The sequence below is a fragment of the Phaseolus vulgaris genome, chromosome 2 (assembly GCF_051622355.1).
Source record: "Phaseolus vulgaris cultivar YP4 chromosome 2, ASM5162235v1, whole genome shotgun sequence".
Classification (NCBI taxonomy): Eukaryota; Viridiplantae; Streptophyta; class Magnoliopsida; order Fabales; family Fabaceae; genus Phaseolus; species Phaseolus vulgaris.
The window spans coordinates 38,052,430-38,104,621 of record NC_143499.1 but is presented as its reverse complement, the minus strand read 5'-3'; the positions used below and the strand labels follow the sequence as shown (position 1 = coordinate 38,104,621).

General features: G+C 33.1%; 4 protein-coding genes across 11 annotated transcripts; 2 read left to right on the top strand and 2 right to left on the bottom strand.

Annotated features, from left to right (window-relative positions):
• Nucleotides 1-1,511: 1,511 nt before the first annotated feature.
• On the top strand, nt 1,512-26,471 carry PAA1 (P-type ATP-ase 1). 2 transcript variants are annotated; one of them, XM_068613701.2, is made up of 17 exons: nt 1,512-2,115; nt 2,197-2,250; nt 3,309-3,462; nt 8,567-8,641; nt 8,775-9,052; nt 10,595-10,828; nt 11,213-11,311; nt 13,191-13,340; nt 14,506-14,652; nt 18,041-18,091; nt 18,182-18,351; nt 22,476-22,608; nt 22,908-23,005; nt 23,276-23,516; nt 23,992-24,195; nt 24,719-24,799; nt 25,784-26,471. In XM_068613701.2, the coding sequence occupies exons 1-17, from the start codon at nt 1,696-1,698 to the stop codon at nt 26,027-26,029; spliced, it is 2,835 nt and encodes a 944-aa protein (XP_068469802.1). In that variant the 5' UTR covers nt 1,512-1,695; the 3' UTR covers nt 26,030-26,471. The 2 variants fall into 2 exon arrangements, with proteins under 2 accessions (XP_068469802.1, XP_090154869.1); XM_090298743.1 differs by lacking the exons at nt 1,512-2,115; nt 2,197-2,250; nt 3,309-3,462 and adding an exon at nt 5,285-5,387.
• Nucleotides 26,472-26,705: 234 nt separating this feature from the next.
• On the bottom strand, nt 26,706-35,019 carry LOC137811848 (potassium transporter 7). Of its 2 annotated transcripts, XR_016518702.1 has the most exons (11): nt 34,570-34,997; nt 34,221-34,449; nt 33,860-34,108; nt 33,610-33,660; nt 33,074-33,202; nt 32,942-32,994; nt 30,043-30,095; nt 29,823-29,937; nt 29,460-29,714; nt 28,152-28,674; nt 26,706-27,761 (listed from the first exon to the last, which is right to left on the bottom strand). XR_016518702.1 is itself a non-coding variant. In XM_068613702.2 (10 exons), exons 1-10 carry the CDS (start codon nt 34,831-34,833, stop codon nt 27,221-27,223), a joined length of 2,541 nt encoding a protein of 846 aa, XP_068469803.1. In that variant the 5' UTR covers nt 34,834-35,019; the 3' UTR covers nt 26,706-27,220. The 2 variants fall into 2 exon arrangements, 1 of the variants encoding a protein (XP_068469803.1); XM_068613702.2 differs by having other exon boundaries at nt 32,942-33,202; nt 34,570-35,019.
• Nucleotides 35,020-42,286: 7,267 nt separating this feature from the next.
• Nucleotides 42,287-46,479, top strand: SC35 (serine/arginine-rich splicing factor-like protein, putative). 6 transcript variants are annotated; one of them, XR_011081171.2, is made up of 11 exons: nt 42,287-42,639; nt 42,725-42,803; nt 42,904-42,983; nt 43,074-43,140; nt 43,718-43,789; nt 44,454-44,663; nt 44,756-44,972; nt 45,070-45,209; nt 45,473-45,674; nt 45,779-45,960; nt 46,073-46,479. XR_011081171.2 is itself a non-coding variant. In XM_068613700.2 (8 exons), the coding sequence occupies exons 1-8, from the start codon at nt 42,564-42,566 to the stop codon at nt 45,073-45,075; spliced, it is 807 nt and encodes a 268-aa protein (XP_068469801.1). In that variant the 5' UTR covers nt 42,287-42,563; the 3' UTR covers nt 45,076-45,352. The 6 variants fall into 6 exon arrangements, 1 of the variants encoding a protein (XP_068469801.1); XR_011081170.2 differs by having other exon boundaries at nt 46,054-46,479; XR_011081173.2 differs by lacking the exon at nt 45,779-45,960.
• A 2,336-nt stretch (nt 46,480-48,815) lies between these two features.
• LOC137809745 (heavy metal-associated isoprenylated plant protein 45) lies at nt 48,816-50,073 on the bottom strand. Its single transcript, XM_068610831.2, has 3 exons — nt 49,942-50,073; nt 49,330-49,402; nt 48,816-49,240 (listed from the first exon to the last, which is right to left on the bottom strand). The coding sequence occupies exons 1-3, from the start codon at nt 49,945-49,947 to the stop codon at nt 49,044-49,046; spliced, it is 276 nt and encodes a 91-aa protein (XP_068466932.1). The 5' UTR covers nt 49,948-50,073; the 3' UTR covers nt 48,816-49,043.
• Nucleotides 50,074-52,192: the final 2,119 nt, after the last annotated feature.

The window sequence follows — 52,192 nt, the reverse complement described above, 5'->3', positions numbered from 1 at the left end:
TCTTTTACCTTAACGTCTATGTTCCAAATCTCTATTAAGATATAATTGAGTTCATCCAAGTGAACCTATAGTGATGTACCCTCCTTCACACACATTCCAAAAATATTATATTCCGCATAAGTTTGTTGCAGAAGGACTTCGTCATGAACCTACTTTTCTAACTTCAACGACAATGCTAAGAGTTATTTTCTCTACAAAATCTTAAAGAGCCTTATTCAACAATGATAGAAGGATTGTTAAATGTGTTTTTTCCTCAAACTAATTCTTTATGCCTGACACAATGCTTATACCCCTTGCCTCTTGAGTAAGAATCTCATTTTGATTCTCCATAGGTTGAAAATATTTTTTTTGTGTTGAACTTCTTTATCTTAAATGCGATGCACATCTATCTTTCAGGAATCTTGATTACAAACGTAGTAAAAAGATAAAAACTTACTATGATACCACTTTTTTATCACCTAATGCCAAAATGAGCCTAAAAAACAATAAAAGAAACAACGTAATAATAATTGTGAATCACACCAACAAGAGATGACAAACAAATAACCAACAAAGCAAGATAAATATGAATAACAATGTAAGTGATTTTGATAATGGTTTGTTGTGCATAAAATGCCAAAATGAGCTAATGAACAATGAAAGAAACATTGGAATACTAATTGTGAGTCATTATGATAAGATATGATGAACAAATAACTCACAAAGCATAAAACATGATAAAAATGAATAAAATAATCTTTTATTAACTTTATTGTAAGGTTCTTAGTTATAACTTCAAATATGCAAGATTTCTTTGTAAGAAGTATGTGTCTCCCTTATCTTATATAAGATTATCAAACTAATATGAGATAACTTTTGCAATGATGAGTGGTTCACTAAACAATGTGCATTGATTCATCGAGAATTAAGACAAACAAGTGAGTCTAAAACTATTAGATAATCTACATAATTATGAACGGAACATTCTAACTGCGAGATTATATTTATACCACTAGACGAACCATTTTAAACATAGTCGGGTAAACCAAAATCTAGAATAACAAAAATGACTTATTTATCTTCATCCTTTTTATTGAGTTTTAAATTGTTAAAGTTTACATGTTCACTATTTCTTATTTATCTTCATCCTTTTCATTGAGTTTTAAATGGTTAAAGTTTACATGTTCATTATTTCTTTTTTCTTTAACACACTCTTCTTCTCTTTTCGTTAATCCAATTTAATTGTTTTTAATTTATTTCTTTCATTTAAAATAATCCATAAAAAAATTGGTTAGGAAATCTTTAATAAGAATTTATTTTAAAAGGGTTCTTAATAATGAAAAAAAGAGTATGTTAAACTAGTCTCATAAATATGATTTTTTTTAAATTATATAAATAATGTAAATAATTATTTTTCATAAATACTTCTCTTTAATTTTACATACGAGGTTTGTAAATCATATATTTTTTTATTAGTAAAGAACTAAAAAAAAACTTTCATTAAAGATTCTCTTGCTGCTAAAAAAAAGAGAAAAATATATAAAAAAAGTGTGAAAAATGGTGTTTCTCTGGCTTGGATGTCTATAGATAATTTTCGATTGTTTTGAACATACCGGTGACTAGTGAAGTCAAGACCCACCATAGTGTGGACGTCTGTACTATAAGATACGCAACCGCAAGGCTTAACGACTTTTCTCTATTTTTCTACCCAATCCAATGGATTCTGCGTTCTCCGTTACCACCACGGCGCACATGGCGCTTTTCAGAGCGCTTCACCGTCATTTTGCTGGAGCTCCTCAACGCGCCTTTGTCCGCCGCAACCTCAAATGCCTCGTTGCTTCCTACAACAACCGCTGCAGCATTCCATGTTCTTTCACTTCCGCGCCGTCGCCGTCCTCGTTCCGCTGCTTCCGCGGATTGTTCCCGCGAACGCCGTGCCGACTGCGCTGCATTTCGAGCTCCGCCGCTTCCTGTGCTTCTTCTACCGGCGGTGGAAATGGAGGCGGTGGAACCGGTGAGAGCGGAGGTTCTGGCGGTTCTGGCGGTGAGTCTGGTGATGCTAGTCTCCAATTGGTTGGGGACGCGTCACAGGAGCTTTCGGCACTTTCGCCTGATGTTATCATTCTCGATGTTTCAGTGTGAACTCTTCTCTCTGTGTAGAATTTTTCGTGTTATTTTTATTTTTAGTATTTCATTTTTTGTTTGTGCGTGTGATAGGGAATGGTGTGCGGGGGATGCGCGGCGACTGTGAAAAGGATACTGGAAAATCGAGTAAGTATTTCAAATTTTGTATTTGGTCTGGTTTACAATCTAAACTTTGGATGCTTCCATTATTTTATTTGTAAGATGATTAGTATACTGGTTCTGTTGTTGGGGGCGTTCTGCTAGGTTTACCATGAGCGTGCGGTTTTTTTTTCGTAAGTCTGTGGATGTCGTGGGAGATGATTGACCTTAATGCGGAAAATTTTTCAACAGTTTCTAAACAATGTCTAAATCCTTAATGTAACTTTACTTTTTACTGTGCTTATTTACAAGAGAAGAAAGGTCGAAAGTTAGTTTGTGTGAAAGGGTGTAACTAGCGTACTGTGTAGGTTGCATATCCTCGATAATCTCTTCTTTCTTAACAAAAATATGAACAAAGGAAAAGATATTTAAGCTGTATAACAGTTCTATTCTATCATATTCTCTGAAGGAGCACTTTCTCTCTTTGAGTGTGTAAGTAAATCCAATCTGATGGTTCAGATTATTTCACTCATTTGGCATGTTGGTATTTTATTTTTAAGTGAACGGACCTAAACTATCATATTTGATAAGATTAATAGTCGGGATTTGGGAGACCTATACCTGGGTAAACGGATCAATCAATTGATTCCAAGAGTAACTCTAAGAGAGTTACATGTATCTAAGAGCAATCAATTGACTCCAAAGTAGCTCTAAGAGTTACTCCATCCTCACCCTTTATTTTCTTGTGATCTAATGATTAAGATGAGATACTTTGTAGAACAATCAGACTACAGGGAAATGAATGGTGAAGATGAGGAGTAACTCTCTTAGAGTTATATATGTGTGTGTATGTATGAATGAATGTATGAGAATATAGCCTGGGCTTGATAGTGTAATACTATCATTTAATCACATACTACCATGTATGGTAAGTTTGTTGACTTTTACAGCGACTATTTTAAAAATTAAATACTAAATGTGATTTTGATTGCTTGGCTGTGGAAGCTGTTGTGCCAACAGTGCATAGTTGATAAACCCTCTCCATATTTTTTTACAGTAATCTAAATACAGTTTTTTTACTTTTTATACCAATGAACATTGGGTAGCCACAGGTGTCATCAGCTAGTGTAAATTTAACAACAGAGACAGCAATCGTTTGGCCTATATCTGAAGCAAAGAATGCACCAAATTGGCAAAAGCAATTAGGGGAGGCACTTGCAGATCATTTAACTAGCTGTGGTTACAATTCTAGCCTCCGAGGTATTATTCATTCCTACCAGTTGAGCTAGCCATTATTGAGTCAATTCTGTGTCTTTTTATCTTTTTTACTTTGGTATATGCTTATTTTTCATAAAAATCACATGCATGGTTGGTTATACTACTTTTACATCATTTAATTATATTATTTTTTGCACATGCCCATCCTATCTTATTAATGTCCTTTGGCTTGTTTGTTAACTTAGTCAAAGTCATGTCTGTTACTGTTTGAATTGTTAGAGTTGATTGCTTGATTCTTGGAATCTTTGTCATAAGGAAGCCTACTATTTGAAATATTTGGTTGTTTGGTATTAAACTGTATGTCTGTATTTATATGTTATTATTAGTACAATTGGCTCTAATTTTGGCCTATGTGTCTTTGGGATTCATGTATTAAGTAAAGCTGTAAATAATTGTAATATCTATTTTAGTTGGACCTTTCATTGTAATACAACGAGCTTGCTATATCTGGTCTATGTATCTCTGAATCTTGGATAAATAATAATTCAAGTATTAATTAAAGCTGTAAACAATAGCAGTACAGTACCTATTTTAGTGGGGCTTCCTTCTTTAAGTCATAGTTTAAAATGAGTATCTCATTACCTGTGAACAACAACTCTGAATTGAGTGTTCACACCTTGCTTTATTTAAAATTATTTACACCTTAATGTTGTCCACTTATTTCAAAATTCTTATGATCTCTATATTATCAATATTTTTAGTTCTTATATCATTATTAGTGTTAATTTGTAAAGGTTCAAGTGTACTCTATGGACTGAACTAGAAGCTAGGATTTTAATTTGAAATTCTTAAATTGTGTGAATATAAATGACCAACAACTGGTCTTCCTACCAAACTTCAATTGGGAACAATATATGCTAGCTCTTTCTGAAGTAAGAATAAGATTTATACGCATGGAGGTTCCTTTCAATTGTTTTTAATAGACATAACATCAATATTGGTCACATGACTCCTATAGTCCTCTGGCTGTCCACTTAGCAGTCACTACTTCATATGAGATTAAATCTTACCGCATGTAGAATTTCATTTCATTTACATAAAATTGGCGGGTTAAGTGGCAGGTGAAGAAGCTAGCTACTGAAGGAGGTATTTCACCATGTAAATGCAAAAGTGGTTTTCTGGAGTCAATGGTATGCCATCAATTCATGGGGTTCTAAGTTTTAATGCATTACCTTTTGTATGAGTAAATTTTTTTCAAATCTTATATCCACCCTACTACTTAGATATAAAGGATATTTTAAAAACCATTATTCATGTTATACTTTCTCCCTTCAGAAGGTGAATCCCGGATGCTTCTTGTGATGGGTATTGGAGAGCCATGTCTCTGTTCTGGTGCCCTTGCACGGTGAAGAATTTTGCTGATGTTGAATTTGCGACTAGCCCTTAGTTATAAAGAATTTTGGGGACTCTTATTCATGTGCAATTGGTTTATTTTGTTTTTGTTTGTATGATTGATTGAGAATATATATCTGTGTATCCAATTAATGTATACATTTGTTGTATTTTATTTTAACAAGCTCCAGTATAATAAAACCCTAACACCTTTATTATTGTTATAACTTAAAACTATATTGTTCTCCTTTCATGATGTGTTTTTCTTCTCAATCTCTGAATTCTTTTTATCATGGCAATTCAAGCTTTGCTTCTTTTTGTTTTGTAGCTTTAAGAGTATTTTTTATTTATTTATAGACCATATACCTCATGTGCATATTAGTACAATCTTACTTACTAGTGAGCAAATGATTGCGATGATATAAAATGTTGCAAGGGTTTGTGATGAGAAAATGGTGTAAATCTTCGAATCCCTAAGAGGCTACTAACTATTGGGCCAAATACACCTAGGGATGGCAACTTAACCCGTCCCGATTTTGACAAGGAATCCCCGCATTGACTGAGTACGAATATGGGTATGTACATATCCGTTTTGTCCCCGTCCCCATATCCGTCTCAATACCCATTCTTGTCCTCATACTTGTCTCCGTTTTAAATTACTAAAACACCTTTAATTTATCTGGTAACCTAAAAATCTTATATTAACTTTTCTTTGGTCATTAGTTTCGTAACTTATTTCTAGGTCATACATTTGATCATGTTTACTCTTTTCTATAATTATTTAATCTTTATCTAATTGTTATTTGATACTCTCATTTGATATTTGTACAATTATAATTTCTTTCTTGAAGTTTGACATTGAAGAAAAGAAAATGTTTATGCTTATGACATTGAATGTTGTTGATATTGTTCATCTTGTCCCTTTTCTCTCCACTGACAATGACTTTTGTATCCGAGTCTTCGTCTAATTTATTCTCTATTAGTCATCTCATAAGTGCTCTTGAGTGTTTCTTTTGCTAAGTATTTGGTTTTCTTATGTGATCAAAGTTCGAGACAGATGATTGGTGTTGGGTGTGGGTCCCATGGTCTTTATCACCTTTTTACTTCTGTTCATGTTGCCTTTTGGTGGATTCCCCTTCTTACATCAATGCTCAAGTGGTTCACCCTAGCCTTGCCAAGTCGCAACACTTGGTACTATGTCTATCTAAGTTGTCTACTTTATCATATGAGTTGTGTCATTTAGGAAAACATAGTCGCGGTCCATTTACTAACCATGTTCCCAACATAGCCTTGTCATCGTTTGCTTTAGTTCACTTTGATATTTGATGACCAAATCATATTAGGTATACTTTGGGATTTCAGCATTTTGTAATTATCATTGATAATTATTCTGGATGTACTTGTTTTGTAATGAATTTGGTGTTTCTTTTTGTACTTTTATATGGCGACAATGGTTATGAGTATTTCTCCCATTCTTTCTAGACATTCATGGCTACCCAAGATATACTCATCAATAAAATGGAGTGGTGGAGCACAAGAATTGATATTTAATTGAAACAACTTGTACCCTTTTACTTCATGGTCATGTTTCTCAACAATTTTGTGGTGATGTTGTTTTCCGTACTATCTCATTAAACATGTGCCTTCTTTTGTCTTGAACAACCTAATACCTCACTGCATTTTGTTTCCTCATCAACCTCTTCACTCCTTAAGTTCTCGAGTCGTCAAGTTTTCATTCTTTGTTCACAATCTTAGTCACAATCTTGATAAATTGTCAGCTCGATTTCATGAGTGTCATTTTAGGCTTCCCTTGGTCTGAAAAAGGGTATAAATGTTTCTCACCTTTCATTTCTTGCTATTGGATTTGAATTAATGTCACATTCTTAAGTCTTCTCTCTACTTTGAGTTTAATTATGAGACAATTGGATTTGAACTAATATCACATTCTTTAAGTTTTCTCTCTATTTTGAGTTTAATTCCCTCATTTATGAGATTGTCTTAATACCCAGGACCACCCATTTTGTCTTTGATACCTTTGTCATGTTTGGTGTGTCACTGTCAGTAGATCCACCACTTTAACCTCCTTTTCAGGTTTATCATGGTTGGCAACATCCACACCTTCCTATCGGGCCACCTCGTTCATCTCCGCCTCTTGAACCCAATCTCCCTATTGCAATTCATAAAAGGTATATGATCCACCAATAATCCTTCCCTTCATTATGTTGCTCTAAGCTATCATCGACTGTCTCCATCCCATTAAACTTGTCTTTCTTTTATTTCTTGTGTCAATTCCAAAAACTACAAATGATGTCTTAGCTTGCCTTAGTTGTAGACAAGCCATTCTCGATGAATTGTGTGCTCTTATTGGGATCTTGACCATTTGCCTCCTGGGAAGTATGTTGCTGGTTGCAAGTGGATTTTCAGATTGAAAGTTGTCCCAAATGGCACGCTTGATGGGCTCAAAGCTCATTTGGTACATTAAAAGATCCCCAAGAAAAGGTTTGTTATATGGACATTATCATACTTGAGTTGTGAGATACTCAAATGCAAATTGAGCAAGCTTTCTTACTAACAGGAGATCCATTTCTAGATATTGTGCCTTTGTTCGTGACTACTTGATTCCCTGGAAGAAACAAGAAGCAAATGTAGTGTTAAAATCGATAGAAGTAGAGGATAGAGCTATGACTTTTGCCTCTTATGAGCTTATTTGGTTCAAATAAAGTATTAAAGAACACATATTTAAGGAGGTTACAAAGAAGATCTCATGTGTGATTACCAAGTTTCCCTTCATTTTGCCTGAAATCCACAGTATTCCACGAAAGGACAAAACATATGGAGATTTATTGTCACTTCATTCGAGAAAAAGTTTATTTGTAGACATTACTAATCAATTTGTTAATTCCAATCATTGGTTGACTCTGTTTTCAGCAAATCACTGGAAGATCCTAGAATTGATTATATATGTAACAAGCTTGGTGTAATTTGATTTATATGCTCCAGCTTGAGGTGGAGTGTTAGATGTATTTTATTTATGAGCTTGAGTCCATCTCTATGTAATGCTAAACTACACTATGCATTATAAATGTGTATATATGTTTCTTTGCTGTTCTCTCTACACATAGGGATTCCATTACACATGACTCTACCATTCTCTCTACTCTAACTAAATATGAAACAAATCATGAGATAAGGAAAAATGATAAGTTGATGAGAAATCCTAAGAGGTATTGAGGAAATAGGGAAACTAATTGTTAAAGATAACAATCAATATAGTATTGGACATTTCATAAATTTTACCATTTTCTACTGAATTTTGTTCCTGTAAAGGCCTGATTGGAATAATTACTTGTTCTGCCACTTGAGTGAATAAAATATTGATTAAATTACAAAAAAGATACAAGATTTAATGGCAAAAATATTTCCAGTCAAGGAATAGTTAACAACTAAGTGATTAAGTGAGGTCATTTGGTGGTTTCTTATTAATAACTAGCCAGATGAGTGGTTAATGCTCCTAAATTTTAAATATTTTTATCAAGAATTATTTAATGGTGTTTTTCCTAACCTCTCCCTGCGAATAGTTGTATCAATCAGATTCTAGTCATTTATAAATTTTGATCTTGGTTCAAATTATAATTGTCAGAGGGATTAAATTCTTTTTCTAAGTTGAAGCTTAAGGGTTGTATGTAGTTTAAATGAGAGCATATTTCTCCACTGGTGTGTTTGATTGCTGACCATTCTGATCCTGAAAGTGCAGATTCTACAAGAGACAATTTCCTCCAAATTTTTGAAAGGAAGATGGAGGAAAGACACAGACAATTAAGAGAAAGTGGTAAGCACTAATTAAATCTTATACTAAATATTGCAACAAGACTTATGCTATTTCTGAGTTGTTCTCTGATGATTCAACTACTGTAACTTCTGAGACTAATTGGTGACCTTTCTTTTTTATATGCTGTTTAAAGGTCGTGAACTAGCTGTTTCTTGGGCTCTATGTGCTGTCTGTCTTGTTGGCCACTTCTCTCATTTCTTTGCAGCAAAGGCACCGTGGATCCATGTCTTTCATTCCATTGGGTTTCATCTATCCTTATCTTTGTTTACATTGCTTGGTCCTGGCCGCCAACTTATCCTTGATGGCTTAAAAAGCCTTCTTAAAAGGACACCAAACATGAACACCTTAGTTGGTCTTGGGGCTTTGTCATCATTTACTGTCAGCTCATTTGCTGCCTTAGTTCCAAAATTGGTAAATGTCTTTCTTAAGTTTGTTATCTCTATTTTGTAATTTTGATTCAATTAGTTGCTGGCCACATTTAGTGACAGTTCTCTTCAAATAATTAAAGAAAATAGAAATCTCATTTTTTGTTGTTGTTGACTATCATTTAGTCATGATTTTGTAGAGTAATGTCCAATTTATGATTGCTAGGTAGCTATAGTTTGTGTTAGATATTATTAGATATTATAGATATTGTTAGGTATTTCTATTTATGTAATGAGTTTAGTCCATATGTTTCTTTTTCTATATAAACATAACCCTGTGTTCAATATACACAAGGGATTTATCCTATTCTTCTTTTCATATTTTAATATGGTATCAGAGCCATTTCAAACCTATCTTAGTGAGAGTTTGTTGGCCTTATTAGGCCAACTGCTATCGGATCACCCATAAATATATAGTCTCGCGCACGAGTTGGTAACCTCAGCGTGAGGATGTGTATCTACTAGAGATTAGAGCATTTCATAGTATATATAAGTGAGTGCAAACCTCACTTTATAAGCCAATTTTATAAGATTGAGTTAGACTTAAAATTCACTTCTTAATAGTTTTCAAGATCGCTAATCACTAGTAGCTCACAGATTATAATATGTAAATTTTCTACCGGTTTGTTTTTCTGGATTGGTCTAAATACTCTCGTTGATCTCTTTTATCAAATCATTGATACACATGTGTACCCATTTTGGTCCCCACACTTTCATGCATGCATTGCTCATGCACAAGTAGGTTGGTAGAAGTCAATTATATTGATCCAGCAGATTGTATTTTGTTAGATATAATTAAATAAATAGTAGCATACTCTCCATAGTCAATATTCATGGCTATAGTTTGGTTTGATTTTAGCTCATGCTTACATTCATTTACATTACAAAGCTATAGTTTTTGTTTGTCTTTTTAATTTTGGTGATGGTGAATGTGTTAGGCAGGGGAATACTAGGGTTGGAAAGTATGTTACAGGAAGAAGTTTCAAAATAAGGTGGTTAGCCATTATAAGAGGGTTAGACTTATGTTAGAGAAAAGTATATATATTCATATAATCCAGGGTGTAGGAGGTAGGGAGAAAAATATAGTTGTGAACAGGGATTGCCCTGTGTGAAAGGAAGAAATTCCTTTGTATTCTTTGTGCTTAATTTTCTTTGCAGATTAATTTTGAATAATAGGAGAGGGGGACTCTTTTTCTTCCAATCTGTATCCTTGTTTTGTTTCCTCTAACAGAGGCTCGTAACAGGATGTGACTTAGGCTGATTCTTATTTATCTACTTTTGTTGAATAGTGCACTATTCATCTCGTCTCATCTCATATAAGAAAAATAATAACTTGTACTAATCACATTTATATTGCATGAGTGGAAACCAGCTGTTGGTTAGACTTAGATGCTCAACATGTGCTTGGTTATATTTATTAACTAGAAGCTAGAAAGTATATTTTCTTTGTGAAATTATGTAATTGGATTTGTAATTGTATGTATAAATATAAATTTAATTGTTCTAAATGATATTTATGTTTATGCAGGGATGGAAGGCTTTCTTTGAGGAGCCAATTATGCTAATTGCATTTGTCTTGTTAGGAAGGAATCTCGAACAGAGAGCAAAAATTAAAGCAACCAGTGATATGACAGGACTTCTTAGTTTGTTGCCACCAAAAGCTCGCCTTCTAGTCAACAATGGAGAAACAGAGGCTGGCTCGGTTGTTGAAGTTCCTTCTGACAGTCTTTCTATTGGAGACCAAATTATTGTGTTGCCTGGAGTGAGTAATACTGGAATCTACTAGCTCCTTCACCCCTTTTTTAGTATCGGAAGAAGCTTCAGTTGTGTATTCTCTCTGAATGGATGTTCTTTAGTACTGTAATTTTTGGTTAAAAAAGTATAAAGTTAACTATTGAAAAAGAAAACTGGTAATAGTTATACGCATGTTGTCCACTAGATGGGCAGGAGGAAGGGAGGGAGGGCATTGCGCCTATAATCACCGTTTTCAAATTCGTCATATATGATGATGCTTGTGCTACACAACCATTGCCAATATCATTTTAAAGTTTGAATTCTTCTGCTGAAATTTTGACAAGTGATATGCATAAAATACTTGTCAAAGCTGTGTGGCTTTTGCTTTTAACCCATATATCCTTTTCTCTAGGACCGAATTCCGGCTGATGGAGTTGTGAGAGCTGGTAGAAGCACTGTAGATGAATCAAGTTTCACGGGTGAACCACTGCCTGTAACAAAAGTACCTGGGGTACATTCTGCTTGACATATTTTATGATAATTTGAGATTTATTTGGCTTTTGTCACAGATTGTAGCTTTTATTGGTTCCTTTGAGCACCTGTGGATGTTGTGATTGATAGAAGATCAATTGATGAAGTTATTAAATTTAGTATAAAACACTATAATCACACACAATAACCAATACACTTACTGTCCCAGAGGCAAAGGTCTCCTGTCACATACAATGCAGCAATACCCTTGCTGTCCTACTGGCAAAAGTCTTCTATCAAGTGTATTCTCTGTTCTCAAATTGCAAATAACTTCATACTGTCCAATTACACAGCTTTCTATCATATATGTTGTTAAGAGTCCCTCATTGAGTGGAATAAACTCCTTATTTTCAATTTTTTAAAATTATAATGATTATTTTTAAAAAGGGGCCCACTCGTAAGCCTGTGAGACAGATTGATTGAAGCTCATTTGGACCACGAGCTAAACTGGCCAAGCCAAAATTGGTTTGCTTCAATTTAGGCTAATATTTTTCAGTCTCTCCCAACCCATTTTACGAACTATTCATGAGATCAGATTCAGACCTATTTTGCGAGCTCTACCTAGAAGTTTTCTCCTACTGAATGGACTAGCAATTTAGGTTGGACCATTACGTAGGATAAACTACTTGATATAGTTCTTAAACCTGGAGGTTCTCCAATCTAATAGACCAGTCTTTTGGGTTGGATTCTTCTATTCTACTTAAGTCTAGCATATGTATTCCTAGCACTTGAAAGAAATAATCTGAATGAAAAAATATTTTTTAATCAATTAAATTAATTGAAATAGTACATCAATAGAACTTTGATCATATAGAACCTGGACAATCAATTAATAAGAGAAGTTGCAGTGAGGACAACCTCACCCCAATAAGATTTAGGGACCTTCATTTGGAAAACGAGTGCTCGTGTTACCTCAAGAATCAATTTTTTCTTTCAGCAATGTCATTTTGTTGTGGTGTATCCACATGTGTATTCATGAACAACACCATTTTTAGAAAGGAATTTAGACATATCATGATATATATATATATATATATATATATATTCCCTCCCATTATCAGAACATAACCATTTTCGGCAGTGACAATGACGACTCTAACAGTCGTGATTGCAATGGCAGTGGCAGCGAGTGGTGATAGAACCACTAGTTGGGTGCACTTAAGGTAACCACAATAATCAAAGGAAATGGATGCACTTCAAGCAACCCTAAAAAGAATCGTAGCTAAGACGGTAAAAAAGAAATGTAGAAGCAGGGCCGCCCCCCAAGATCGGGAGCTCTGATACCAACTTGAAAGGAATCTGAATGAAAAATCAATTGAATTACTTAAAACAGTACATCAGCCTCTACATATAGAGAATTATAATCCTAAAGTAAATATTACAAAGAGATTTCTATAATCTCCTACAGCTTCTAACGACTTCTAGTAGTACATTTACTATCCTACTAACAAAACACTCCTAATACATAACTACCAATTGTTATTTTCTATAAATAATTGTCATCCTGCAGTTTCTAATATAAAATTAACTACAAGTTACAACCATTATTTTCTGCACATACTCCTAGAACTTCTATATGGAAGTGTTTTCTAAAGCAGTGCGTTGATGCAATATATCTACACATAACTGCCCTGAACTGATTGCCCATCATGTGATCATTGATTCTAAGTTCATCAGTGTGTTGGGTGCAATTTATCTACAGAACAGGAAAACCATTTTGGTTATGTCTTAACTGATAAAAAGCAGACTTAATTTTCTGTGTGTGTGTGTGTGTATGATTTACCCCTTCACGTTTCTTTAGTTGTGGCAGTGTTAGACAAATGATTTTAGTGACTGACTGATGGATTTTATTTCTTCAGAGTGAGGTAGCAGCTGGTAGTATAAATCTTAATGGAACTCTTACAATGCAAGTGCAAAGACCAGGTGGTGAAACTTCTATGGCAAACATTGTTCGTCTAGTTGAAGAGGCACAAAGTAGGGAAGCTCCTGTGCAACGGTTGGCTGACAAGGTACTACTGAATCTCTAAGAATTTTATAGCAAGTTTTTTTCTTTCTATATCAAGCTGTCTAGCTAGTTGCTAAGGTTAGTTTCTGCAAATAGTGACCCAAATAAACAAATTTAGTATTGTATAGTTGATGTTTTCTTCTGGATTAGAAGATTATCCAATCTTGAAAAATAAGATGTAAAGCTTGAAGTCCGTGCAAGACTTGTTCTTTCTTTTTTTGAGGGATGGAGTTGTTGTAGTTGGCCTTTCTAGGGGAGTTAATGCATCTCTTAGAAAGTGGATTGAGGTCTAGCTTAACTTTATAAAACCAATATGTAAAGTTAGGTTTGCACCCATTTCTATACTATAATTTGACCATATTTCTAGTTAATGTATGATCACCAACACACTCTCATCGAGGACTGAACATCTCAAGTGTGGGACTAGATATTTGTAAGTTGTTCAACCATCCAAATAGCAGATGGCACGATAGACCTAAGAAACCTTGCTATAATAAACTCTAATATCATCTTAGAAAGTGAATTTAGTCTTAATTCAATCTTACAAAACCGGCTTATAAGATGATGTTTGCATTTATTTATATATTATAATTTGTTTCTATTTTTATTCGATGTGAGATCTCCAATAACATCCTTTCTTGAGGGGGAAGAAAATGTTTATATACTTCACTATGTTTCATACCAAAGATTTGAACAATAAGGCTACTTTTCAAAACTCAACTCTTTATTAAAAGTATGGAGACAACAAGGATTGAACTCTAGTAATGTACTCTAATTCCGTATTAGGAAGGGATACAACCCAACTCTACTTGGGATACTAGCTCAAGGGAAAGAGGATTCCCAAGTCTTATAAGGAGTATATTTGTTTGTATTGGTAGTAGGCATGGAACATTTGAACATTAGCCATGAATGTCTTTATATTTGCAACAAATCTATTTGTAGGCATGTTTCATTTGTATTACCTTCTTTGTTGAAGCATGTGTTTCCTTAGGTGCTGAAAAAAATCACAAGTCTTCCATTACTGCAGTTACAAGCATTGTCATTCTGATATCCTCGTGATTGAAAATGGTCTTATTCCTTGGGTCTTCCTTTGTTCTACTTCTTTGGTAACTGACTATTACTCTTGCATCTTTTACTGAATCGAGTAACATCTTTTTATTTGTATCCAGGTGGCTGGACACTTCACTTATGGAGTGATGGCAGCTTCTGCTGCCACATTCACATTCTGGAGTCTGTATGGCACACACATTTTGCCTCCTGCTTTATATCAAGGAAGTTCAGTTTCACTGGCTTTGCAGCTTGCTTGCAGTGTTCTGGTATTTTTTCAATTCAAATGCTTTCCATGGGCCATATGTATCCCAGTGCGTATGATGATTATTTAGGCTCTAGGCAGCTTGAGTATCGTTTTCCTTCATCTTAATTATTTTAGAATATCAGAATTATAAACTCTGTTTTGTTACTCTTGCTTGATGGATTGGCCATTAGACTAAATATTTTTGGGCACTGTATTAGACACAATATTAATAATTCTATAACTTACACTATGCAGGGAAACAAGAAATAATTTTATTGATAACAATTACACCAATTACATTCTCAGCTCCTCTTTTTGTAAGAAACGATCTCTCTAAAAATAAGGAAACAAAATATGCTGAAATTAAAATATTATAAAAATATTTTATCTTAATCACTATGGGGGCCTGTTCAGGAAGAGATGTTTTGGTCATTCTGGTCATTTTTTTCATTGAAATGTATGCTTCCTTTATTGTCTAAGCATATACTAGTACTACTATTCCATATTTTGTTTTTTGAATGTAGCATGCCAGTTTTGTCTGGGAACAATTAAAGATAAAGAATTGCAATTACAATAGTTGAAGAAGTAAATAATGGAATTAAAGAGCTTTCCTTTCATGCAGGAACTTTATCCTGTCTGAGAAATACTGTTGTGAATATGTTTAACATTTGTCATGTTTTCTAATTAGAATCCCAATTAAAGGTAATGATTATAAGGAATCCAGTATTCCTTATTTATTCTGTTTTGCTGGAGAATTGTTTTTGCTGATTAGCAGCATTGTTTATATTTTTCATCTCTGCGGTGTTCTAGTATACAGAAAAGACAACAAATACAGAGCACATTATGATTTCATGATATCCTCAATGATGTCAGACACCTCTAACATTTTTCCAATACCTGACAAATGGGCCAAGGATAACTTGAATTGCCCCATGTATGGTGAGTTGGGTAATTGGCCCAGCCTGGCAACTCTGACTGGCCCATAATGGGCAGAACCATATTTTCTTTAATTTTATAATTATATATGAACCCTTATATATTTGGACTAATTTTTTTAGGGGTTTACATCTCCAAGTTAAAAGGAATTAACAAAAAGGATTAAGGGTAGAAGTGATTTCTGATAACCTTCAAGTTTTAAATAATATATTAGGCCGGGTTCCTTTTTCTTACATGGGTTTTGGTTTGGTCCCTCATGTTTTGTATTCCTTTTTTTTCTCTCTTTTATGTTATTATTGGTTAATTTTTGGGTGTCAGTCTAGCTGAGATATCAAAATTTATAGTGATGTCTAACATGATTTTATAATATATATATATATATATATATAATAAATATCAAATTTTGAAACATGATATTTGGATTATGATAGAAAATTAGCATTTTTATATAGATTTCATATACCTGTTAATGATTATATGGATGACGTGTTTGCTCAGAGTGAGGCTGCACGAATTGTTAGCCCTCTTGGTGCCTGCTCAGAATGAGGCTGCGTGAATTGTTAGCCTGCAACTTAATTAGCGCAGCTCAGCCACAAAATGTGTTTGCTCACTGCAGTCCTGCCTGGTCGATCAAGCCAGCCAAAATATGAGTACCAATCCAAAAAGATTATTGTTTAATTGCTACTAGGTGGTGAAATTGGTTTTGGATGGGCTATCCCTACTATGGGTACTAGTGGAATTGATAATTCATCCTTCCAACTCGTAATGGAAAAGCAAGTCTTTTCGTAGTTTCTTTTCCTTAGGATTTGTGGTGTCCGGTCAGGTCAGCCAATTGACTGACCTGAAGTCAACTAAAAATAATCGTTCAACTCGGGATAAATGTCGTGTGTTTCATGGTGAGGTATCCAATTAAGTCAATAATAAGCCGAGTTAAACGTTATTTAAGTAAGACCTTAATTTGATGGAACCCCTGATAATATGGGCATCCCGAGCAAGAGTCGAGAGTGATCACAGTCGTGGGATGAAGGAAGACTAGGTAAGCAATGGTGGGAGAGAGTGGAGAGAGAAAAGCAAGAACGGTTTTCCCTCAAGATAGGGAAACAGGGATTCATGGGGATTTCAAAACATGATAAAAGGAAAAAGACGAGAGAGGAGGGGGATCTTTTTTGCTGGTTAAGGGGCGAGAAAGAGAACAGTGAGAGAAAGAGAGAGACGAAAAAAGGAGAGTAGAGAAAAAGAGAGAAAAGAAAGCGTTTGATAGAGAAAATCGTAATTTGGCTAGAACAGGATTCTTTACTTAGTCTAGGGTTTTTCCAGTTTTTGTACCTCTACTATATTTTAAATCGGAAGCAATAGTTGCACATAATACCATACAAGAAATACAGACTATATTCAGATTTTCAGATTTTGCACTGGCACTTTTTTGTTAATATAGCAACAAAATTAGCTCTTAGATTGCATTTGGGTCACCTTTCTTGGGTTTTTCTTCTCCTTAAAAGGAACAGAACGTAAACACAATATTAAGAAGCTCTAAAAAATGAAAGGAGCTTCCACAAAAGCTGATTGGAGGAGTTTATGTTCCTCTATTTCAAAAGCTTCTACTCCTTCAGTGAGATACCCTTTATTTTCTTCAACAGTGCAAAGTGTTTGCCATAATTTACAATTATTTTGGTGCTATCAATTTTAGCAAAATGTTTTTGGTACCTTGTATACGTTCTATGATGTTTGCTTTCTTTTTGATAGAATACTATGATAGTTGTTGAAGCACTAACTGTTGTAGGTTCCTAGTAAGCATTTGACTAAACTAACTAACTGAAGTTATGCTAAGCTGTCAGTTAGTTAAATCTATAGTCTAGTTAGAAAAGGTGTAACTAACTAACTGAACTCGGTTATGCTGAGCTGTCTGTTTGTTAGATCTATAGTCTTGTCAGCAAAGCTTGAGCATATGTTCTTCAAACTAGAAATGCAATAAGAAACTTTCAGTTTATGCAAATTCTGTTTCCTTCTTTTCTCAGTACTCTATTACTTCACTTTTGTTAATAAAAAAGGGGAGGGGATAAAGAAACTGTCGTGTGTGGTTTAGTGGATCAACCACTTTTTGTATGCAAGCAGCTAGAGTGTCAGAGATTTAGGTAGAAGCAAATTAGTTTAGAGTGTGCAAGGGATGTAGGATATTTAAGTCTATCTGCATTGCGTATGGGTTTGTTGTGCATGCCAAGTGTTTGATGAAATTGTTTGCGGTATAGAAGTTTCAGTTAAGCTATAAAAACATAAAATCAATCTTAAACTCTGAAGTAACTTCTAAATTGATGAAGAAAAGGAAAGGTCACACCAAGTGCTATATTATTCCAAGTAGCCGGTTTCTTCCTTATATTTAGGGCTTTGGAATACATTATTCTTCTATTTCTTTTTTTCGTAGATAGAAAATAGAAAATAAGCCTATTTTGAGCCTTTAATACTGTTTATTGGTGCAGGTTGTTGCTTGTCCATGTGCACTTGGGTTAGCCACACCTACTGCAGTGCTGGTAAAATCTTCGTGAAGACTACATCTATCATCACTTTAGTTTTAATTATGTTTGAACTAAGCCATATTGTACAATTTTGTGTTTAAAAAGGTTGGAACATCGTTGGGGGCTAAAAGAGGTTTACTTGTACGTGGTGGAAACATTCTAGAGAAGTTTGCAATGGTAAACACTGTTGTGTTTGACAAAACAGGGACCCTCACGGTTGGTAGACCTGTTGTGACAAACATTGTCACTCCGTCATGCAAAAAGGCAATTTCAAGGTAGTGTAGGGATTTTTTTTATGTTAATTCATTATAATCACTTCATATGGAAAGATTCTTTGCTAAATATGTGAACTTTGCCTAATTTGTCATCTACCCAGCATATCCATTTTAAGTATAGAATCATCTCTAGGTTTGGAGAAACTAAATTGGTTGGAGGAAAACTCTTCAGACATTAGAAGACTTAAACTTTGGTACATAGAAAAGGTTTAGAGGAAAGAATGACATGGGCATTATTATGCTTAAAGATTGGAAGGAGACTGGTGGATATAAAATAAACAAGGAACATAATTTTATGTGTAAAATAGTTGTTGCATGAGAAACTATTAATATTATCAGTGCTTAGATGTCACATGTAGAATCCGAAGCAATCTTGAAAGAAAATTTTGGGAAGAATTGGAGGGGTTGGTGCAAGGCTTTCCGCAAGAAAAAAATATTCTCGTTGGAAAGGATCTAAATAGACTTGTTGGTAGTGAGACAAGACAATTTAGATGAACTTGCAGTCATATTGGTTTTGTTTTGGATATTTGAGTGAGGTAGATACCTGTGATAACAATGTTGTCCTCATATACAATGAGGTAAATACATCCTTGGAGAAAACAGCAAATTAGAAAAAGATCAACATCACTTCGTATCATTCCAAATTGAAGAATGATAGTTCAAAACCGCCCAAACCATGTATAAAGTTATTGCTTGACATGCAAAGACGAAATACCATAGCACACAACTCCCCCTAAGCAACAGATCTATGAGATTGCTCTATGTAAACTTCTTCATTAAAATCACCATGTAGAAATGTATTCTTGATGTCAAGCTAAAATAGAGTCCAATGACAAATAGCTGCAATTGAGAAGAGAAGAAAAATTGATGTCATTTTGGCAACAGGATAGAAAGTGTCAATATAGTCTTGACTATGGATTTTTGTGTAACCTTTGGCAACCAAATAAGTTTTATAGTGATCAATAATTTTACCATCAAAACTTATTTTAAGTGTGTATAACCTATGACACCCAAAATTGATTTGTCATCTGGAAAAGGAATCAAATTCCAAGTACCATTACTTTGGAGGCACACATCTCATCAATCATCTTTTGTCGTCACTTTGGTTGAGATAAAGCATCATCTAAAGACTTAAGAATTGGAACAAAAAATAGCAAAGACAAACAAGTATAATATGTGGTGGAAAGTTGATCATAATTAAGGTTAGTATAGTAGAAAGAAGGGTTGTAGGTAGAACATATACCTTTTTAATGGCAATATGCTAGTCATTTTTAGAGAAGACTAGATTTGATAGGGAGATAATGTCGAGGAAGTTAAGGAATGACCACTATATCATTATGCATTGGAGATGGGTCTTGCACTAGAATGTCAATAGATTGTGAGCAGTGTTAATACATCGAAAGATGTGTTGGAGAAGCATCTAGAGTTATGACAAAGTAAATTGGTAGTCATGAAAGAAGATTCACAATGATGGGAAAATGAATATACATGTCTACATTAGAAGGGACAGGTGTATAGTGTGGGACAAACTCAAAAATAGGCATCAACAAAACAAAATACGGAATAAGATCGTGAGAACAAAATCAATACCCATTTTGATAATGATTATATTCAAAGAAGACACATTTGAAAGATTAAGGAGAAAGTTTATCTTGACTAGGTGCATGGTTATGTACAAAACATGTGGTACCAAAAACATAAGGGAAGACTATATAGAGGGGAGAATGAGGAAAAAGGACAAAATGAGGCAGTTGATCGTTAAGACAAATGATGACATTTGGTAGGGCAACATTTCCCTATAAACAGTAAGATGACTGTGTGAAGAATTGATTGAATAGTTTCAATATGACGTCTGTTTTTGCGTTCGACACTTCATTTTGTTGAAGAGTATAAGGAGAAATTTGATAAAGAATACCATTGGATGCCATAAACTTCCGGACTTGGTGAGACAAATATTCATGGGCATTGTCACCTAAAAAAAAACACATGGATATACCAAATTGTGTTTTGATTTCATTAGAAAAAGTTTTAAATATAGAAAGACATTTATGATCAATTCTTCATGAACCAAGTCTATATACATCTATAATAGCCATTGATAAAGGTAACAAAATATTAAGAACTAGGAGCAGCAGTTCAGGAAGGATCCCAAATATCAAAGTGAAATAAAGAAAAAGAAGACAAAACTCGTTTATTGTAACTATCAGGAGAAGACTTATGAGCATGTTTTCCTAACTGACATAACTTACAAGTTACAATTCAAACTAGATTTATGTTTTAAACTTAATACCATCTTCTACAATTTTGTTTAACCCGGATGTCCTAATTGTGTATGAATCCTTGTTGGAGAGACAATAGACGTACATACCAATGGTGGTGGAGATAGTAAAGGCCACATGACTGACATCCAACGCCAATCATCATGTTTGATATTCCATCCTGCTAGATAAGTTTATTTTTAGGGAAACTAAAGATACTGTCATGGGATTGGGTCAATCAAGTGATAGACAGTTAATTAAGAGGGTTGTCAGGGACATAAAAAACAAAGTCAATAGTAAGAGATGAGAGGGGTTAGGTAGTGCAATGTTGCAAGCTTGTGTTTGGAATCATTGGCAGCAGTGATAAGAAGATCATTGTCATTAGTAGTAAAGGAAGGGAAAAGGTAGTAGTGATAAAAGGATAATTGTCAGCAGTGAAGAAGTAAGAGAATAGATAACAATTACCTAATATATGATCGGTTGACAAAGTCAATGAAAGGGCCACGAGAAGGAGATTGAAAAACAAATGAATTACACGTGTGTAATGTTGCTAGTACATTAGCAAGTCTCACACCATTTGATAAAGTCTTCATTTGTTATCAAAGTCATACAAAACAGATCAATTGGTACTGTAGGGGCAACAGGTGCCTCAAAATTAAATGCCTAGGAAATATTGGGTGAATGGGGAGCTTTTTCATGCAACTTCCTACACTTATCAATGGTATGTCCAATGCATTTGCCATGTTCGCATTTTGGACAATTTGTAGTATTACCTGTGCAAAAAATGTCCAGAATTATTACTCTGTGATGTAAAGACAATATTTTCCTGTGCAAATGAAGTTCTTGGCAAACCCACCAAATTTTTCCAACACTTAACATTGAGCACACTGCTCATTTATCCCAAGTATTTTTTACTTGTTTTTCCAAACAAAAACTCAAGTACTCTTTAATCAATGGCCTATTTAGGCTTTTACACTCTTCCAAAATAAAAGATTGTTTGACTTCTACAATTTCTATACAAGACAGCAATGAATATGCCTCAATCTAAGTTCTCACAAAGAATAGGATTGAAGAATATTACAAGTTAAGTGCAGAGAATAGAATGCTTTTATATAAGATTGCTTCTCAGACCAAAATTTTCACTTGTAAAGTCTCCGTCCTCACATATATATAGGCCTTCTGAAAACTAGTCGTTGCAAAGACATTGGAAACCCTTATGAAGAGTCTTTCATGGCTTCGTCTGAGGACTGCTGAAGAAAAAGAAAGTCATTTTCATGCATTAAATGCATTTCACCAACTTTTTCCTTTATAAAATGAAATAATTTGTTAGTTGTAGTTGATAACATCTCTAGCTTGTGCAACAAAGTTGGCATTTAGCATAGATAGTCATGACTTCTTTCACATCACTGCTTAGGACATGCCTTTTTTGTTGGCCCTTTATCCACCTATTGTCTTAGCTTTTGAACGCAGATCCCATCAAGTCTATATACTTGTTTTAAGGCAACATCCATCCAATACTTGAAGAATAATATTAAGTGAAACACAGAGTACTAAGTATTCAAATCTTAGTACAGCTCTAATGTCATCTGGGTGTCCTGGATACTTCGTTTGGGTAATGTTCAGATGATACTTGGTCTATTTTTCTGAAACATGCTTATATGTTTTTGTTATCACTCAAAATAAGGGTGTATAGGCACCTTTGGTCCAACAACTTTATGAACAAAGAAGAAATGTGGATGTATTTTAAGAAACATAGATTTAGTGAGAAATCATATCTCTAGATTTAACGCCTATACTCTGAATTTGGATGATTTCTTTTGTTGTTTTATGCAACTAAAAAGGTTATATAAACATGTCTTAATGCAGCCAGACTGAAGAAAATGTTTTGTCTGATGTTGAAGTTCTAAGGCTAGCAGCTGCAGTAGAATCGAATTCCATACATCCAGTTGGGAAAGCGATCGTGGATGCTGCTCTGGCTGTTAACTGTCATAATGCTAAGGTTCTCATTTTATTTCTTGTTAGTTTTCTCTGTACTTGGGGTATCTTATTGCCATATTCAATCATTTGTCATTTCCCTGTTGAGATTAACATCACATGACCTGTTTAGCAACTTATCCTTTTCTACACTTTGATTACTATTTTACAATCAGAATTTTAGTTGTCAGACTAACAGGTATTGTAGAATTGAAACAGTGGAGTTGTAATGTATGCCTTTTATATTTCAAATACACATTGCCTTCTTGTCCTTAAAGTTGTTAAGATAGAACTGTAGCTTATGCCTTACAGAAAATTTTACAGGTAATAGATGGAACATTCCTGGAAGAACCTGGGTCTGGTGCTGTGGCAACAATTGATAACAAAAAGGTTTCTGTTGGTACATTGGAATGGATCACCAGGTAATTGGTTATTTGTCCAAGCATACACAATGTATGATGTTCCTCAATTTTTTTAATATTACTTATTTATTTATTTATTATAAAGTAGATATTTCCTCCAAACAATTATAGTATGCCAGTGTTTACTTACTTTAGACCTAATTCATTTCACTAAGACACTGGTAACTTTCATTGCATTGTAAAAAACATATTTATTATTTTTGTGCAGAAATTTCATTTATTTTTCCTTTATAAATTTCAAACCTTCAGCAGATGAGTTACTTTGTGCAGGCATGGAGTTATTAACAGTTTACATCAAGAAGTGGAGAAATATAATAATCAATCCTTTGTCTATGTTGGAATTGACGATACTTTAGCTGGACTAATTTATTTTGAAGATGAGATAAGGGAAGATGCAAGAGACGTTGTTGACAGATTGTCAAAGCAAAATCTAGGTGTATACATGCTATCAGGAGACAAGAGGAATGCCGCTGAGCATGTTGCGTCTCTTGTTGGAATTCCCAAAGATAAGGTGAAAGGCTTTCAACTATGATATACTCTATATTAAGATCACCTGTATGGCTGAGATTTTGGTAAAATATTGTTTATATATGACTGTTAGAACGACAGTCTACACTTGATCAATGCCCCATTGAAGATGTTACTCCATCGAAAAGAGACTGAGAATTTAATATTGCTTGTTTTATACAATCAAATCACCCCCACTATAAATGATCTTCAGCAGCTTTGAATAATCAGAAATTTTTACTTGTTCACTTTGGATGATAAGTTTCAAGGGTAGAGCTACAAATTATGTATTATGATAACCTCCCAAGCTTAAACACGTGAAATTTTATATTCCATTCATCATAAGCTTGCAAATATTAAAATCTAATTAAAAATTATTTTACAAAGCTGGAGTTAAATGCGCTGCCTATTTTGGTTTTATGTTGATGCAGAGAAAAATATTTGTTTATTCAATGTCTGGCATATGTTGCCATTTGCAGGTGCTATCTGAAGTGAAACCAGATGAGAAAAAGAAGTTCATAAATGACCTACAAAAAGATAAGAACATTGTAGCTATGGTTGGTGATGGAATTAACGATGCAGCGGCCCTGGCTTCTTCCCATGTTGGTATTGCATTAGGTGGAGGTGTCGGGGCTGCTAGTGAGGTGTCTTCTATTGTATTAATGCGCAACCAGCTGTCACAGGTCATTGCTATTTAACATAGTTTTTTCCTTATAATATACTTAAAACATTCTTATATTTCTCAAAAGTTATGTTCTATTCTATTCAATTCTTTTTGCGGTATTTTATTATTTGACTTCATCTGTCATTCTCTTTTTGTAATTGGAAACAGCCGTTTTGATGGTTCTGTTGACCTTGTCAATGAGCCCCTTAGCTTATAATCACTTTTGAAAGTTGAGAAGACAAACTCGTTGAAATGTTGCACTAATATAATATATAGGATTGGAACCAGTTTTATTTTCCACTTCTATTTTTTAGTACATTTAATATTCTAAGAGATATCTGAGTGTGGACTCAAAGTAGTTGATTTACATGAAATATGTACCATGTTTTTACTTCAATAACCAAATAATGATTTAGTAATGTTCTCAATGCCTTTATTTTTGTTAAGACACTGAATTATTTCCAGCCAGAATATCTCTTGGATGTTGGTTGATTTAGACAATCGAATGTTAGTAGATAATTAATCTGTTTATTTAATTGCAGCTACTTGATGCCTTGGAGCTGAGCAGGCTGACCATGAATACTGTAAAACAGAATCTTTGGTGGGCTTTCGTCTACAACATTGTAAGTTCTTCTACTATCCAAATATAGAAATTGATCAGCGTGTATATCTAAGAATTTTCCACATGCTTAATTCTTTTCCATGCTTTCCACTCAGCATTTTTACGAAATTTGATTTTTGTTTCTCATAGAAAAGTTGCTTGTTAAACCGTAGAAATGTTCTTAGCCTTTTCTATTTTGATGATCAGCAAATGAAGGAATATAATTAGAGATGGAAACGAAATGAGTTATTAATGAACTATTAATATTTTACTTGTGAACTGTTCAATCAATCTCACTTGTTTTAATAATCAAACACGGTCAAACTTAACTTTAGGTTCAATTATATATATACGTCAAAGTCAAAGCTTTTTATAGGTTTGACATTAAAAACTTGAGTAGTTATGCGTGCATACATACGCATATATAAATATAATGAATAAAAAAATATTTTATTTTATATAAGAAAAGAAATATACTTTGTAAATTATTATTTTATCTCAAAAATTTCTCATTACATCTTTTTTATGTTTAAGTACTCTGTTGTATTGTACTCTTTATCTTCTTTCTTTTGTGCCATCTTAACATTTAGAATGTCTAAGAAATAATAAACTTAAAAAACACTTGATAAATATATTTGATAAATAAAAAGTACTTAAGCTCGTTGTGGTAGTAGTTGTATGAACGAGACAAATCAAAGATAAGCTTCAAATTAAATCCAAGCTTTAAATTTAGCAACTAGTTATACTTTCTATTTCAGACAAAGCTTGAGTTTTAAGTGTTCGGCTTCGTTCATTTACAACACTCCATATCAAAATGCAAATTCATTCGCAGTCTGAATTAATTTTATTTGAGAGTACCGTCCTCAGCAACTAACATCCAATATCACCGCTGTCTTTTGTTGTTTTAAGTTTCTATTGTTATTTGTGATTTTGAAATATCTGAAAAAAATACTGTTCTATTTTGTTTTCAACCTTCATGTGTATTTATATCTCTATCTTTATACAGGTAGGAATTCCAATTGCAGCTGGAGTGTTATTTCCCATAAATGGAACTATTCTGACTCCATCAATTGCGGGGGCTCTCATGGGGCTGAGTTCCATTGGTGTAATGACCAACTCATTACTTTTGAGATTCAAATTTTCCTCAAAGCAGAAACAAATACATAATAGTACATCACCAAATACCAAAATCCATGTGCGTTCTGATCTGGCACAACATAACCAGAAAACAAGTCGACCAAGACCTTATTAGATGTTGGATGCACGCAGGTACAAAGTCTCCTGGTAGAGCATGACAACTTCTAACCTTTAATTTGTGGTGAGCGATCGTCCATGGATGAAAGGGAATCGGTATACATGAGAATTCGGGTGTATAGAATTGAAAGATTCACACCTTGAGGAAAGGGGGAAACTAATAAAGTAATTTATGTAATGTGAAAGAATAAATTGCATCAATCATTTACTTATATTTGATTCCCGAAGACCTCTCTCCTTAGGAGCTCTCTAGATGTCTTCTTTTAACCATAAGCTTTTCTCTATTGCAGTTTCCACGGATGACAGGTTCATTTTTCCCTTGGTCTTTGTTGTTTATAAATTAAATTAGATCTCAAGTTTCCATCTCTCATGTAAAGGTCACGAATCTTGGAATTTGAACGGGACTGCAGTGAAATCAGTTTATATTTCTGTATTATAAATATCTCCAAGTCTAGTAAAAAAGCCTTTTAGAATACAACTATAATTTCAAATAAAAGTTTCTCCTTTTAATATACAACTATAAAAGTCTAGTCCAGTGGTTGTGGGGTGAAGCAATTGTTTCTCTTTTTTTTTCCTATTTCCAACTAGTAACTAGTGTATCCAGAGTTAAGTAATTTTAGTGTAAAAATATGAACATTGATATCATTTTTAAAATAGTTATTATAAAAGCCAAATGACACTGTAAACTCCTTTTATTATCATAAGCTATTTTCTCATCAAAAACTAAGAGAAACCCACAAAGATAAAATCTTCAAGGGCAATCTCTTGTAGTCTAATCACTAAAATGCCTTGTAAGATGAGATCAGGTAAACAGTTCGGGCAAACTACAGAAATTTGTCTTTGGATAGGTACAAAACTCGTGTTCATGTGGAATTTGGCACATCCACAATATGTGTACATAACAATCTACAGTTTCTTTTTGTAATGACAATTCTACATTTCTTTTTTTTTTTTTGCTCAAAGCTATGTCGTTCCCATATATCTTATCTACAAGGCAAGCTCCCAACCATAAAAAACCTTGGAACAGGATCTAGATTATGAGCTAGAAAGATATTGGCAATTTGAGGACCCAAAAAAGTGACGATCATGCAAATAGCACTGCAAAACGAGACCTTTCCAAGACCAACTCACTGCTAGCAAACTATAATTTCAAATTACCTGTCAATTGTTCGGGTCAGAAAATTGATGGTCAAACCATGTAGGTCATGCCAACCTGCATCAAATGTGAATGGGGCACACTTAAATTCGTGATTCCCCTTCGGCAGTTCTTTCTCAGAAAAGAATAAAAATAATTTATAATTAGCTTCTTGATAAACCATGAGTCTTTCCGAGCCCTTATATCCCCATGACCGAGAAGGTACACAACTCCAGATTCTTTAGCGTTGCGTATAAAAGATAACTCTCTTTCAAGACTCTGCTCAGCATCAACCACTGGGGGCTTAGGAGATTCAGGGTTTGCATCCTCAGATGTGCTTGCTTCAAAATTGGGTACGGGTATGTTTGTATCAATAAAATCAGCCAGAAGAGGAACGCCAAGTGAATAAACACTCCCGTTGGGAGCTATGAGAACCCTAGAACCAGAGTACTCATCCTCAGAATCAGAATCATCATCCCCATCACTCTCGAGTGACCTCTCCTGAGCTTCACGACGTATAAACTTCTCTAGGCTCTCCATCAGCAGTTGCTCAAAAGTTTGGTGATTTTCTTTGCGAACATCTTTGTAACCATACCTGTTGAAAATATAAAAAATTCTGATTAGGCTTATAGGTCTGAGAAAAACGAAATGCACGTTAATTAAAGTATATATATTAGTGGAAAAAAATACAAAAAAAGATAGTAAAAAGTATTCCTGTTTATGCCTGTTGAAAAGTGGCTGAAGAGCAACCATTTATTAACTCAGTTAGCCACTTATCATTTGTTCCGGAACTAAATATATTTACCAACAATCACATCATCGAGACTTTTCCTTGAGATTTCATGTAAAAGCACAGTTCCAAAAGTAATATGTAGAACTTATTTTTCACAATACATACTGCTTTTCAAACGATAACACTTCCACTGTTCTAATAAAGGTGAAAAATGTGCAAATATCCCAAAATGTAAAATATTTAGCTTATTACCTGGCAATGCAACGAAATATATGATAGCTTCTCTGACAAACTCGCCGAAAAAGGAACCTTTCACTTTGAGGCACCATAGGAACTGGAACATACTTAATACTCACAAATATAATCATAGAGTGTATTGCTGGAAGCGTGGTTAGAAAATGGCCGAAAATGCCTGGAATTCCTTTCACCAGCTCATTATAGAGCAAACCGATCCCAGGAGCTCTTATTGTCCCAAGATTGCAGCCTAACTCTCGCATCAAATCCATTGACAGTTTTTGCTTTACTTCAGTTTCATACTTGAGCTTGCTCCCATAATTCCATACAAACATTATAAAAAACATCAATACAGCAAAGACCAATATGATCCAACTTCCATCTGTTACACTCCACAAAACTGATGAGAAGAAAGTCAACTCCAGTCCCAGGAAGACTACTGCAAAACTCAGCACTACAATGATGCGAATCTGCCATATAAGCAGCATAACAAGAGTTACTAAAATAGTTGTCATCATCATCACTCCCAGCTCAGCAATGCCTGAAAGACGACAAAGGAACAAGCTCAGAACAAATTTGTATTCTATATTATCTTATGTAATAATGTAGGAAAATAAAAATAAAGGAAATATCAGTGCATAAAAACCAAAGAAAGATTAACTCCCTCCTCCGATCTAAGCTGTAAAAATCAAATTATTATTGATGTACTCATTTTACAAGTTTACACTTAAGGTGAAAGCTTGTCCTGAATGAGATTGTCGGTTTCCAATGTGGGTTAGTTGGACCACTAGGACCAAACAACATCAACATAAAGTTTTTGTTTGATTCCAATCAGTGGATGTGGGTAAAGCCCTTGTTGAAGCTTGTGACACGTCCTAACCTTAAAAAGGGGTAGCCTGCCTCACCTCCAACTAATAAATTAGAAAAAGGTATCAATGTTTGACCATGTCCATTTGGAATAAAATGAAAGCCGCCACCTCTTAAAAGTGTTGTGAATGCAAGCAAAAATATCTATATTTGTACAGAATGTCATTTTTCTTTAATAAAGTCAGTATTTTTAAAACTGCACAAATGATGGTTTTATACACTTCAAAGGTGTCTTAAAGAAAATTTGCTCAAGGCTCCACCCCCACTATTATTATTCTTCCCAGTGAAATTATAAGAGAGAAGCTCAATGTCATTCCAAGTAGTTGCAGTATCAATATGCATTGATCCCATTCAAAATGCAACATTATTTAAAATTTGACATGTCATGTGTATAGGCTGATAAGAGTGACAAAATTATCTTTGAACATAAAAAGAGAGAAATTGAAACAAAATCATTACCATATGCATTTCCAATCTCATCAACGCTGGATATAGTACAGACAAACACCAAAGAAACAGCCAACAGAAACCAGTTTATGACAGGGATATAGATCTGTCCCATAAATTTCCGAGAGGTATGAACTATTTTAAGACGAGGGAAACAACCAAGTGCAGCAGACTGTTTTATACAAGAAAATGTGGCTGTTGTCATAGCCCGGCTTGCAATTAATGCAGCAATGTTTGCAATGAGGAAAGTTGGCCAGAATGCCCCACCTGCAGACACAAAAAAGTCTTGCATGAAGGTTCTCTCTATAGTGCAATGAAATGTCATTGGAAATGTTGATAAACACTAGTACAGAAACTAAGTAGACTAACACTTACTTGGAACAGAAGAATAGAAGGCATTGCCAGCATCAGCATGGTTTTCCATAAGGTATGCAGCTTGACCCAAATAACCCAACAGTAGGCACGGTAAAACAACAAATACAAATGTAAGCTACAAAAGAACCACCATTGGTTTCATCAAATATTAGTTTATAAGATACAGAAAGTATAATGGAAAACATAAGCTGTTAGTTATAACATAGTCACCGTTCATTACCTGAACAGACCGTACAGGGAAATAGCAAAGATCTGCAAACATAGCCTCAGAGCCTGTAATATGATCCGATAACAATGTTAATCAACAGTTCAAAAAAATATGCACCTGTAAACCCTAAACCCTAAACCCTAAACCGCCAGCAATTCCAAAATGCAAGGAGGATGTTGTAAATAACACACTAAGATAAAATATTCCCAATATTTCCACAATATTCGGAAAAAAATATCTTCAAAATCTTCTAATTCATTTAAGCATATTCTTATTTCCTTATTTTAAAGGATTTGATTATTACAAATAGAGATGATGAGAATGTAATTGGTGTTTTTGTTACAGTTGAAAATCCTACATTGACTCGAGATATAGCCAAATTATAGTATATAGGTAGGTGGTGCAAACCTCACCTTGAAGGCTAGTTTTGTGAGGTTGAATTAGGTTTAAATTTCACTTTCTTAAGAAGGTATCAAAGTCATTTGGTCTTTAGAGTCTAACCTAATCAAGTTTGTTATGTCAGTCATGTCACCCGCTATCGGGTTCCCTTCTAGTCCCACACACAAGATGTCTAGTCCTGAACATGAGGTGGAAATCTCACATTGACTAGATATATGGCAAAATGGTTTGTTACTTTTATTGATAATTATACTCATGTCACATGGACATATGTCATGAAAGGTAAGTTTTAAGTATTTCAAATCTTTGTTAATTATTTCTATCTTGTCAAAATCAATTTGGAAAAGTGTTAGTTTCAATAACGGTACTGAATATGTGAATCGTGAATTTTCAACATTTTTGCCCCTTTCGTGAACTAACATGTGTTAACACTCCAAAGCAAAATGAGGTTGCAAAATGGAAGAATTGAAATCTCCTTTAACTAGCTAGAGCTCTGTTTTTTAAAAAAAAATCCCAAAACATACTAGGGAGAGGTTGAATTAACTACCACATGTCTCATCAACAAGTTACCAGTTTGTGTCTTAAATGACCTCAATCATATTAGGTCTCTAATGTCTTTTGTTCATTCTTCTCTCTTAGTAAATCTACCTTGTTAGATCATTGGTTGTGTTGTTTTTGTTCACTCTCATAATCGTAATTGCATTAAATTAGATTAATGTGTTTTATTGGTTATCCGTTAAACAAAAAGGGGTACAAATGTTCTCACCCTCAGAGTCGACTTGTCTTTATCACAACGGATGTCACTTTTCATGAAACAAATTCTATTTTTGTTAGTCTTTCAGTTTAGGAGGAGAAAGCTCTTGAAACGAAGGATCTCTCCATCTTGTTATTACCATATTTGTCATTGCAAGATGCGAGATTTAAGTGATGGAGCTACCACAAGTGGGATAGAACTAAATGATAGTAAAGAAGAAGACAGATTCTATGGAATAAATATCAAAGACAACCTTCTTTGTCTCTGGAGCAATACGAGTTGTTTGACTAAGAGATAGGTACCCAGAAGGTAACTGTGACAAGGGAAGTGTTACTAAGAATTTACCCATTATGTTGAGAAAGTGAAAAAAATCGTGTTAAATATCTTTTTCTCACTATGTATGCACTCACAATCTCTCTATTTGACATTGAAACTTTATTGTTATCATTGATGCCACAAACAATCTTACCTCTATCTAAGAAGCCATGAAAAGTGAACATTGTACTCAAGCGATGAGAGGAGATGAATGCATTAAAAAGAAACTTAACATGGGAGATTGTTGACAAAACAAAAAGACAAAAAAGTTCATAGGGTGCAAATGGATATTTACAATGCAACATAAGGCAGGTGAGTTAGTGGATAGGAATAAACCTAGATTGGTCGTAAAGAAGTACACTCAAACCTACGGAATTGATTATAAGGAGACATTTTCTCCTATATATAAGATGAATACAGTTCTAGTTGTTCATTCTCAACAACTCATTTTGGATGGGGCTTACACCACTTGATTGTGAAGAATGTCTTTGTTTGTAGAGCTTTAGAAGAATGTGTACATAGAAATTCAACCCGGATTTGAAACTCATACTGGAAGGAATAAGGTTTGCCTCCTAAAGAAGGCTTTATAAGGTCTTAAACAACCTCCAAGGGCATGGTTTAGGAGATTTATAAAAGCAATGGTTTCCTTCAGATATAAGTAAAGTTAAGGAGATCATACTTTATTCATAAAACACTTCATTACAGGTAAACTTACACTACCATTGGTTTATGTGAATGACATGATTATTGCATGAGATCATGAAATAAAGAAATTGGCTTTAAAAGAAAAATTAAAGGCCCAATTTGATATGAAAAACTTGGGAAAACTCGCAAAGAAATGAACCAACCAAATTCAACCAGTGTGTGAGTATGAATCCATTCCCAACTTCTAGGATTTAAACAAAGCTTGTTTGAATTTGTCCATTAGTAATCTATTAATCCTATCAGAATAAATTCGTTACAAGAAGTCTAATTTGACTAGATGTTTAGTAGTCCTACCAATTACTCAAGCAGTTAAAAATGATATTATTCTCCAACACCACGTAAAGGAAGATCCAGTACTTCAATGAACCTCACAGTCTAATAAAAGTCATTAGGCATGTTATTCCATCTAAAGATAGATAACAAGCGGAAACTTAAGGCCTATTTGTTTTACAACAAGAATCAATTCCCGCACTATGCCCATTTTCCAATGTTAAATTTGTGGTTGAGATGAATATTGGCACACATCCCAATTACATTCAACAGTTCAAAATCATTTCTATAAAAAATCAACTCTACTCAACTTTAGAACAAAATGAGTAATTGGAGATTATACATTTCAATTGCTAGCAAATAATTGCTTTATAAATACAGAAAAACAAACACCGATTGAATTGACAAACATACACGAGAAACAGAACATATATCAGTGAATCCACTGTATTACATATACGTGCTTACCAGTTGCACAAAGAAGACAGCCCCCAAGAGAATACCATGCTTTAGTTGAATTCCTTGCAAAGAAATAATATATGTGAATAGGATTAAATGCCCTCAAGACACTGCTGTCATATTTAACAAGGTTGTATATACCAATGCCCGCCAGAGAACAAAACCATATAAACAAGGCAGGTCCTACAGCAAGCCCCACTTTACTTGTTCCATATTTCTGTACACTGAACAAAGCAATAAGGCAGGCAACAGAAATCATCACCACTTCATCTGCATAATAAAGGAAAAAGAAGAAAAGATTAATTCAACTACACAAATTATACTAAAACAACAATATTTAGCCAAGTTCATCTACAGTGTCCCCCAGGATTACCTAAACTATAAGAACCACATCCCATACTATTACACTTTGGTTGGAATGACATGCACAGCAAAAGTATTCTACAAATACATGACTCAATTTGTTCAATGCTAGAACCAAAGCATAGTTCAGACAACATTATATACAAAAAAGCAGCCTCAAAAACTATTACTGTTTTATAGGAAAAGCTCCAAAAATGTATTCCACATAAGAAAGACAGAAGTCAAAGTTCTCTAGTTGTGTTTGTGGATAACAACCTCAAATGCAAGTATTAATAACTATTAAATATACATTTGTTAATAGATTAGCATAATACCTTGTTTAATTGCATCTACCCCAACCTTCAAACCATTAACAGATGATAGTACTGCAGAATGAAAAGGATATAAAGCAAGAATTAATATGGAGGAATAAAGAAAAGAAGTGGTTACTGAAAAACAACAGTGACCTTGTACAAAAAGAACAGGATGTCATCACATTACAAGTATGACCTTCGCATTAGTCAAACACATTATGACAAAATATAATTCTAAGTTATAAAAAAGGACACAACAGCAGTAAGCAACCTGACATTGCTGGTGTAACCACCCCATTCGCTATCACCATGGAAATACCAGCAAGAACTACTAACAGTAGAATCTTCTTGAGAGCCAGCGAAGTCTCTAGTCTTTCCTTGATTTTTAAAGACCTTTCAAGCTCGGGAGATGGCACCTTTAGTCTAAAGCCCGATATTCGGGCATCTGATGGCAACTGATTGGGAAGAAGACTCACCTTAGCATTTCGACAAATCAACGAGTACAATGCAAACGTACCACCTGCAGTGGTTTTAAAAAAGCATAAACCTGAGTACAGAACCCCATGTGAAAAAAGAGAATAAACAGAAAATAATACCGAATATTTATCTTTAAAACACCCAAGTTAACATACCTTCCCCGTCATCATTGGCCCAAAGAACAACAAGGACATACTTCAGTAAAGGAATCAAGATTAAAGTGTACAAAACAAGTGATAAAGCTCCAATAATATCTTCATTTCCATTAATAGGAGCCTTCCTGAACATAACACTGAACGTATACAAAGGACTCGTTCCAACATCACCAAAAACAACACCGAGAGTTTGAAAAGCCAACAGAATCCCCTTCCCCACACTAACATCCTGCAACAACACATAAATCGACAACGACAAGCAATAAGAGAATGCAAACAACACCACATATGCGCATCACTAATACATCACAATCAACGCTTGGGATAAGGAAATCAAGCACGGGATCACCTCGTAGTCGTTTCTCTGAGCGCCGGGAACCTCGAGAGCTTCGACATCAAACGAATCGATTCGTGGACCGGTGCGAACGAGTCTCTGCTCCGCATTGTCCTCGTCCTCGGAATCAAACATAGGCTGGTGGCGCAAATCGGCGGCGTCGAAGTCATCGATCTCGGAGGCATCCTCGTCCTCCTGGAAAACCCAGCGCGATTCGTAGGATTCGGGATCGTCCTCGCCACCCAGCGAATGAGGACTCTTGGTTTTAGGGTTCGCCATGGGAAATGCGAATGGTGATGAAGATGATTACTTATTATTGATTGATTTCAACTGGAACGATTAGTCGTAACTGAAATTCTGTGATACTGAATCAACAACTGCAACATGCGCTGGCAGTGTAGTCTTTTCGTCTATGTGAGTGTGCGTGGTGCATTTCACGAAATGAAATCTTTCGTACCAAAAATCTAATATATGATATCTCTATTCATTAAATAATTGGTTAAAAGAGGTGAGGTTTTTTTTTTTGTAAAATAGAGAGGTAGGTGACTATTGTTTTCGACTTTTTAAAAAAAAAAATATATATGAATTTCATAGGTTGAAAATTTTTGAAATTGTATTATATTAGATTAGAGTTATAAATTAGTGTTACTGTGCAGATATTAGAATAATACTTTCTTGTTTCTAATATAAAAGAGAAAGGAAATAATAGTTTTTTTACAGTGTAGTGTTCATTATTAATATTCAATCGATCAATATTAATCCTAGCATCTAAACCAAATTAATTAGCTTTATATTAGTTAACATTAGCTTATTTTATTTTAAAATTAAAATAGATTAACTATATTGTGGTGGATCTGGCATGTCTCAAATGATTGGCATTTGTTGTAAAAATTATTGTGATTTTATCATAATTGAAATAAATTATGTAAGATAATTTCTATATGTAAAAAATAATTTTAACTTGTGGTGTAATGGTTTATTATCTTAAATAGAATACCTAAATATTGATTAAAAAAAGATTAAACTGTAAATTTTTATAAATGATAATATATAGAAGACCTTTGTTCTTGTGACTCAAATGGGTATTTTTATAGTGGTAAATATTTTGTCTCTGTAAATTTTGAAGACTGTGATTTAGTCACTCGTTTTTTCTGCTTTTTAAACTTTAGAAATTTCAAACACTAACTACATTATTTGTATCATCTAAACATTGAAGGTAAAAGTGTTGTGTTTTAAAAGTAAATACAATAAAATATAAGGAACTAAGAATAAAATTTTAAAAATTAGAGAAAAAAACCTATTTCGTCTTTTACATGATTATTAAAATGTAAGGCTTGTATTTAAACTTAAAAATACAATTTTCGTTGTGTAAGGTAATACTGGCGTTGAATTTTAATTTTGGGTTTATGGATGTTATAAATAAATTTTTATAACTTATAATTATCCTATTTATTTTGACCATGACTACATCTTATAAAAAGAATATTTATATTTGTTATAAAAAAACGTAAACATAATATAATATCAGAGTGGGGAAGTAGATAAAATATTTAAAAATATAGTTTTGTTGATGTTATTTATTATTAAATATTAAATTATGTGAGATTCCAACTTGTATTTAAACACTGATAATTCCTTATTTAAGTAGAAGTCTTTTTTATATTGTAAATTTGTTCTTTTAGTTGAAGCTACGAATACTTCTACGTGCGTGTTGTGTGAATAAAACATACTTATTGGTAATATTGATAAAATTGACTTGATTCTAGTTTGTTATTAATTAAAGTGTATTTACATGTATGTATAAAGGAAAAAAGTTTTTAAGCAAAATATATAAAAGAACATAACATTACTTTGGACTCAAAATCTAAGAAAATAGGATTTAAAGTTTATATTAACTTTCATTCAAAAGGGTATCAATAGATTTTGACATCAATCTATTTATTCTAAAATTGTAAAATTGGTGAAAATGTGATAGCACGAGTTGTTGGAAATAGAGACATTTGGTCTAGTGTCATTAAACATGTAATGATTTTGAATCAAGTATCTTATTGAATATGGTAATCCATTTAAGAAGAATTTAGTGAGTAAGATTCATAAGATCAAGAATGAAGCAAATAGAGAATTGTCTCTGTTTTATAAATCTGATAAGCAAATTGTATCCTACATTAAGTGTGTCACTTCCTACAAATAAACATGAGGAAGGGCAAAATAGTAAAACAGTAAAATAAGTTACAACAAACAATAATATAAACTCTCCTCAAGCTGAATTATGTATAATTTTTAATCCAAGCTTGGAAATAATATTCTAAAGAAAGAACTATGAAGAGCCTTGGTGAAGACATTTGTGAGTTGATTATGTGAACGTATAAGGAGGAGATGAAAAAAATTAGCTTGAAGCTTGTAACGGCCACTTGACAATCAATGTCAATGTGTTTTGTTCTTTCATAAAAAGTAGGATTGTGGGCTATGTGACAAGTTGATTGGTTGTCACAATAAAGAGTAGATGTGGCAGAAGTTTGCACATGTAGGTCTTGGAGAAAGTAGGTCATCCATTGCAATTCACAAGTAATAGTAACCAATGCATGATATTCGACTTCCAAAGAAGAACGCGAGACAATATATTATTTTTTGAATTTTCATGAAATAAGACAAGTTCTCAAGAAAATACAATAACCAATAGTATATTTTCTAGCGTTAGGACAAGAGGCTCAATCTGAATCACTAAACCCCTTTAACTCTTCGACCATGAGCATTGTTGGAATTAATGTATCGAAGGACATGTTGTGCTGCTTTATAGTGATAAATAGTTGGATTGTGAACAAACTACTAAGAAGATGAATGGCGAAACTCATATTTGGTTAAGTGTTGGTGAGATATAAGAGTCTCCCAACAAGTCTTCAATAAGATTTAGCATCATACAAAGGAACATCAGTGGTGAACAACAGTTTGAGATCCTTTGAAAGAGGAGTATGGCATGATTTACTACCAAGCATTCCATAATCAATCAAGATATTCAAAGCATATTTTCTTTGACAAAGGTGGATCCCATGTTTTGACCAAGCAACTTTTGACCCAATAAAGTATTTCAATTCCCCCAAATCTTTGATTTTGAAGGTTTTGTTGAGAGTTTGTTTTACTTTTTCAATGTCAGCCGAGGAATTTTCAACAAGAATAACATCATCTATATACACAAGCAAAGTGGTGAAAACAACATTTATTTTCTTAATAAAAAGGGGGTGATCGGATTTAGACGGAATGGAATCAATAGAAATAAGAAAAAAAATGAAGTTTGACAAACCATTGTCTGCTAGCTTGCTTTAAACCATGTAAGGACTTAGTTAGCTTACAAACTTGATTTGATTGAGGCAAAATAAGATTTAGATGAAGGAGCATGTAGGCTTCTTCAATGAGATTTCCATGTAAAAAGGCATTATCTACATCCAACTAATGTAAATGTCAATGTTGTGTGGCAATCTCACAGTTGTTAATTCCGCCACTAGTGAAAAGGTATATAAGTAATATATGCCTTCAATTTTTGTGTATCCTTTAGCAACAAGGTGAACTTTATATCTCTCAATGGATCCATCCTACTTGTATTTTATTTTATAAACCCAATTGCAATCATTGGAAACTTTATTACCAAGTAACTTTGTCAAATATCAGGTCTTATTTGCTTGAATAGCTTCTAATTCATTTTTCATAGTAGCAATCCATCCAGGGAATTTGCATGCCTCCTCATAATTTTTTGGTTCAACATGAGATGAAATAGTCATAGTAAAATGGAAGTGTTTATCAGATAATGAATTACAAGATAAAACAGATCAAATGGGGTATCTAGTTTTGCTTTTTAAATATATTTGAACAAAGTTATTGATATTGTGATGGTAATCATTCAGAAAATTCAGAAGTTTTTTTTATTTTGTTGGACCATCTAGGACAATCAGCATCATCATTCCCATCTTTAACAGTTCCAGTACTGGTAGCATGATTGCCTTTATCAATATTGCAATTTTATGGATTTTGCAGTGGTTTATCACTGCTGCTGTTGCAATTTAGATTAGCATTGTAGTAACTTGTCTTTAGATTTTACAGTGGTCTATAACTGTTGTTATTGTAATTCATATCAGCATTGTAGTAACCTATCTCAATTTCTCCAATTTGAATTATGCTTCTAGTATTGTATTTGGTTGGCTTAAGCAAAAAATTAAAATCATGATATTTGACTAGATTCCCATGATGAGAGTATGAACTTTCATTGTTGCTATAAGGAAAGACATCCTCATAGAAAACAACATTTCTATTGATAAATATTTATCGGTTAAACATATCAAGAACTACATAACCGTTTATTCCGTTTTTATAACCAAGGAAAACACATTTCCTAGATCTATAGTCAAGCTTGGTTTTGTTATGTTCTAATGTGGAAGCATAACATAAAGATCCAAACATTTTGAGATTCATATATGTAGGAGGAGTATCATGCAATATTTCACAGGGAGATTTTCCATTTAGAGAAATTGAAGGCAATTTATTTATTATATGAACAACATGAGAAACCGCATAACACCAGTAAAGTTTAGGAAATCCAGATTGAAACATCAAACTGCGGATAACATTCAATATATGTCGGTGTTTCCTCTCCACAACAAAATTCTATTGTGGAGTCACCACACAAATCCTTTGATGTAAAATACCAAATATATCATACAACTCATTATACTCAAACTCTTACCCATTATCAGTCCTAATAATTTTGACAGCACAATTAAATTGATTTTTAACATGTGATAAAATTTGAAAGCAACATTCTGGTATCACTCTTAGCTTTCATAAGATAAAATCATGTATGCCTAATATATTCGTCAACAAATGTGAGTAAAAACCTATTGCCATGAACAAAAGTGACAAAAAAAGGGTCCAAAATATCAACATGAATAAGGTCAAAAGCTTGGGTAGTGGAAGAATTACTTAACTAAAAAGGAAGCTTATGTTGTTTAGAGAAATGACAAACATCACAAAATTATTTAGAATCAGTATGTATGTAAGGAAAACATTTACACAATATTTCAAGAACCTTATTTGAAGGATGTCCTAGTCTAAAATGTTAATTATCATAATCAGTTTTCTTGTAATTCAAAACACTATTCACAAAAGATTGGTTGCAAGCACATAAAACTTGCAAATATTACATACCATTATTCAATTCAGCTCGACCAATCATCTTGGAAGTAGCCTTGTCCTAAGTCTAACAACTCTTGCAAGAAAATATTAGTTGACAATCCAAGTTATCAATTAAACATTGTACAAAAATGAGATTAAAAGCAAAATCAAGTATGTATAGAACATTAAAGATGATGAGATTTCCAATAAATTTAATAGTGCCCGCATAAGTAGTTGTAACATGATAATTGTTAGGAAATTTTATGCAAATAGGTTTAATCTTGTAGAGTGAGACGAAAAGCATTTTATCAAAAGTGACATGGTTTGTAGCACCGGTGTTAAGAATCCAAGAAAATTTACTTGTTTGTGATTCTTTATGCATAATTTCTCCATTGTAGCTCTAAATTTGATTGACATTGTGACTGAAATTATATTGAAGAAGACTCAATAGTGTTTGTACCTACTAAAGAGTGAAAGGATTTCCATCTTGTTTAGAATCCTGATTGCTAACAAATTATGGAAAATCTTTGTTAAAATTTGAAGAAATCTTTGTGCTTATATTGCAAATCGATTCACTTCTCTTATCATGATTGTTTCAAAAACATATTTCCTTTTGTACCAAGGAGAATATCCATGTTTTGTGTAACATTCATCCACCGTGTGATTGGTTATATGACAATGCATTATTTTCCTTGAGTAGTAAAACAATCTCAACCTCTTCCTTGAGGTTTCCAATTGGTTTGTTTATCATTATTCTAATACTCGGTTGTGAAGGATTCCATTTAATAAAATAAGGAAGAAATAACCAAATCCGAAAAGCGAAAAAGAAAATAGCTAGAATAGAAACTTCAAGAAGCAAAAGAAGGTGCAAAAGAAATAATAAAGGAATACGTATCATAAATAGTGGAAAAGGAAAAAAGGACAATGGAAGCAAAGGAGGCTCTAACCTACTTGATATCATATTGAATATTGTAATCCATCTAAGAAGAATTTAGTAAGATTCATAAGATCAAGAATGAAGCAAAGAAGAAAATTGTCTCTATTTTATAAATCTAATAAGAAATTTGTATCCTACAATAAGCATGTCACTTCCTAAAAATAAACATGAGTAAGGATAGAATAGTAAAACAATAACATAAGTTACAACAAACAATGATATAAGTTACAACATAGTTAGTGGACAAACAATAGACTATGAACATCGCTCTTAAAGATTGGGATAACATGTATAAAGGTGACAATGTATGGAACATGTCTTGTATGGATAAAATCAAGTCTTGTTAAGTAAAATGATAACCTAAAAATGTTATTTAGGGTAAAAATTTCTTTTGTAATGTTGTGTTGTAATTAAACTAGGGTGAGTTGGAAATGAAAAAGGGGAAGGAGAAGATAATGAAAAATGAAATTGTTTGGATTTAAAAAAGTAAATAAAAATCATTATTTTTTTGTAATAAATTTAATTAATATGAAAAAAGAATAAACAAGATAATATAGTAAATTATAAAAGTATCCTTAATTTAATTTTAATAAAAATGAGTATGAATTAAAATTTAAAAGTAATTAATTATAATTTGATTTATTTATAAAATTGAGAGTAATATTTAAATTTCTTTTATTGATAACATTTCATAGATTAAAATAATTAAATTTGCAATATAACTTTAATTTATTTTACGAGAAAAACAAAAAATCACTAATATCATATTTAACTAAAATTAACTTTATTTCAGTTAAAATAAAGAAAAATATTGTTTAATATTTTAAATTTATATAGTTTATCTGTTAAAACATATTTATTAACTAGTAAAAAAAATATATGCAACAACAGTATATTATTCATTGTATTTTTCTTACCTAAAGTAAAGAAGTAGTCACCCTAACTTTAAGGTAATATCAATAAAAGTAATGAACTAACCCTACTAGATAGTTAGTTATTGAGTAAATTTTGGTTAGAAATATTTTTATTAGTAATACCAATTATTAATAAGTATCTTCATTTTGATCATATTTTAAAATTTGGGTTAATTACTATGTTTTTATCCCTCAAAAATATTTTAAAATGCTAGTTATATTTTTTAAGTCTGTCTTGATTTTCTATTTTTATTAAATTGAAATCGTTTTTTAAATTCCAATATAAAAATAAAAAAGTTAATATTTTATTAATATTAACTTTATTGAATATTTTTAATTATTTAAATAATTTATTAAGTTAATTATTATTATATAATAAAAATAATATATTAAATTAAGCTGTGATGTGATGACTCCGACATGTTACAGTTATTTATATAAGTACTATAGTTTTTATGATAAATATAAATTTTTATGTAATAAAACTCTGTGCTTTAAAAATAAATAATCTTTTAAGTTGTTCAACTGTGAGAAAATTATTTAATAATAAAAATCGAAATTGAAGTTATAATTTAAATCAATAATTTAATTTAATATTGTATATATATATTTAACTTTTTAATATATGAATAATTATCTTTGGAGTATTGAAATAATTTCGAGAAGAGAATGATACTGTGAATAGTATAGTAGTAAAGGAAATTATTTATTTTTGCACATTGCTGCATCGTGGAAAAATTTCCTTGAAATAAGAGAATAAAAATAAAAAATAAATAGAAATATAAAGAAGATAGAAAGAGTTGCATGTGAAGATAAATAGAGGCGGAGGCAGAGCGAATGTTCAAGAAGGTTGGTTCTGCGGCCAACGCTTCACAAACCCAAACCCTAGCCCTTCTTCTTCATCATCTTCTTCTTCTTCCTAATCCCTAATCTCTCTCTTTGTCTCTCTCTTTTCTTCATAATCTTCTTCTTCGGCTCTGTCTCTCTCTGTAACAAACATGTCTCACTTCGGACGCTCTGGTCCCCCTGACATTTCCGACACTTACTCTCTTCTCGTTCTCAACATCACCTTCCGTACCCTCTCTTTCTCTTTCTTTTCCTCTTATCTTCAATTCTTCTGCTAAACCCTTAATCTAACGTTCGATTACGTTGCGTGCAGGTACCACTGCCGATGACCTATTCCCTCTCTTCGACAAGTATGGGAAGGTCGTCGACATCTTCATCCCCAAGGATCGAAGGTTATTTCAAATTTCAATTTCAATTTATTTCCCACAGTTTATTCATAATCTTTTTTTTTGTTTAATGATTTGTTCTGCATTTTTTATTTTTGTCGTGAAGGACCGGTGAGTCGAGGGGTTTTGCCTTTGTGCGTTACAAGTATGCTGACGAGGCTCAAAAGGCCGTTGAAAGGCTCGACGGTATGTTTAGTTGGTTTTAATTAGTTCTTTAACTCTTTGTTTGTTTTGTTTGGTTGGATTTTGAATGGAAGAGTCTTGTAAGCGTTTCAGGAAGAATGGTTGATGGTCGGGAAATAACGGTCCAGTTTGCGAAGTATGGGCCTAATGCTGAGAGGATGTAAGTGCTTCCCTTGTTTTTTTTTTGTTTTTTTTTTCTTGTTCATATCTGTTGTAAATTGTAATATTCTTGTTGCCCTCTTTTGAATCAACCTTCATTTTGTTTTACTATATGTAATTACTGCTTTGGGTGGGTTTTTGTTTTTGTTGCTTTTGAAAATGAAAATTACTTGATGGGATTATTTCACAAACCCTCTTTTTCTCTTGTGAAGTTTTTGCCATTGTATCTGTCTCTATTTAGAGATTCACCGTGGTTTTAGCTTAACTTGCAAACCTATACTGTTGTGTTTGTGTTGGGGGGTGTTAGCATTCCATGTGCAGTGGTGGTGTTGGTAGGGCTTGAGATTGAGAGCTGCAAAGAATTGAAGAAAATGATATAATCTAATCTGTGTTCCCATTTTTCTCTCTATAAATTTTGGTCGACAGGGTTTGGAAATGATTAGTTTCAAAAGTCAACTTTTTTAATAACAAAGTTCTGAAAACACAATAATCAGACTGGCATTTTGCTCCAATTTAATGATTTTGCATGAAGAATACATGTGCATGTCCATTTCTTATTTAAGTTTTTCAATTTGCAGTCACAAAGGAAGGATTATTGAGACAGCCCAGAGATCAAGGTACCGGTCACGAAGCCGTAGTCCCAAGAAAAGGTTTGCTGTTGTTAAATTCACTTGCTTCTTTGAAGTGTTGTGGTTACTTTACTTCTATGAGAAGTACTGAATTGTTGAACCACAATTGTAGAGTTATTTATCTTGTTGATAGTATGCTTTGATTGCTTGTTTTGGGTTGAGTTTGATGTTCAATTTCATATTTTTCTCAGCTTTTGTTTTTATGTTATGAGTTGTCCATGTCATAGCTAAGGAATCCTCACTGGTATTATGCTTTTGTGGCAATCAGGCCCTATATCATTCAGTCTGATTTTGGACTTATGTTATTTATTTTGAAGTAAAAAAAGTTAAAACAGGTCTGTGCAGCATATAACTAACTTTCTCTTATCTAGTGAATGCATTCTCCCTTTCAACTGTCATTTATATTGCTATACAGACTTTAGTTAACATACAATTATGTTGTCAAATATGTTTTAACAGAATTGTGTTTGGAGTAAGAGTTTGGGATTTTTTTTTCCAGTTTTATCTTTTGAAGAAAATAGCTATTATTTCCCCCATAAATTTATTATCAAACATTCAAAATGCCATTTATCCAATCATTTTGAAAATTATTTTGGCAATTAAAGTTATTTTTAGCCATGTAATTTGGTTGTTCATTTTTCAGTTGATGTGGTTGGAGAAATGAATTTATTAATATCATCTGCAGGTATCGTGATGATCACAGAGACCGGGATTATAAGAAGAGAAGTCGCAGTAGAAGCTATGATAGGTATGAACGTGACAGGCACCGTGGGAAAGACAGGGATTATCGTCACAGAAGCAGGAGCCGTAGTACCAGTCTTGATTACAAGGGTCGTGGGAGGGCACGCTATGATGATGAGCGTCATAGTAGAAGCCGGAGCAGATCAGTTGATAGGTCTTCATTTGTTGATATATAGTTCTTGCAATTGTTTTTACCCCATTTATAATTATAATTATGTTTGACTCTTTCATTGATATTCTTTATAGTCGTTCCCCTGCACGACGCAGTCCTAGTCCTCGGAAGAGTCCTTCCCCGCAGCGCAGTGCTTCCCCCCAAAGGAGTACATCCCCTAGGAAAAGCCCACGTGGTGAAAGTCCAGCAAATCGTAGCCGTGATGGACGATCACCTTCCCCGCGCAGTGTATCACCACGTGGTCGCCCTGAAGCTTCACGAAGCCCTTCTCCTCGAAATTCAAATGGTGATGTAAGTAATGTGTCTTAATGCAGTAATAGAATTTACCAAATTTTTAGTCAACAAGGTATTTATTTGTTGTGACTTTTCCATTTTTGTTCTCTTGCAGGAGTAAGATATGTTTCACATCAACAATTCTAGAGATGATGGACTGTTGCACATGTAGCTGTTTTGCTATTGTTGGATCTTTTAGTCTGTGAATGGTCTTATCAGAGTCATTGAAGGATTTTATGATCTAAGTGCTGTTTGGTAGGGTCAGACTTCCTTGATGTTTGGATGTTTTTATATTTGGACTTGCTATGTCATCTACTTCAGTGTTTGGTAACTATTAGACCTTGTAGTTGATAGGATAATTCTATCTCAGTTTAAGGGATTTTGCCATTTTATTTTCATTCTACTGTTTACAGTTTTCTCTCTCCACATCTCCATTTTCATTTCACACTTTATTGGAAGGAGTGACTGATCTAGTAAGCTCAGTTAATTTATATTGAAAAACTTATTGGGTTTTATAGTTATGATCGGGAAAAGTGATGGGGGGCCTGATAGGCGCATGTTGACTTGTTGCTGTTGATGCTGTTTCTGTGTCATTGATGATTGGTCGTGAATTTGATGCTGGTTGCAAGAATATGCCGATTTTAGGATGATTTTTTACCAGTGTGCTGAATAAACAGTCAATTAGTTGACTTGGTTTTTTCCTGAATGATCTGATAATTGGTAAGCTTTTTTTGGTTTACTTTCTTGTTTCTTCTGAGATCCCTCATAACCATTGAGAATATTCTGATTTTTATTTGGTAATGGTGTTTGACCTTGGAAAAAAGTGTCCTAAAAGGGATTCTTGATGCTGTGACGAAAAAGTTGAGCCTATTTTGACATGTAGCCGATGCCCCTCATAGGAGTTGGACCTGTCATTTGTTGATTCAGATGCGGATACTAAACATAAAACTGTGGGTCGTAAATATGAACTTTAATGTGCTGGTGTTTATTTGGAAGTGGACAAATGGTAACATATTCATGGTTACTTTTTTTAGGATATTCTAATGGATAATTTTTAAAGTTGACCTTTCGAGATTATAACATCTGTCACTTAATGTAGTGAGATACGTTTGTTGTAGCACACTGCTCCATGACACTGTAGCTGTGAGGTGGTAGCTGACGCATCTTTAGTAGTAAGATTTGCATGTGTTCGTGAATAATTTCAAGCACTAACCAGTTACTGTAGCTGACTTTTGCTGCCCTCTTTGCTGAGATCGGGTTGGCAATGGTATTAGCAGTTGGTACACTGATGATGGCTGTCTAGCTGTGCTGCTGGTTTCTGTTGATTCCAAAGCCGCATGACAGAATTGTTTTTTCTGCTGAACTGGTGATCTGTTTTTGTAGCCTCAGTTTAAGTTGTTCATTCGTTCTAATGGCATATGAAAGATTTGTTGCTTTTACAATTGTGATGCTGGTTAACATTGTGTCTGGTTATTATTGTTTTACAACTGAAATGACCAATGTGTTTGCAACCAGTTTCTCTTAAGCGATCGAATTTCTCTAGGTTGGAGATGAGCACTTCAATTTATTTCATTTGTCGGCCATTTCTTTGAATCACTGGCCGTTATTACTCACAGCGAGTATTAAAGAGGTGCTATTCTGCCTGCGCAAGCACGCAGAGCCAATACAGTCTTAAACTAGGTATAATAAAGATTTATAATTGTTCAGTCTTGAGCTTATTAAGATCTAGTTTAGGTAATATTTTTGTTTGACTAGTGTTATAGGTATTCCTAGGTAGTGTTGAGTGTTTCGATTCTTTGGGTATGTTTATTAACCTTGCTCCCACTATTGTTCCGCTTTATAGATAATGGTGGTGGATGACTAGGGTTTAGAATGAAATTGGAGCATTTTTATGATGAAATTGCTGTAGTCCTTTAACTTTGCATGATTAATGAACTTCTTTCTTAATCAGGGTTGTTGAAACTGATTCAACTAATTGTATATCAGAAAACCAAAAATTTTAAGTATTGTGAAACATAATTTTTATTTGATTGAATTGTATTTTTGAGATGTGGCATTTACAGATTTCAATTTAATCCAAATTGTCATTCTGCGCTTTACATAATTTTATTTGTATTCAAGGTAACTCACATGCATATTAAATTAAAAAAAGGAATTGTCTCTGGTTGTATTTTCGAATTTAAATTTAGGTATTTTAATACACTTTGATGTGTTATATTAAATGTTGTTTAGAAAATGTTTTGTAGTTTATCTATTTTCTTTTTGCATATTATGCGTGGCTTATATTAAAGAAAATTCAAACAAACAATGAAGAAAAATTATATTAATTTTCAACTTAAATAAAACAGAACATAATTAATATTAGTAATATTGATGTTTTTATTGAAACAAATCTTTTTTTTAGTACTAAATGATTATTCAATTTCTTTGATAAAATTATGTTTTTTTAAATAAGTTTTTTCGAAGGAAGTTGAAAGAATAGGGATGGTAGAGTCTCTTATTTTTTGCATTTTAATCTTCTATCTACAGGAGGTTAACTCCTAATGAAAATAACGATTATTTGGATTTAAATATATAAGAGAAGAACATAATCGAAAATGTCTAGTTGATTAGGTGAAAGAGTCAAGATTTATGCATCACATTAAATAGGTTATTTTATCTAACGTGGGACTCGTAAAAGATACTTTGATAAATTAAAGTTTTTAATTGAGTCCAAAACATTATTTCTTTATATCTCCTAAATTGAAATGCCACTCAAATTAATATTGCTAAAAAGTGATGTCTTAAACTCTTTGATACTAACATGTTACATCTTTGTATTTCGGACGGTTGCAAAAGAATAATATAAAAATATTTTAGGATTAATTAAGAAAATCAATACAATAGTAGTCTAATATAAAATCTTTTTTCAAGACTTTGAACCTTTTTTTTTTTTTACTTTTTTAGATTCACAGTTTACTTTTTTTACTAAAAAATAACTTAATTTAAGACCTAAAACTTATTTAAGGAATTTTCTTATTAATAATTGTAGTTATTTACTTTTATCTTTATCTAATTTGAAAAATTAAATCTAATAAAAGCTACAAATGTTGAATATTTTTATTTAAATTAGTCGAATCATTCTGAAACCCAAACTGTTTTCTCAGGTAGAGAATACAATTGTTTAGGAATATTGCAGAGCAATAATGGAACGAGTCTTTGGTGAGAAAGAGGAAGATACATGGAGAGAACTTGTGATTGTAAATATAATACACACCATCTCAATGAAATTTGACCAAGCGGTCACTGCAATCATGAAGTTTCACAGACACGTAATATATATCATAACAGTAAAGCATCAAAAGCCGAATAAGTAAAATCTTTATTTGAGAAAAAAAAAATTCATTAAAACGTTAGGTTCAATAAAATGAAGATAAGATTTCAACAATGAACAAACGAATTTATTTTATAGAGATAAAAGTCATAAATTTTAGAAGAGAAAATGTTGTGCTTCTAACGGACTAGGTAGAATAATTTCATATAACTCAATCAAAGAATATATCTAAGCAAGAATATGAAATGGAATTTGTCAGAAATGTTTCATATCAAAAGTGAGAAATCGCAAACTATGCACTGATAGTCGTTGGTGTACCACTATTAATGTTGACTTAAGCCTTGTTTCATACAAGAAATTTTAATTTTAATTTTTGTTTTTTATGATGTTGTGGACAGATTCTTACATCAACTTGCATTAAACTTAACTACACTTAAAAGGGAACATATTTTAAATGAGATTTTAAAAATACACCTTTTATATTTTAGTTTATGATCTTTCAGTAATTAATTGCAGTGAATGCAGACAAAGAAAGCTTGAGTTTGAAATTTGTAAAAACACCAAAAGCCTCAAAATTAGTTGGATATGTCTCTATTACACCCTATATTCTTTGGACATTCTGATTGATCATGATTTCTGTGGAAATGAAAAGCAAAATGAATACACACTAGTGTATATATCTATCATCCCACACTGGGCAAAAGGTATTAAAGTCCAAAAAGAAACCCTCAAAATGAAAGATATATGAAATTTGGTGTAATTGGGGATGATAAAAATTAGAAGAAGCTGAAGGGGTTGAATCTCAAGTTGGTATAATTGGCACTGACATAAGCATTAAGTAACTCATTCTGAGCAGACCAGAAATCAGCCTTCAGACCTCCTCTCCTAATCGCCTTTAGAATTTTGTTCTTGTGTGTGTATCCACTCACTACTACTTTTTGGCAGTTAGTGTCTACCTCAACTTTCTCTATCCCTGCATGTAGTAATGATCCATATGTTAGCTCAACAACCAACTCAGAATTATTGTAATACTGATTAGCAAACTCTTCCAATCAAACAAACCTTTTAATTTTGAGAGGCATTTCCTTAGTCTTTTCTCATGTATACAAACCATCTCCACTTTTAACTCAACAACCTGCAAAGTAGAACAAGTGATATTGAATATTTTTGAACAGAATTGACTCCAATGTTAAGAACTAACCAGACAAGGTTAGATTAGCATGTGTCATTAATGGCATCATCACTGTAACTGATGTTATCTCCTTTTGTTTATTTTACAAACTGATATTATTTGCTTAAACAATAGTAATAACCTTTTAGTTTTGATGCAATTCTTTAAGATGTTGTTCTCCATCAAAATTGAAATTCACCTAAACACTTGTACTGACATTTAATATATTAATAAAAATTGAATTCTAATTTGAAAACAACATCAAAAACACCTAAGAATATCTAAGATCTGTCTTCAAATTGTGTTGACAGACCATGCATTATGCTTTCATTTACTAATTTAATGAATAACATACTCTACAATACAGCTATTGAAGTTAAAAATACACACAATCTTGAATATTTTTCTGCTTAATGATTAAAGGCCATGTATGCAAGAATGAGAGAAAATGTCTGAAGGAACCATATAACAGTCTATGAGATTAAAGGTTACAAGAATAATACCTCCATAGAAACAGCTGAGAGGAAATAATGGCACAGAATGATAATTTGGAGAGGGAAGACAGGACAGGAGTGAAGGATAAAGTGAGACCGAATGAGTTGAAGACAATTGATATGAGAGTTAATCAATGAGAGTGAGACATTCAAGGTTATTTATATATGTTAGACAGAAGAGAAGATCAAAAGTTGGAAGAAACATTAAGTGAGGCGTCTCTTGGATTTTAAACTATAATATAAGGCAAAACCATAAGCTTTTTCAGACAGAAGCACCTTAAACTTTAGAATATGCGACACGGGCCTCGAGGTTTTGGATCCAACCAAAGCAATGAGTGTATGAGAATTTGAAATGATTGGCTTTGACAGGTCCAACATCACTTTTTTTTCCTTTTGACCGAAGTTTCACTCACATTCAGATAGGAAACAAAGAAAGAAAGAAATCAGACAAGGACTTCTTGGAATTGATGACAAGTGCATCAGCATGATTAACATCTGGCACATATTGCATATTAAATTATCATATGTAATACTCAAACTCTTTCTATGTCATTATTACATAAAAAAACTTTTAATTCTATGTTTTTGTCATGCTTCAGATAGAATTTCAGTATCATTATTAGTTTTCCTCAGTGATGCTTAACTATGTACTATGGTTAGAATGTTTTCATCTTTTTGGTGGATAGAAAGATAGAAGATTGAATTTGGCATTTTTGCATAAACAATAAAGTGGAGTGGAAACTGCTTATTGTGCAATATGTGGAGGCATGGTATATGAATAAAGTAGATGAATTCTTTTCTTGTTATCTGACATATGGTATTTGATTTGGTTGAATGCAGAGCACATTTAGCAAGGAAAAGGAAGTACATATCAGAAAAGAAAAAGAGAATAGAAACGTCTAAACAATGAGAATGACAAGAGGAAACAGACCAAGCAGCAAGTTTGGTATAATATAGTTGGATGATGTACTTTTTTTATGTCCATCCACGTTACACGAGGTTTCTCTCACTCCACCTTGGATTCAGGTCTCTTATGCTTTCGTTACAAAATAATTTACCAAATATATAAAGAGTTATTAAATGTTTGATGATAACTTCATGTACTTAATTTCTACTCTAAAGGATCCTGGTCCCAGAAACTTCATTGGAATTTGTACTGCTTCCAATGTGTATTCCAACATTCTCTTTTTCTTCATTTACCAAAATTTGTAAGAGTCAAGCGCCAAAGTTAAAATTAATTTTAATTAAATAATAAATTATGTTTTTAAAATTCTCCATAGAAATAAATTGCTTTAACGTATTCTTTTCATTATTAACTAAAATTTATTACAACTTGCAAAATTACGAGTAAATTCATTAAATAAAGAGTGAAATGTCAGTACAAGGAATGTTGTAAAAATGCCTTTTTGAAATAATTCTTTAATAATTTATTCACATTAATAGAAAGAGTTGAACTATAATAACAATTATTTAAGAATTTACAATCTTAATACAATATAATAATACATTACTAAATTACAGTTTAACATTGAATTCCGTATTAACCCATGATTTTTTTTTATAAGGTTAACAGAAATATATTAAGTAATCGCGTGTTAATCTGCATAAGACACATAAATAGTCTTACTACTGCCTTTTCCTCATAAATTAAAAAAAAAACTGAGTATATGTAACATTAATATTTGATTGGGACCATAGTAGTATTGGACTAATTTCTTCCCAATAGAGAATCCATTGGCGTCTTGCAGGGTCAATAATCTCACGGGATTTCATACCACCATTACAAAAGGAGGAACAAAAAAAGTTACACACTAGCTAGAGTTTCTGGGAGAATGAACAAAGAAATTGAGATTTGAGGATAGAAGATGGATAGCCTGCACTGCACACACAGAGTTCAAAGAACAGAGAGGATTGATATAAACAAAAAGATGTATATCAGACAACAGGATACATATGAATAAAGAGAAAGGAGGGATAGAGATCACTGGTTTTTTAATTGCAACAGGCCAAAGCCACAGAGCTACCGTGATTAAAGGTAATTCAGAGAGTACTTTAGTTTACCTTGGGAATTTTAGCAAGTGTTCATCTTACCTGCGTTCTAATATTCATTTAGTTCTTACTGAATTGTTTTGAGACATTCATGCTCCATTCCATTCATTATTACATTTTCCAATAAGCATAGACAAACACTTTCAGTCTCGTCCTCAACTAAAAAAAAAAGATGGGAAAGGTAGACCAATTGGTTAAGTGCAAACAAGAA

What these genes read in the sequence shown, in the direction of transcription:
- LOC137809745 (XM_068610831.2), bottom strand. An exon ending in ATGCCTCTCAAAATTAAAAG is followed by an intron (nt 49,241 to 49,329) that starts GTTTGTTTGATT and finishes TACTACATGCAG; the next exon opens with GGATAGAGAAAGTTGAGGTA.
- PAA1 (XM_068613701.2), top strand. Translation starts at nt 1,696, where the DNA reads ATGGATTCTGCGTTCTCCGTTACCACCACGGCGCACATGGCGCTTTTC. An exon ending in AAAGGATACTGGAAAATCGA is followed by an intron (nt 2,251 to 3,308) that starts GTAAGTATTTCA and finishes AACATTGGGTAG; the next exon opens with CCACAGGTGTCATCAGCTAG. An exon ending in TTAACTGTCATAATGCTAAG is followed by an intron (nt 22,609 to 22,907) that starts GTTCTCATTTTA and finishes AAAATTTTACAG; the next exon opens with GTAATAGATGGAACATTCCT.
- SC35 (XM_068613700.2), top strand. Translation starts at nt 42,564, where the DNA reads ATGTCTCACTTCGGACGCTCTGGTCCCCCTGACATTTCCGACACTTAC. An exon ending in CGTTCTCAACATCACCTTCC is followed by an intron (nt 42,640 to 42,724) that starts GTACCCTCTCTT and finishes CGTTGCGTGCAG; the next exon opens with GTACCACTGCCGATGACCTA. An exon ending in CGGAGCAGATCAGTTGATAG is followed by an intron (nt 44,664 to 44,755) that starts GTCTTCATTTGT and finishes TATTCTTTATAG; the next exon opens with TCGTTCCCCTGCACGACGCA.
- LOC137811848 (XM_068613702.2), bottom strand. Translation starts at nt 34,833, where the DNA reads ATGGCGAACCCTAAAACCAAGAGTCCTCATTCGCTGGGTGGCGAGGAC. An exon ending in CTGTCTTCTTTGTGCAACTG is followed by an intron (nt 30,096 to 32,941) that starts GTAAGCACGTAT and finishes ATCATATTACAG; the next exon opens with GCTCTGAGGCTATGTTTGCA. An exon ending in TCCCTGTACGGTCTGTTCAG is followed by an intron (nt 29,938 to 30,042) that starts GTAATGAACGGT and finishes GTTCTTTTGTAG; the next exon opens with CTTACATTTGTATTTGTTGT.